Here is a 72089-nt window from a genome sequence, read left to right as displayed (position 1 = left end):
TTCCTCTCCCGACGTCCCCAAAAGTACCTTTCCACCAACACTCTCATTCATTTGGCCGAACTGGTCCTCACCCTTAACAATTTCTCCTTCGAATCCTCCCACTTCCTCCAGACCAAAGGAGTAGCCATGGGAACACGTATGGGCCCCAGCTAGGCCTGTCTCTTTGTTGGTTACGTAGAACAGTTGATCTTCCGTAATTACACCAGCACCACTCCCCACCTCTTCCTCCGCTACATTGGTGACTGCATTGGCGCCACCTCGTGCTCCCGTGAGTAGGTTGAGCAATTCATCAACTTCACCAACACATTCCACCCTGACCTTAAATTTACCTGGACCATCTCTGACACCACCCTCCCCTTCCTGGATCTCTCCATCTCCATTAATGACGACCGACTTGACACTGACATTTTTACAAACCCACCGACTCCCACAGCTACCTGGATTACACCTCTTCCCACCCTACCTCTTGCAAAAATGCTATCCCGTATTCCAATTCCTCCGCCTTCACCGTATCTGCTCCCAGGAGGATCAGTTCCACCACAGAACACACCAGGTGCCTCCTTCTTTAGAGACCGCAATTTCCCTTCCCACGTGGTTAAAGATGCCCTCCTCCAACGCATCTCATCCACATCCCGCACCTCCGCACTCAAACCCCACCCGTCCAACCGTAACAAGGACAGAACGCCCCGGTGCTCACCTTCCACCCTACAAACCTCTGCATAAACCAAATCTTCCGCCGACATTTCTGCCACCTCCAAACAGACCCCACCACCAGGGATATATTTACCTCCCCACCCCTTTCTGCCTTCCGCAAAGACCATTCCCTCCGTGACTACCTGGTCAGGTCCACGCCCATCACTACCCACCCTCTCAACCTGGCACCTTCCCCTGTCAACGCAGGTATTGCAAAACCTGCACCCACACCTCCTCTCTCACCTCAATCCAAGACCCTAAATGAGCCTTACACATCCAAAGTTTTACCTGCACATCCACTAATATCATTTATTGTATCCGTTGCTCCCGATGCGGTCTCCTCTACATTGGGGAGACTGGGCGCCTCCTAGCAGAGCGCTTTAGGGAACATCTCCGGGACACCTACACCAATCAACCCCACTGCCCTGTGCCCCAACATTTCAACTCTCCCTCCCATTCTGCCGAGGACATGGAGGTCCTGGACCTCCTTCACCGCCGCCTCTTCACCACCAGACCCCTGGAGGAAGAACATCTCATCTTCCGCCTCGCAACACTTCAACCTCAGTGCATCACTGGGGACTTCAACAGTTCCCTCATCTCGCCTTCGCCTGCCTCATCCCAGTTCCAAACTTCGAGCTCAACACTGTCCCTGTGACTTGTTCTGACTTGTCCTGTCTGCCTATTTACTTTTCCAACTGTCCACTCCACCCTCCGACCGCCCCCGACCTATCACCTTCATCCCCTCCCCCACTCACCTTTTGTACTCTATGCTACTTTCTCCCCACTCCCACCCTCCTCTAGCTTATCTCTTCAGGTTCTCTGCCTTTATTCCGGATGAAGGGTTTTTGCCCGAAACGTTGATTTTACTGCTCCTCGGATGCTGCCTGAACTGCTGTGCTCTTCCAGCACCACTAATCCAGAATCAGTACCCCACCACATCACTTTACCCCACAATCGTGGTATCTGGCTGTGCACAAGGAGGAGTGGCACAGTCTGTACTGGGATGCCCTGGGGCCCTGAAACACATGGTAAAGACTAAAATCACCAGAGCACTGAGAGCCCCACCACATTGTTTGCATGTTCTATTGTTTTTACTTTGTTCCTGCCTTCCCTTGTTTATTCTTAATAAAGTTGTTATTACACACACCTGAACAAGCTGTGAAATAAACTCAGGCCTCTCGATCCAAGATTCGGGATACTTTCACCACATGACAAGGCATCGACTCCAACTTCCCTTGTCCCTTAGCCTGCTGAGTCGCGCCTGAATCAACTCCGCAATTGGGAGGAAGGGGCGGAACAGGAGGACCGAGCAGCGGCCGGTCGTCAAACCAGAGTGAGTGAGGAGCGGGGCCAAAGCATTCTTGGGGAGTGAACGCTTCAGGATTGGTCAGAAAGCAAACTATTTTGCAGGATTGATCATTCTCGCTACATAGTGGAGCATTAAACCTCTCCCATGAATCAATGTGAGATTTTTAAGAAATAGTTGAGATGTAAATCTGATAACGTACATTAGGGAGATTTAAACAATCCTCAGATAAACACATGGGTGATTTTGGAATAGTGTAGGGGACCAGGTGATCTGGTTTCCTCCCACAATCCAAAGATGTGCAGGTCAGGTGAATTGACCATGTTAAATTGCCCGTCGTGTTCGGTAATGGGTAAATGTATGGGTGGGTTGCGCTTCGGCGGGTCGGTGTGGACTTGTTGGGCCGAAGGGCCTGTTTTCACACTGTAATGTAATCTAATCTAATTCACAGGTTGGTTTACACAACTCGAGTAAGAAATTTATTTTCAAACTCCCAGAACGATTGGGAATTTACATACCGAATAATCTATTTGACCGAATAATCCATTTACATAGTAATCATCTCAATGACTGTAAGTCGACAGAGCAATTGTTAATGACTAATAATTCACCCATGATGCTGCGCAGATATGAATATTCTCTATAAACTCACCGGTAATCTCAGACGCACGCGCAGTTTAGTTTCTATGTGGAGCATGCGCAGTGTCACATTGGTCAGGACAGAGAAAGAGAGAGCGACATGGAGCTGTTTTCTCCGGCATCGGCTGCGATCCGCTTCACAGAGCGGTGCTCAGAGCTGTGTGGGAGCCTCGCTGGAGAAAGGAGCGGAGAGAACTCACAAGTCCTGGATACAGGTTAAAAATAACTCGAAAAAGACCCTCCAGGCCCGGGTAAGGAGGCGGCGGTGTCTGATCAGGGAAGCGGCCCAGGGTCACGGCCGCCATTTGTTTGAGGGAAGAGGGAGCGCTCAGGGCCGCCATCTTGAGAAGGTCAAGGCGTAGGAGGGCGGGGCTCTCGGGGTCTGTAGAACAATCAGAGGAAAGGGAAGACCCATTGTTACTGATTAATCCCACGGACACAGCGTCACTGGGCGGTCCCACAGGAATATCCTCTCTCAGTCCTGCTGGGATGGTTCACCCAGTCAGAACCAGCAGCTCTCCTCCTCTCTCAGCTCCCCTTCTGTCCTTCCTGCAGCATCTGTCCCCTGGGACATTGAGCTGCCTGTCCTGTCCTCCCTCAGTTGTGTTTCTGTAATATTTGTGATATCCGAGTCCCACTTTAGATTACTTCACTAAAGACAGGAATGCACCCGATGGGTTTTTCTTAACATCAGCAATTGTTTAATACTCACTTACAGGTTTTTAATTACATCGTTTTTGAAGCATTTACTTCACATTCAATCATTTGCAATGGTGGGATTTGAACCTGTGTCCAGAGAACACTTGCTGAGTTTCTGGATAAATTGTCACAGAATAATGCCACTAGGCCATCACTTCACCTGCTCACAGTTTGTATATCCCAGTGCAACATGAATCAAAACCCTTTCTTCCTGCACAATTGTTTGACCCAGCACTCTGGTGATGTGACTCAGTACCTCTCCATGTGGTATCCCTCACTGTGTGGGTCTAATTGCTGCCTCTGTCGCCGTCTCTCACTTTTGAAGCTACTCCAGATCATGAGCCAACAGAATTCTCCACTCCAGAGAGATGAGGCAGCACAGGTCAGGAATGGAGACTGGGATTTTCCAGATCTCTGTGGGCTCAGTGCCATTCTATATGTGTAACCCTCAAAGCATTAGTCTAATTTCCCATTCTGCCTATTTCTGTGTCTTCTACAGGTACTCATGGAGTTCCTGACTCAATAGACTTCCCAACTGCTGGTTGGGACGATGGTTGGTCAGCCAGAAAGACAGTCAGGGAGGTCGGGAGTCTTCAATAAATCCTGCTGCCAGGTAAGATCATTCCAGTGCACAGAGTAGAAAGTAATAAGGGTGATCCAAACATCAGCTAACAAGACATGACATAGAGAAAGTGCTGGAGGGGGAGCACAGTACAAACACAACCCAGGCTCAATCACCACGCCTGCTGCAAGTTTTGTTGTCATGAGACAGAATCAGGAGTTCCCAGTTATCAGTCCAGGCCTGTGCTTTCTCAGGGAGCATCAGAACAATTGAGGGGAAAGCAGGCCTCCCACGAGAGGGTGGTAATGCTGTCTGAGATCTTTCTGTTCCCTATTCCCTCTCCAACACTGTATCTATGGCTTGTATTGAGGACTAGTGTCTTCAATTATTCTACTCCTATAACAGTTCCTATCTCTGTCATCTCCTCCCCTCTCACCAATTATTTCACATATTTGAAACCTCCAGTCCAGATGACCATCCGTCTCGCTGTAACTTGCTTCAGTCTCTACAGCATGCCTTGTCTCAATAGTCTCCTCCTCCAATAACTGGAGACACAGGGTCTGTTTCTGTGCGGCATGACTCTTCGGCCGATGTTTCCTAAAGGAAATGAGTCGCGTTTGCCTGTGTTTGGCTCATATCCCTTCCTACCTTCTCCTCTCCATGTACCTGCCCGAGTGTCTCTTCCATGTTGTAATTGTACTTGTTTTTACCATTTCCTCTGGCGGACCGATCCGTCCATGCACCATCCTCTGTGGATAATGTTGCCCCTCAGCTCCCTCTTTAAATCCTTGCTCTCACCTCACGTTTATGCCTCTAGCTTTGGACTCACCTACCCTTGGCAATTCACCTTACTTAGACCCTACATGGTTTCATAAACCTTTTATAAGGTCACCCCGTGGCCTCCTCTGCCCAGGAGAAATATTGACGACAGTGTTACCAATATCTCCAACTCATGTACTCAATGCTCTGACCAATGAAGACAAGTGTGCCAATTGCTTTCAACACCCTGTCGCCCTGTGATGCCAGTCCAAGGAACAATGTAACTGCACCCCTTGGTCTCTCTCTTTTCTACAACACTGTCCAGGGCCCAACCATTACCCGTGTTAGTCCTCCCTGGTTTGTCTTAACTAAATCCAATACCTGAATTAAACTCCATCTTTCATTCCTTGGCCCAGTTGATTAACATCCCCTTCGATAACTATATTCCCTGCCCACTTTTCCACTAATCTTGGTATCGATAAACATATTAACAGGGACTCCTATATTTTCACTCAAATTGTTTATGTAAGTGGTGCACAACAGTGGTCCCAGCACCAATCCTTACAGCACACTGCTGGTCAGAGGCCTCCAGCCTGAACAACAACCCTCTCCCACCACCCTCTGTCTCCCACTGTCATTCCATTTTGTATCCAGTTGGCTAGCTCTCCCTGATCCCTTGTGATCTACCTTTACGATCTACCGTTACTAACCAATGTATCATGCTACATCCTGAACAAGGGTTTGCGGAAGCCAGAAACAACGTCTGTTGCTCTGCTTTCATCTATCCTTTTGGTCACATCTTGAGAAAACTCCAGTCAAGTTTGTGAGACATGTTATCCCACGCACAAAGCCATGCTGGCTGTCCGTAATCAGGCCTTATCTTTCCAAATGCATGTAAGGCTAACCTCTCAGAATGATCTCCAAAACTGACCCACCCTGATGTCTCGCTCATCAGTCTGTAGTTCCCTGGCTTTCTCTTGCAGCCTTTCTTAATTGATGACACAAAATTATAATCATAGTCAGAGTTATACCGTACTGTTCGGTTAACGCTAACCATACTCTAAAACGGATCTCATCCCACCTGCCTGTTCCTGGATCATATCCCTTCAAACCTCTCCTATTACTATTCTAATCCAAATGTCTTCTAAACATGGTAATTGTCCCCATGTTCACCCCTTCCTTGGGAAGTTCATTTCACACACAACCCACCCTCTGTGTAACAATGTGCCTCTCATGTCTTTTATTTTATATGTCTCTCCTCCAACTTAAAAATGTAGTGCCTTGTCTTGAAACTCCCCTGTCCGTGGGAAAAGACAACTCCCATTAACTCTATCTATCCTCGTCATGATTTTATAAACTTCTCTGAGGTCATCTGTCAACATTCAGGTTTCAGTGAAAAATACCAACCTATTCAGCCTTTCTTTATACTGAAGCCTTTCGTACCCAGCCACATCCCAGTGAATCTCCTCCCAACCCTTTCCAGCTTAATAGTATCATTCCTATAACTGGGCGACTAGAACTGGACACCCTATTCCAGAAGAGGACTCACCAATAGCCTGTATAATCTCAATATGACTTCCCAACTCCTATATCCAAAGGACTGAGCAATGAAAGCAAGTGAGGCAAACACCTTTTTTTAAACTATCCTGTCTCTCCATGTTGCAAACTTCAAAGAACTGTGTAGCTGAACCCTGAGGCCCCTCTGTTCTACAACACTACTGAAGGTCTTGCCATTAATTGTATAAGCCCTGCCCGTGTTTGTTGTTCCAAATGCATTACTTCGCATTTATTCAGATTGAACTCCATCGACAGTTTTTCAGCCATTCACACATTTCATCAGGATCCCTTTGTAATCTCAGAAAACCTTCTTCACTGTCCACAATGCCACCCTCCAGTCTAACAGCCTATCACACATCGCACTCTATGGTACAAATATCTCTGCTAGGGCCCTACAATTTCTTCACCAGCTTCCCACAATGTTCTGAGATCCAGTTGATCAGGTCCTGGGGATTTATCTACCTTTGTGTTTTAAAACCTCCAGCACCTCCTTTTCTATAATGTGGACCCATTTCAAGACATTGAGTCATGGAGATGTACAGCACGGAAACAAGCCCTTCAAACGCCTCATGCATAACGTTTCTAGTCCCTTTTTCCACAATTTTGCCAATATCCCTCTAAACCTTTGCTATTCATACACCCATCCACATGCCTTTTAAATGTTTTTCTATCAGCCTCCACTATTTGCTCTGGCAGCTTATTCCATCCACTCTGCGGGAGCCAGTTGTCCTTTAGATCCCTTTGAAAAGTTTCCCTCGCTTGGGGAAATGACCTTGTCTATTGACCCTGTCGATGACCATCATGATTTTAAACACCTTTTATCGGTTAACTCCTCAGCTTCCCATGTTCAACTGAAAACAGCCACAGCCTATTCAGGCTTTTCTCTGAAGCGCAAACCCTCCAACACTGGCAACATCTTTGGTCATTTCTTCTGAACCCTTTCATGTTCCACAACATCCTTCCTGAGACCAGAATTGCACACAGTATTCCAATAGTCGTCCGGCCAAAAACTGTTTAGTTCCCTGAGCGCCCCAGTCTTTATCCACAGTAAATTCCAAAGTGAAATATTTGTTTTGGATCCTGTAGTTTTACACATCGTTGGCTGCATTGATCATTAAGGATACCGGGTTTGTCCCAAGCTATTCTTTTGCTCTTAATACACTTATAGAGTCTCTTTGGATTCTCGTTAACTTTCTCTGCCAAGTCTATCTCGTGTCCCCTTTTTGCATTCCTGATTTCCATCCTAAGTGTATTTCTACAGCCCCGATGCTCCTGAAGGGATTTCCTTGAGTCAGCCAGTTATATCTGACATGTGACCCCTTTTCTCTTGACCACAGCCTCGAAACCCAGCCAGTGTTTCCTAATTCAGTCAGCATTGAGCTGCACACTAACAGGAACACGCTGGCGCTGAAAGCTCCTTTTATCTCAGTTTTACAATATTCCTACTTGCCAGACTTCCCTTTATCTGCAAATAGCCTCCCCATATCTACTTTAAAAATTCCTGTCTAATACTATCTTGCTCCATTGAATAACTTTAACTTGTGGACCAGGCCTGTCCTTTTCCATCGCTATTTTCAAATTAATACAATTGTGGTAACTTTCCAAACTAATACAATGCCCTTTCCATTGAAATAACTGCAGTTTAATCCACCAGTTTTCCCTAATTGTCTGCTATGTTCTTGCCTGCCTTGTCTACTTATATTGCTCTCTTGAACATCTGTACACCAGCCTCAACTTTCTTTCTGGCCTTACGACTTTTTGGGGGCACACAGCCCTGCCAGACGGGTTTAAATCCTCTCGAGCAGCTCCAGCAACGTTCCCCACCAGGATGTGGGTCCCCCTCCTGCTCCCAGTTCAGGTGTATTCCCCACTCTGTCTATCTGTGCTGACACCTTCAGACATCCAGGGACTTGCCCATCAAGGTCCCTGTGTTCCTCAGTACTCCAGGAGGACCTACCATTCATGATGTATATCATTCGTTTATTAGACTTGCCACAGTGCATTACCTCACAGTGACCAGAAGTAAACACTATCTGACATTGCTCTGCTCAGTTTATCATCTGATCGATATCAGACTGCAGCCTGTGTCCATCCCCCTCACTATGGACAACACCCTCACCTTCCATGTTATCTGCAAACCTACTAATGATTCCTTCTGCTTTGATATCCAAGTTATTAATGTACATAACAGCCAGCAATGGTTCCAGCACAGATTCCTGTGGTACACCCGCTGGACAATGGCTTTCAATCACAAAACCAACCCTCCACCTGTTGAGGACCCAATTTACCAACTTGCCTTGGATCCCATGGGATATTCCCTTTTGGACCAGCCTTCCGTGTGGGACCTTGTCAAAGACCTTAATGAACTCCATATAAATCACATCATCTGCACGGCCCTCATCAATATCAGAGGACAGTCATCTAGCAAATCCATACAGACAATCCCTAATGAAATTGCGGGGGTATCCGTTTTTGGCGAATACATTGTAGAGGTGTTCTTCTTCCTCTTTTTGCAGTTCTGGTGTACTGCAGTGTGTTGTGGCCCTTTTGAACAGTGTCTTGATGCAATTTCTTTTGTGTGTGTTGGGGGGGTTGCTTTTGTAGTTCAGAACTCGGTCTGTGTGTGTGGCTTTCCTGTTTACCTTTGTGGTGAATTCTCCGTTCGGTGTTCTCTGTACCATCACGTCTAGGAATGGGAGTTGGGTGTCCTTTCCTTCCTCTCTAGTGAATCGGATTCCTGTGAGTGTGGTGTTGATGATCCGGTGTGTGTTCTCTATTTCTGTGTTTTTAACTATTACAAAGGTGTCATCCACATATCTGACCCAGAGTTTGGGTTGAATTTGCGGTAAGACTGTTTGTTCTAACCTTTGCATTACCGCTTCTGCTATGAGTCCAGAGATGGGTGAGTCCATGGGGGTGTCGTTGATTTGTTCATATATTTGGTTGTTGAATGTGAAGTGTGTTGTGAGGCACAGGTCCAGTACTTTGAGTATGCCGTCTTTGTTGATAGGTTCCCCGTCCTGTTGTCTGTTCTGTATGTCCAGCAGGTTGGCTATTGTTTCTCTGGCTAGGGTTTGGTCGATAGAGGTGAACAGTGCCGTTACATCGAATGAGACCATAGTTTCTTCCTTGTCTAGCGTGTTATTTCTGATGATGTCCAAGAATTCCTGTGTTGACTGTACAGAGTGTCTGGATCCACAGATAAGGTGTTCAGTTTCTGCTGTAGTTCTTGAGCCAATTTGTGTGATGGTGTCCCAGGTAGTGATACGATGGGTCTGAGTGGGATGTCTGGTTTGTGCACTTTCGGTAGTCCATAGAATCTGGGGGTGTTGTTGCTTTTAGGTTTCACTCTCTGTCGGTCAAACCTGGTTATCTGTCCGTTTTTCTTGTAGGTTTCTCAGTGTGTTGTTTATCCTATTGGTGAGCTGTGGGGTGGGGTCAAACTCCAAGCAATTTCATCCACAGATGCCTCAGGGAAAGACAACGGAATGAGGACATGCCACAACCCAAAGGACTAGCCACACTACCATACATCAAGAACATTTCTGATCTGACAGCCAGACTACTGCCATCACTAGGACTCATAACAGCACACAAAACAACAGCCACTCTCAGACAACAACTCACCAGACAAAGGACCTGACACCCAGCATAAGCAAAACCAATGTAGTGTACAAAATCCCATTCATGGACTGCACAAAACACTACATAGGACAAACAGGAAGACAGCTAACGATCCGCATCCATGAACACCAACTAGCCATGAAACGACACGACCAGCTATCCTTAGTAGCCACACACGCAGATGATAAGCAACATGAATTCGACTGGGACAAAACTGCTATTATAGGACAAACCAAACAGAGAGCAGACAGGGAATTCCTAGAGGCATGGCACTCATCCACAGATTCAATCAATAAGAACATCGACCTGGACCCAATATACCCACCACTGCAGCGGACAGCTGGAACTGACAACCGGAAGCTCCAGTAACGTTCTTTAGTTGCTGAAGGTCTGCCTAGCTCCCCAGATAACCTGTTTCATCCCCTACAGCTCCGTCAGTCACTGTAACTCCCTCTGCTCTGTCTAATCCTCCTCCCTCCCTGTGTGTCCCACCCTCCCTGTGTGTGTGTGCACGCGCGAACGCGCGCGCCCCTCTAGCTGTGAGTGTGTGTGCCCCTCTTGCAGTGTGTGTGTGTCCTCCCATCACTCTGTATGTGTGTGTGTGCGTATCACTCACTCACTGTGTGTCTGTGTCCCTCCCTCGCTGTGAGCGTGTCCCTCGCTCGCTGTGTGTGAGCGTGTCCCTCGCTCGCTGTGTGTGAGCGTGTCCCTCGCTCGCTGTGTGTGAGCGTGTCCCTCGCTCGCTGTGTGGGAGCGTGTCCCTCGCTCGCTGTGTGGGAGCGTGTCCCTCGCTCGCTGTGTGTGAGCGTGTCCCTCGCTCGCTGTGTGTGAGCGTGTCCCTCGCTCGCTGTGTGTGAGAGTGTCCCTCGCTCGCTGTGTGTGAGAGTGTCCCTCGCTCGCTGTGTGTGAGCGTGTCCCTCGCTCGCTGTGTGTGCGCGTGTCCCTCGCTCGCTGTGTGTGCGCGTGTCCCTCGCTCGCTGTGTGTGCGCGTGTCCCTCGCTCGCTGTGTGTGCGCGTGTCCCTCGCTCGCTGTGTGTGCGCGTGTCCCTCGCTCGCTGTGTGTGCGCGTGTCCCTCGCTCGCTGTGTGTGCGCGTGTCCCTCGCTCGCTGTGTGTGCGCGTGTCCCTCGCTCGCTGTGTGCGCGCGTGTCCCTCGCTCGCTGTGTGCGCGCGTGTCCCTCGCTCGCTGTGTGCGCGCGTGTCCCTCGCTCGCTGTGTGCGCGCGTGTCCCTCGCTCGCTGTGTGCGCGCGTGTCCCTCGCTCGCTGTGTGCGCGCGTGTCCCTCGCTCGCTGTGTGCGCGCGTGTCCCTCGCTCGCTGTGTGCGCGCGTGTCCCTCGCTCGCTGTGTGCGCGCGTGTCCCTCGCTCGCTGTGTGCGCGCGTGTCCCTCGCTCGCTGTGTGCGCGCGTGTCCCTCGCTCGCTGTGTGCGCGCGTGTCCCTCGCTCGCTGTGTGCGCGCGTGTCCCTCGCTCGCTGTGTGCGCGCGTGTCCCTCGCTCGCTGTGTGCGCGCGTGTCCCTCGCTCGCTGTGTGCGCGCGTGTCCCTCGCTCGCTGTGTGCGCGCGTGTCCCTCGCTCGCTGTGTGCGCGCGTGTCCCTCGCTCGCTGTGTGCGCGCGTGTCCCTCGCTCGCTGTGTGCGCGCGCGTGTCCCTCGCTCGCTGTGTGCGCGCGCGTGTCCCCTTCCCCCGCTGTGTGTGCGCGCGTGTCCCCTTCCCCCGCTGTGTGTGCGTGCGCGCGTGTCCTTCCCCCGCTGTGTGTGCGTGCGCGCGTGTCCTTCCCCCGCTGTGTGTGCGTGCGCGCGTGTCCTTCCCCCGCTGTGTGCGTGCGCGCTTCCCACTCTCACTGTATGTGCCTGTGTTTGTGTGCTTGCGCATGAACGTGTCCCCCTCTTGCTGTGTGTGTGTGTGTCTATATGTATGCGTGTCAATTCCTCACTGTGTCTGCGTGTCCCTCCCACGCTGTGAGAGTGTGTGTGCGTGTCCCTCCCTCGCTTTGTGTGTGTGTGTGCGTGTCCCTCCCTCGCTTTGTGTGTGTGTGTGTGTGTCCTTCTTGCTGTGTGTGCGTGTCACACCCTCGCTGTGTGTGTGTCCCTCCCTTTCTGTTTATGTATATCCCCCTCGCTGTGTTAGTGCATGACCCCCTTGCTGTGTGTCCGTGTTCCTCCCTCGCTGTGTGGGTGTGTCCCTCTCTCTCTCTGTGGGTGTGTCCCTCTCTCTCTCTGTGGGTGTGTCCCTCTCTCTCTCTGTGGGTGTGTCCCTCTCTCTCTCTGTGGGTGTGTCGCTCTCTCTCTGTGGGTGTCCCTCTCTCTCTCTGTGGGTGTGTCCCTCTCTCTCTCTGTGGGTGTGTCCCTCTCTCTCTCTGTGGGTGTGTCCCTCTCTCTCTCTGTGGGTGTGTCCCTCTCTCTCTCTGTGGGTGTGTCCCTCTCTCTGTGTGTGCGTGTCCTTCCCTTGCTGTGTGTGCGTGTCCCTCCCTCGCCGTGTCAGTGTGAGTCCCCTCTCTCGCCGTGTCAGTGTGAGTCCCCTCTCACTGTGTGTGCGTGCCCCCTCTCACTTTCTGTGCACATTTCCTCCCCCTCGCCGTGTGTGTGCTTGCCCCTCATTCCGTGTGTGTGTGTGTCCCTCCCTCGCTGTGTGTGAGTGTGTGTATGTGTGTGTCCCTCTCTCTCTCTGTGTGCGTGTCCATCTCTTGCTGTGTGTGTGTGTTTGTGTGTGTATGTGTGTATGCGTGCGCGTGTCCTTCACTTGCTGTGTATGTGTGTGTATCTCCCTCGCTGTGTATGTGCATGTCTGTCCCTTGCTGTGTATGTGCATGTCTGTCCCTTGCTGTGTGTGCATGTCCCTCCCTTGCTGTGTGTGTGTGTCCCTCCCTCGCTGTGTGCGCATGTCCCTCCCTGGATGTGTGTGCGCGTGTCACTCCCTTGCTGTCTGTGTGTGTCCGTCCCTTGTGTGTGTGTGTCCCTCTATTGCTCTTTGTGCATATCCCCACCATTGTGTGTCCGCATCTCCCCTCGGTGTGTGAGTGCACGTCCCTCCTTGCTGTGTGCGTGTGTCCCTCCCTTGCTGTGCCTGCACATGTCCCTCCCTCGCTGCGTGTCTCAGCTGTGTGCGCGCATCCCTCCCTCGCTGCATTTGTCAGCAAGTCCCTCGCTCGCTGTGTGTGTATATGTGTGTGTGTGTCCCTCCCTCGCTGTTTGTGTATACGTGTCACATCCTCACTGTATGTGTTTGTGTCCCCCCTTCACTGCGTGTCCCTCACTCGCTGTTTGCGTATGTGTGTGTGTGTGTACGTGCATGTCTCTCCCTCTGTATGTGTGTCTGTATGTGTAAGTGTGTCTCCCTCCTATGAGTGTTCGTGTCCCCCTTGCTGTTGTTTGTACATGTCCCTCCCTCGCTGTGTATGTGTGAGATCGCCCGCCTTGCTGTGTGTGTGTGTGTGTGTCCCTCTTGCTGTGCGTGTGTGTGCGTGGCCCTCCCTTGCTGCGTGTGCATGAGTCTCCCCCTCGCTGTGTGTGTGCATGTCCCTCTCTTGCTCTGTGTGTGTGTGTATGTGTGTCCCTCTAGATGTCCACGCGTGTGTGTGGCCTTCCCTCTTGTGTGCGCGTGTTTCTCCCCCTCGCTGTGTTTGCGAGTGTTCCTCTCTTGCTCTGTGTGTGCGGGTTTGTGTGCGCATGTCCCTCCCTCACTGTGTGAGTGTCCCTCCCTCACGGTGGGTGGGTGTGTGTGTCTGTGTGTGTGGGTGGGTGGGTGTGCCTCGCTGTGTGTCTGTTTGTATCCCCTTAACTGTGTGTATGTGTGCGTGTCCCACCCTCGCTCTTTGTGTGTGTGTCCCCCTCCATTGCTCTTTGTGTTTATCCCCTCACTGTGTGAGTGCTTCTCCCCCGCTATGTGAGTGCATGTCCCCCCTCGCTATGTGTGCGTGTCCCTCCCTTGCCGTGGCTGTGCGTGTCTTCTCTCGCTGTGTGTGTATATCCATTCTCTATTTCTGTGCACATTTCCTCCCCCTCACCATGTGTGTGCTTGTCCCTCCTTCCCTGTGTGTGTCCCTCCCTTGCTGTGTATGAAGGTGTCCCTCCCTCGCTGTGTGTCCTTGTGCATGTCCTCCCCTCACTGTGTGTGCGTGTCCTTCCCTTGCTGTGCCTGTGTGTGTGTGTGCGGATGCATGTCCCCCCCTTCGCTGCGTGTGTGCGTGTGCCCCCCTTCGCTGCTTGTGTGCGTGTCCCCCCCTTCGCTGCGTGTGTGCGTGTGTCCCCCTTCGCTGCGTGTGTGCGTGTGTCCCCCTTCGCTGCGTGTGTGCGTGTCCCCCCCTTCGCTGCGTGTGCGTGTCCCCCCCTTCGCTGCGTGTGTGCGTGTCCCCCCCTTCGCTGCGTGTGTGCGTGTCCCCCCCTTCGCTGCGTGTGTGCGTGTCCCCCCCTTCGCTGCGTGTGTGCGTGTCCCCCCCTTCGCTGCGTGTGTGCGTGTCCCCCCCTTCGCTGCGTGTGTGCGTGTCCCCCCCTTCGCTGCGTGTGTGCGTGTCCCCCCCTTCGCTGCGTGTGTGCGTGTCCCCCCCTTCGCTGCGTGTGTGCGTGTCCCCCCCTTCGCTGCGTGTGTGCGTGTCCCCCCCTTCGCTGCGTGTGTGCGTGTCCCCCCCTTCGCTGCGTGTGTGCGTGTCCCCCCCTTCGCTGCGTGTGTGCGTGTCCCCCCCTTCGCTGCGTGTGTGCGTGTCCCCCCCTTCGCTGCGTGTGTGCGTGTCCCCCCCTTCGCTGCGTGTGTGCGTGTCCCCCCCTTCGCTGCGTGTGTGCGTGTCCCCCCCTTCGCTGCGTGTGTGCGTGTCCCCCCCTTCGCTGCGTGTGTGCGTGTCCCCCCCTTCGCTGCGTGTGTGCGTGTCCCCCCCTTCGCTGCGTGTGTGCGTGTCCCCCCCTTCGCTGCGTGTGTGCGTGTCCCCCCCTTCGCTGCGTGTGTGCGTGTCCCCCCCTTCGCTGCGTGTGTGCGTGTCCCCCCCTTCGCTGCGTGTGTGCGTGTCCCCCCCTTCGCTGCGTGTGTGCGTGTCCCCCCCTTCGCTGCGTGTGTGCGTGTCCCCCCCCTTCGCTGCGTGTGTGCGTGTCCCCCCCTTCGCTGCGTGTGTGCGTGTGTCCCCCTTCGCTGCGTGTGTGCGTGTCCCCCCCTTCGCTGCGTGTGTGCGTGTCCCCCCCTTCGCTGCGTGTGTGCGTGTCCCCCCCTTCGCTGCGTGTGTGCGTGTCCCCCCCTTCGCTGCGTGTGTGCGTGTCCCCCCCTTCGCTGCGTGTGTGCGTGTCCCCCCCTTCGCTGCGTGTGTGCGTGTCCCCCCCTTCGCTGCGTGTGTGCGTGTCCCCCCCTTCGCTGCGTGTGTGCGTGTCCCCCCCTTCGCTGCGTGTGTGCGTGTCCCCCCCTTCGCTGCGTGTGTGCGTGTCCCCGCCTCGCTGCGTGTGTGTGCGTGTCCCCCCCTCGCTGCGTGTGTGTGCGTGTCCCCCCCTCGCTGCGTGTGTGTGCGTGTCCCACCCTCGCTGCGTGTGTGCGCGTGTCCCCCCCTCGCTGCGTGTGTGCGCGTGTCCCCCCCTCGCTGCGTGTGTGCGCGTGTCCCCCCCTCGCTGCGTGTGTGCGCGTGTCCCCCCCCTCGCTGCGTGTGTGCGCGTGTCCCCCCCCTCGCTGCGTGTGTGCGCGTGTCCCCCCCTCGCTGCGTGTGTGCGCGTGTCCCCCCCTCGCTGCGTGTGTGCGCGTGTATCCCCCTACTGTGTGTGTGTGTGTGTGTGTGTGTGTGTATGCATGTCCTTCCCTCGCTCTGTGTCTGCGGGTATCCCCCTACTGTGTGTGTGTGTGCATGTCCTTCCCTCGCTGTGTGTCTGCGGGTATCCCCCTCACTGTGTGTGTGTGTGCATGTCCTTCCCTCGCTGTGTGCCTGCGTGTATCCCCCTCACTGTGTGTGTGTGTGTGCATGTCCTTCCCTCGCTGTGTGTCTGCGGGTATCCCCCTACTGTGTGTGTGTGTGTGTGTGTGTGTGTGTGTGTGTGTGTGTGTGTGTGTGCATGTCCTTCCCTTGCTGTGTGTCTGCGGGTATCCCCCTCACTGTGTATGTGTGCATGTCCTTCCCTCGCTGTGTGCCTGCATGTATCCCCCTCACTGTGTGTGTGTGTGTGTGTATGTATGTATATGCATGTCCTTCCCTCGCTGTGTGTCTGCGTGTATCCCCCTACTGTGTGTGTGTGTGTGTATGTCCTTCCCTCGCTGTGTGTCTGCGGGTATCCCCCTGACTGTGTGTGTGTGCATGTCCTTCCCTCGCTGTGTGTCTGCGGGTATCTCCATCACTGTGTGTGTTTGCGTGTCGCTCCCTTGCTGTGTGTGTGTGTGTCCAAAATTTGCACCATCAGTAAATTGGCCATCATAAATTAACTGTGGTATTCAGGAATATGTGGTTTAAGTAAGTTCACCACGAGAAATGCAGGGTTTAATGTATGGGTAGAGGGGTGGGTCTGGGTAGGATGCTCTTCAGAGGTTTGGAATGGACTGGTTGGGCCGAATGGCCTGGTTCCACACGATGGCGATTCTGTTCAGGTTATTGTCCAGCCCTGTCAACCATCCCCGTCTCCTACACCTGGCCTTATCCCCAATATTCTCCTTAACACTGTCATCTCCTCCAGACTCTAAAACACTCCTTGGCGATGTAACCTTCTCCAGTCCTTGCAAAGATCGATATGTCTGTCACCTCTTCCTGCTTTTAGAACCCTCCCTATAACTATTACCATTTGGTACAGCACTCCCAATCATTGTTCCCTCTTGAAACTCCCATAAACATTTGTATCTCTGAAAACTCATCTGGACTGTCTCAACTTCCCTTTGACAGTTACGTGCTGAGACCTGCTCTATATCAGTGAAGTAATTAAGTCTTGGCATCACTCACTGTTATAATCTCCCTCCAGCTTTACAGCACCGAGGATCTGTAGAAGCTCTTTTCAACCCGACAGCCATCTCTGTGTCTGTAATCTCCTCCACTCCCCATAATACATTCTCTCTGAGCTCCTCTGTCGTCCACTAAACACTCCCTAACACTGTATCAGTGTCACCTTCTCCAAAAACACAACCTTCCCTATCTGTGTAAATCCCTATACCAGTCCCTGTCCCTCTCAGCTCCGTCTAACAATACAATCGTCCATGTCTGTGTATTCACCTTCAGTCCCTACTCACCTCCCTATCTGTGTAACCTTCTCCATGCATTTTTTCTTCAATCTCTTCAACTGTCCCTGTCAGTGTAACCTCTTCCAGACGTGAAAACCCTCCTCTTTTTGACTTCCTCAGACCACATACCCCTCACTATCTGTAAGCTACTCCTGTCTGAGAAACCTCCCTCTGCAAATTGCTCCAACTCTTCAACTCTCCATAAGCTCCTGCAGCTCTTACATCCCTCTCTATCTACCAAACCTCTTCCAGTCCCTAATCACCAACAGTCTGTGGAGACCTGACCACCATCCCTATCAGTGTAATCCTCTCAGGTCTCTGCAGTATTCCTGATCTGTCAAACTCACTCCATGCCTGTGCCTCTCCCAATCCAGTCCCTACAAAACCCACTATCTATTTAACACCCTCCTGTCACTATCACTCCCTTGTCAATGTAAGCTCCTCCTGTGTCTCCACCATCTACCCATCTTTATAACCTTGTCCAGCTCTTATACCACTATCTGTTTAAACGTCGCTCTCCCCAACAACTTCCTCCTGTTTGTGCAATGCTCCTTTACCTGTGAAATTGTTTCTGACCAATATTGTTATCCCAGTTTCTGAAAAGAAATCCAGATTCCATAGTCTCCATAACCCCCAAAACCTAAGCCTTCCTATGTCTATAAACATCTCCAGTCACGAGTATCCTGCATATCTCTGTTTGTTCTTCCAGTCGATACAAACACATTTATCTCTGTAATCTGCTCACCTCCCTAAAACAGTCCCTGTCTGTGATCCAGCCCTGGCCTACAAACATCCTTATCCCTGTGAACTTCTCTATCCCTCCCAACATTCCCATCTCCATGAGCCCGTCAGCCCTACAGCTCTCCACATTTCTGTAGCCTCCTGTGGGTCTATGATCCTCCCTCCCTGTGAAACCACCTCCAGTCCCCACATCCCTCCCAATCTGGGTCCTCTGCTCCAGATCGGACCATTGCTGTCTCTGTAAACACCTCCACTCCTGACAACTCTTCCCATTTGTGTAACCTCGTTCAGACCCCATACTCTCCAGCTTCCTGAATCCTCTTCCTGCATTGCAACCAAAACCACGTGTTTATGTAATATCCACCTGTGCTTACACCCTCCCTAACTCAGTAACCTTTTGCAGTCCTAACAAAGCACCTAAACTGTGAAACCTCTCATTTCCCTACAATCCTCCCTCCCTCCTCAAATGCCTTCATCACCATTAAACCTCACAACTACTGAAGCCTCCTTTTGGCACGGCAACCCTCATAATGTCTGCAAAATTCTCGTGTCCTGATATCCCTCCCTATCTCTGTAACCCCCACCACCCTCCAGTGCCCTTCTGGGGAACATGGCAGAGGAGGGAAGATTTGTAGAGTCTGGACCATATTACGGAGGTAGAATTCTGGGAATTACAGATTTGGTCTAATGTCTGTGAAGTGCAGATTATTGGCGGGGACTCTAAAGACAGGATTTATGACTACTTGGGAAACCATAGTTAAGTTAGAGACAGTCAGCATGGGTTTGTGAGGGGTAGGTCATGCCTCACAAATCTTACTGAATTCTTTGAGGATATGACAGAATACATTGATGTTTCATTCAGAAAAGAAGGATGATTGGGATACAGGGAAATCTGTCTGTCTGGATACAGGATTGGATGGCCCAGAGAAGACAGAGGGTAGCAGCAGATGGAGAGTATTGAGCCTGGAGCTCAGTGACCAGTGGTGTTCTGTAATAGTCGGCTCTGGGACTCTGGTCTCTATGATTTTTATAAATGACTTGGATGTGGATGTTGGAGAGTGGGTTAGTAAGTTTGCCAATCACACCAAGGTTGGTGGAGTGGTGGGGAATGTGGAGGGCTGTTGTAGGTTACAATGGGACATTGACAGGACGCAGAGCTGGGCTGGAAGTGGCAGATGGAGTCCAATCTGGAAAAGTGTGAAGTGATTCATTCTGGAAGGTCGAATTTAAATGCAGAATACAGGGTGAAAGGCAGAATACTTGGCAGTGTGGAGAAACAGAGAGATCATGGGGTCCGTGTCCATTATTCCCTCAAGTTGCCACGCACGTTGATGGGGTTGTTAAAAAGGCATATGTTGTGTTGGCTTTCCTTAGCAAGGGGATTGATTTTAAGAGCCATGAGGTTTTTCTGCATCTTTATACCACAATTGAAATATCGCGTTCAGTTCTGGTCCCCTGTTTACAGGAAGTATGTGCAAGATTTAGAGTGTACACAGGAGATTTTCCAGGATGCTGCCTGGAATGGAGGGCATTTCTTATGGAGAAAGTTTGCGGGAGCTAAGGCTTTATTCATTGGAGTGAAGAAGGTGACTTGGTAGAGGTGAACAAGATGATGAGAGGCACAGAGTGAGTGAATAGTCAGAGACTTTTCCTCCTATGGCATAAATGGCTGTTACAAGGGGGTGTAATTTTAAGGTGATTGGAGGATGGATAAGAGGATAGAGAATGGTAGGTGGTTGAATGGACTCCCAATGGTGGTAGTAAAATAAGACATATTTGGGACATTTAATAGACTCTTAGACAGACACATGGGTAGTAGTAAAATGAAGGGTATGTAGGTTATTTTGATCTTACAGTCGGATAAAAAGTTGTCATAGCATCATGGCTGAAGAGTCTTGGGCTGAACTATTGTGTTCTGTGTTCTGTGTGGTAAACTGGGTAAATAGCTCAGATCAGTGTAAAAGGATATGGCATTCAGGAGGAGCTAGAGAACTGGATACAAAAATTATTTGATGGTGGGAGACATGTTTTTCTGACTGGAGGCATGTGACCAGCGGTGTAGTGGGTCCACTGGTGTTTGTCATTTCGATAAATGGTTTGGATGGGAATATTTGTTTCCTGGTAAGTAAGCTTCTTGGGTGTCACTGACATTGGTGGTAAAGTGGTTAGTGGAGAAGATTATCTATGATACAACAAGATTAACGGTACTGCTGGGATAGTGGGCTGAAGAATAGCAGATGGAGTTTAATTAGATAAAGGTGAGGTGTTCCATTTTGGTGAAACAAACCAGGGTGGGACTTGTACAGTTAATGTTCGGGCCCTGAGTAGTGTTGTCAGTGACCCAGGGATGCAGGTACACAGTTCTTTGAAAGTGGTGTCACAGGTAGACAGGCTGGTGAAGCAGGTCTTTGGGATGGTTACCTTCATTGGGGAGAACATTGAGAGTAGGAGTTCGGATGTCATGGTGTATCTGTAAAAGACATTGGTGAGACTATCATAAAAACATTGTTGTTCAGTAGGAAGATCTCACCTGGTTCACTTTCCTCATTTAGGGAAGGACATCTGACATTCTAACCTGGTCTGGATGACATGTGACTCCAGATCCACAGCAATATGGCTGATCTGAGCTGCCCTCTGGATAATTACCAGTGGGGTCAAAGAATATTCGTCCAGGCAATGACACTCCCATCCCATGAATGAATAAATAAAAATACACATGTCCCTCCCTACCTCTGCAAACCCCTCCAGCTGCAGCAATCCGTACTGGCTTTGTAACACCGTTCAGGCCCTGACCACTCTCTGTAACACTCTCAACACCTCCAGCACCTTCACCTCTCCCTGTTCATGTCATGTCAATAAACCCTGACAATGATTCCCCTTCCCACAGCCCTCCTCCTGCTAGCAGACCCTTTGAAATCCATTTAACATTTACACCTAAAGCACACTCTCACTTCAGGATTTAAGTATTTTGTGGTGATCTTCTCAGCCTCATAATATAGTATGATCCCTTTTGTCCTGTGTGAGGGACCAGTGGGGATTTCTTGCTGAGGTTTTTACTGTTTCAATGGAATATCCTTTTTTTGAGTGTTTTATACTGTTCCATTAAATGTTTTCCACTGTCCATTTACTGACACATGTTTCTGTTTAGCCTGTTTACCTTGGTCAGTTCTCCTCTCAAACTCATGTAATTGGCTACTTTTGTTTGTAGTTGTAGTTTGTCCTTTCTGTGATTCACTTTAAAACTTTATATTTATTTAAACTGCACTTTATCACAATTTCCCGAAGGATCTCTGCAGGTGACATTACTCATTCACTAAGTTTCATCACACGGTCGTTCTGAGATAGTTACATCCCTAGCCAGTTGCACAATGTGTTTTTCAAAGAAACACTGAAAAAAAATTAACTGAACTCCTCTTCGAATATCAATGCTGTCCGTGTGATTGACCCCGATTATACGAATATTGAAGTTTCCAAAATTATCATAATGCCTTTGTTAAAATAATTCCAATGAGTTCCTGTTTAATGCAGTGATGAGTCATGCAATACTGTTCGTTGGCTAAAACTGTTCTGCTGCTCGTGTCCTTGGCAAGTAGTAGCCAGAATATACATTCAGACTGACTCTACTTCATGATCTGCGGCCAAATGCTTTCTCTGTAATGCCTTTGGAATCCATTATTGTTAGGGTTACCCATTTTGCCTGAGTCTCCGCAAGATTGTGAACCACTGAATATTTTTGTTCACCCTATATCCATGTCTCCCAGCTGTCTAAATCTCTTTTATCGCTTTGTAATAAGGTAGATGGATTTGTGACAGCGACGTTGTCCATTTGAAAAAAAAAGAACTTACTCTTTCCCACAATTTTCTGTCACAAATCTATTTGCTGATGTACAATTTTAGTTAAACTCTGTCCCATCCTGTTCCTTTCTGCTTGTCTTCAGCCACATTCCCATGCTGTTCCATTGCTTCACCTTTTCCCTTTGGATTTGGAAAGTTCCTTTCACCTGAACCCTGTCCCTGCATCCTCTCTGTCAGTTTCAAACCCTGTCCATAAACCTACCGACATGATCGGCCAGGACCCTGGTCCCAGCACGGTTCCAGTGGGACCATCCGAATGGATTATTGTTGTAAATCAGGTATGGGATGTGTGTATCTCTGGCTGACCAGCCTTTCTTGCCCAGCCCTAGCTGCCCTTGAGCTGAGTAACTTGCTCGGCCATTTCAGAGGGTCATTGAGAGGCAAACAATTTGCTGTGGGGATGTCGTGCAGACCACGTGAGGATGGGCAGATGTCCTTCTCGAAAGGGCAAGTGTTTGGATTTGTTGTACATCAGTCATGGTTTCATACTTATTTGTGGATTGTTAATTATTATTTTTAAAATTATTGATTTCAAATGTCTCCATTTCAGATGGCGGGATTCAAACCTGCCTCCCCTGAACATTAGCTGAGGTTTTGGATACATTCTCTCGCAATAATACCACTAGGCCATCACTTGACCTGCTCACTGGGTGCTCATCCCTGAGCACTGATACCAGGGCATCATGAAGCTAAACCCATTCTTCCAACATGACTGTGTGATCCTGACATCTTCCAGCAATCTGGGACTATTACTTAATATCGCTCCATTTTACAGATCTCTGTGGGACTCAGTCCCATTCTCCATGTGTAACCCTCACTGCATCTGTTTAATTTTCCATTCTGTCTATTTCTCTGTCTCCTGTAGTTACTCAGGAAGGTCCTGACTCAATAGCCTTCCCAGCTGCTGGGTAGATCATCCATCGCCACATTGAACACAGTTGGTCTGCTCGAGAGAGACAAAGGGAAAGGAGATCTGGAGCCTTCAATAAATCCTGTAGTGAGGTAAGGTCACCCACAGTGCACAGAGCAAAGAACAATGAGAGGGCTCCAAACATCTATGAACAAGACATGACATTGATACAGTGCTGGAGGGGGAGCACCGTGCACACACACACCCCAGGCTCAGTCACCACCCCTAACGTAAGTTCTGTTGTACTGAGACTCACTAATCTGCAACACTGTATCTATGACATGTCTTGTGGTCCAGTGTCTTAAATAATTTTTAGTTCCTATAACAATTCCTATTTCTGTAACCTCCTCGCTTCCCGATAGCCCCTTCACATATTTGAAATGTACTGCATTCCAGACTACCATCCCTATCCCTGTAACTTGCTTCAGTATCTGCAACATGCCTTATCTCGGTCGTCTCCTCCTCCAATAAGGTAAAAACAAGTACTGCAGATGCTGGAAACCAGAGTCTAGAGTAGAATGGTGCTGGAAAAGCATGGCAGGTCAGGCAGCATCCAAGAAGCAGGAAAATCGACATTTCGGGCAAAAGCCTTTCATCAGGAATAGAGGCCGGGAGACTGCAGGATGGAGAGATAAAAGACGGGGGGTGGGGAATGGGGAGAAAATAGCATAGAGTACAGTAGGTGAATGGGGTTGGGGATAAAGGTAATAGATCAGAAAGGAGGGTGGAGTGGATATGTGGCAAGGGAGATAGGCCGGTAGGACAGGTCATGAGGGCATTGCTGAGAAGGAAGGCTGGAGGTGGGGTGAAATGGGGGAAGGGGAAATGAGGAAATTGGTGAAATCCACATTGGTGCCCTGGGTTGAAGTGTTCTGAGGCGGAAGGTGAGGCGTTCTTTCTCCAGGTGCGGGTGGTGAGGATGCGGCAGGAGAGGAAGCCCAGGAACTGCACGTCCTCAGCAGAGTGGGAGGGAGAGTTGAAATGTTGGGCCACAGGTCAGTGGGGTTGATTGGTGCGGGTGTCCCAGAGATGTTCCCTAAAGCGCTCTGCTGGGAGGCGTCCAGTCTCCCTAATGGAGAGGAGACCACATCAGGAACACTGCTACCAGTACTCAGGGAGGACTAAGCTATTTTATTGGGATAGTCTGGACTCCCCAACCACAGGGAATAAAAACTTTGTCTATTTATACTATTCATGTCCATCATAATTTTGTAAACCTCTATAAGGTCACCCCGCAGCCTCCGACGTTCCAGGGAAAACAACCCCAGCCTGTTCAGCCTCTCCCTGTAGCTCAAATCCTCCAACCCTGGCAACATCTTTGTAAATCTTTTCTGAACACTTTCAAATTTCACAACATCTTTCCGATAAGGAGACCAGAATTGCACGCAATATTCCAACAGTGGCCTAACGAGCATCCTGTAGAGCTGCAACATGACCTCCCAACTCTTGTACTCAATAGTCTGACCAACAAAGGAAAGCATATCAAACACCTTCTTCACTATCCTATCTACCTGTGAATTCACATTCAAGGAGCTATGAACCTGCACTCCAAGGTCTCTTTGTTCAGTAACACTCCCTGGGACCTTATCATTAAGTATTATGAGTTCTGCTAAGATTTGCTTTCCCAAAATGCAACACCTCGCATTTATCTGAAATAAACTCCATCTGCCACTTCTCAGCCCATTGGCCCATCTGGTCCAGATCCAGTTTTAACCTGAGGTAACCCTCTTCACAAGACATGACATTGATACAGTGCTGGAGGGGGAGCACAGTGCACACACACACACCCCAGGCTCAATCACCACCCCTAACGTAAGTTCTGTTGTACTGAGACTCACTACTCTGCAACACTGTATCTATGGCATGTCTTGTGGTCCAGTGTCTTTAATAATTTTTAACTCCTATAACAATTCCTATTTCTGTAACCTCCTCGCTTCCCGATAGCCCCTTCACATATTTGAAATGTACTGCAATTTTGGTGTTATCTGCAAACTTACTAACTGTACCTCTTATGCTCGCATCCAAATCTTTTATGTTAATGACAAAAAGTAGAGGACCCAGCACCGATCCTTGTGGCACTCCACTGGTCACAGGCCTCCAGTCTGAAAAAGCAACCCTCCACCACCACCCTCTGTCTTCTACCTTTGAGCCAGTTCTGTATCCAAATGGCTACTTCTCCCTGTATTCCATGAGATCTAACCTTGCTAACCAGTCTCCCATGAGGAACCTTGTCGAACGCCTTCCTGAAGTCCATATAGATCACATCTACTGCTCTGCCCTCATTAATCTTCTTTGTTATTTCTTCAAAAAACTATATCAAGTTTTTGAGACATGATTTCCCACACACACAGCCATGTTGACTATCCCTAATCAGTCCTTGCATTTCCAAATACACATACATCCTGTCCCTCAGGATTCCCTCCAACAACTTGCCCACCGCTGAGGTAAGGCTCACCCGTCTATAGTTCCCTGGCTTGCATATACCGTCCTTCTTAAACATATGGCACCATGTTTGCCAACCTTCAGTCTTCCGGCACCTCACCTGTGACTATCGATGATACAAATATCTCAGCACGAGGCCCAGCAATCACTTGTCTAGCTTCCCACAGAGTTCTCGGGTACAGCTGATCAGGTCCTAGGGACTTATCTACCTTTAACCATTTCAAGACATCCAGCACTTCCTCCTCTGTAATCTGGACATTTTGCAAGATGTCACCATCTATTTCCCTACAGTCTATATCTTCCAAATCCTTTTCCACAGTAAATACTGATGCAAAATGTTCATTTAGTATCTCCCCCATTTTCTGTGGCTCCACACAAAGGCTGCCTTGCTGATCTTTGAGGGGACCTATTCTCTCCCTAGTTACCCTTTTGTCCTTAATATATTTTGAAAACCCTCTCAATTGCCCTTAATTCTATTTGCCAAAGCTATCTCATGTCCCCGTTTTGCCCTCCTGATTTCCCTCTTACGTATACTCCAAATTCCTTTATACGCTTCTAAGGATTCACTCGATCTATCCTGTCTATACCTGACATATGTTTCCTTCTTTTTCTGAACCAATCCCTCAATTTCTTTAGTCATCCAGCATTCTATATATCTACCAGCCTTCCCTTTCACCCTGACAGGAATATACTTTCTCTGGATTCTTGTTATCTCATTTCTGAAGGCTTCACATTTTCCAGCCGTCCCTTTACCTGCGAACATCTGCCTTCAGTCAGCTTTCGAAAGTTTAGATTACTTACAGTTTGGAACAGGCCCTTCGGCCCAACAAGTCCACACCGACCCAGACCCATTTCCCTACATTGACCTCTGCACCTAATACTACGGGCAATTTAGCGTGGCCAGTTCACCTAAGCTGTGGGACGAAACTGGAGCACCCGGAGGAAACCCACCCAGACACGGGGAGAATGTGCAAACTCCACACAGTCAGTCGCCTGAGGCGGGAATTGAACCTGTGTCTCTTGCGGTGTGAGGCAGCAGTGCTAACCACTGTGCCACCGTGTTGTTCTTGCCTAATACCATAAAAAGTGGCCTTTCTCCAACTTAGCACTTCAACTTTTAGATCTGGTCTATCCTTTTCCATCACTATTTTAAAACAAATAGAATTATGGTCGCTGGCCCCGAAGTGCTCCCCCACTGACAGCTCAGTCACCTGCCCTGCCTTATTTCCCAAGAGTAGGTCAAGTTTTGTATCTTCTCTAGTAGGTACATCCACATATTGAATCAGAAAATTGTCTTGTACACACTTAAGAAATTCCTCTCCGTCTAAACCTTTAACACTATGGCAGTCCCAGTCGATGTTTGGAAAGTTAAAATCCCCTACCATACCTACCCTATTATTCTTACATATAGCTGAGATCTCCTTACAAGTTTGTTTCTCAATTTCCCTCTGACTATTGGGGGGTCGACAATACAATCCCAATAAGGCGATCATCCCTTTCTTATTTCTCAGTTCCACCCAAATAACTTCCCTGGATGTATTTCTGGGAATAGCCTCCCTCAGCACAGCTGTAATGCTATCTCATATCAAAAATGCCACTCCCCCTCCTCTGTTGCCTCCCTTTCTATCCTTCCTGTAGCATTTGTATCCTGGAACATTAAGCTGCCAGTCCTGCCCATCCCTGAGCCATGTTTCTGTAATTGCTATGATATCCCAGTCCCATGTTCCTAACCATGCCCTGAGTTCATCTGCCTTCCCTGTTAGGTCCCTTGCATTGAAATAAATGCAGTTTAATTTATTAGTCCTACTTGTCCCTGCCTGCCCTGACTGTTTGATTCCCTTCTGTTCTCAGCTGTACCCGTCTCAGATCGAGCTCCCAAAATCCTTCCTGTGATTGTTACCACGTTCCATCCCTGCATTCCTTCAAATCCATGTAAAGTCCTCCCATTCCTAAAACCTTCCCTGCACCTGTCACCTGTTCCAGCTTCCACAACCCTCCTATTCTCAGTAAGGCACACCCCCGTCCCAGTTACTACAGCCCGCTGCATCACTAAATGCCAGTGTTCACTATAATATCAGAGTAAGGTGTGAAAGCAGGAATACTGTACTGGGTTAGATGATCAGTCTTGATCATTTGAATGGTGGGACCGACTCTGTGGTCAAATGGTCGATACCTGCTCTTCTTTCCTGTGCTTCTCTATAAACTTATTATCTCCATAACCTCCCTAATGTCCCCACAGTCCTCCCTACGTGTGTAAGCCCCTTCAGTTCCCACAGCCCTCCCTATCTCCATAAACTCCTTCAGTCCTCAAGATTTTCCTTTCCATGAAACCTGAATCATTCCCCACAAACCTCCCTAACTCCATAACCTCCAAAAGGCCCTTACCTCCATAGTCTCATCCAGATCCGACGTCCCTCCCGTTCAGAGCAACCTCCTTTAATCCCCATGATCTGCTTGATCTGTGCAACCTACTTCAGGCCCAACAGCCCTCCAGATCACTTTGGCCTCTTTCAGGCCCCACAACACTCCCTATCTCCATAATGTTCTTCAGTCACCACTGCACTCTCTATGTCCATAATCTCATACAGTCCCCACAGCACTCCCTATCTCCATAATATCCTTCAGTCCCCACGACCCTCCTTATTTCCAAAGCCTCTGTTACCTGTTGAACCTCTAAGCTACCTTTTTCAGATTGATAAACAAGAACTTCCATAACCTCTTCTGCTGCCAGTCTGAAACCAAACAGTGTTCGTTAGTCTGACAGTAGGTCGGGAGCTGGAATGTATTAGAAAGGATATGTCAATAAACAATAACTGGACCCTCAGAAACGCAATTAATAAACAGACAATGTGTTTTTGAGTCTGTTGGATTGTATTTTTATTCGTGTGAATATAAATGGCAGAATAGATACGGGTGTAAGAGCGGTTGTACCGAGGATACGGTTTATTTGACTTTTCAGAAACCTTTACACAAGTTTCAGTTTGGGCTAAGGAGTAACTTGATAGAGAATAGGCATCTTAACTATCAGGATGTGGTTGAGATATTAGACAAAACAATCTTGTCAGAATTTACTGTGGAGAAAGACATGGAAGGTCAGGAACTTGGGGAAATAAATAGTGCTGTCTTGGAAAGAATCCTCAACAGAGAAGAAAAAGTGCTGGAATCTTAAAACAAATAAAGGTAGATCAATCCTCAGTAGCTCATTAGGTCTATCCTTGAATATTTTGGGAAGCTAGGGAAGAGATTGCAGTGTCCCTAACAGAGATATTTATATTATCAACAGACACAGTGAGGTACCGGAAGACTGGAGGGTGGCTAATGCTATTCCATCACTAAAGGGCTGCAGGGAAACACCAGGAAATTACAGCCCCGTGAGCCCAGTGTTGGGTAAGTTGTTGGAGGAGATTCTGAGAGAAAGGAGCTACGTACATTTGGAACGGCAAGGGCTGATTAGAGATAGTCAGCATGGCTTTGTGAGTGGGAAACCGTGTTTCACAAACTGGATTGTCTCTTTGAGGAGTTGGCCAAGAAATAGATGAAGGCAGAGCAGTCAACGTTGTCTACATGAACTTCAGCAAAGCATTTGACAAGGTTCCAAGGGATGTAGGACATCTAGCCAAGAGAAAGAAGGAAAATAACTTAACATTGAGGATCCAAGGATCAGAAGCAGGGCTCTAGAGAGTTACATGGGGCAGTGGTTAGCACTGCTGCCTCACAGCACCAGGGATGCGATTTCGATTCCAGCCCCAGGCGACTATCTGTGTGGTGTTTGCACATTCTCTCCGTGTCTGTGTGGGTTTCCGACAGGTGTTCCGGTTTCCATCCACAGCCCAAAGATGTGCAGGTTAGGTGAATCAGCCATGCGTTGTTCAAGAAAGGGAATAGAGATATTCATGGGAATCACATTTCTGTCAGTCTTCTGCCTGTGATGTGCAAATTATTGGAGATACAGGATTTATGATTCCTTGGAAAACCATAGTTTGATTAGAGAAAGACAGCTTGGCTTCGTAAGGGACAGGTCATGCCTCACAAATCTTATTGAATCCTTTGAGAATGTGACAAAACACATTTGTGACTCATTTAGAAAGTACAGAGTATGGGATACATGGAAACCTGCCTGTCTGGATACAGAATTCCTGGCCCATAGAAGAGAGAAGGTGATGACAGATGGAAATCATTCAGCCTGGAGCTCGGTGACCAGTGGGTTTTCTGCAGGCAGAGGTAAAAAAATCTCTGCTCTTTGTGATTTCTGGATGACTTGGATGTGTGTGTGGAAGACTGGGTAAGTAAGTTTGCCAATGACACGAAGGTTGGTGGAGTGGTGAATAGTGTGGATGTCTGCTGGAGGTTGCAATGGGACATTGACAGGATGTAGAGCTGGGCTGTGAAGTGGCAGATCAAGTCAAATCTGGAAAAGTGTGAAGTGCTGCATTTTGGAAGGTGAGACTTGAATGCAGAATACAGGAGTAAAGACAGAATACTGAATAGTGTGGAGGAACAGATGAATCTTGGATTTCATGACCGAGATCCATCAAATTTATCACCAAGCTGATAGTGTTGTTTAGAAGAAATATGTTGTATTGGCTTTCATTAGCTGGGGGTTTTAAAGCCATGAGGTTATGCTGCAGATCTATAGAGCCCTGTTTAGACCCCGATTTAGAATATTGTGTTCAGTTTTGGTCCCTTCATTACAGGAAGGATGTGGAAGCTTTAGAGAGGGTAAAGAGGAGATTTACCAGGATACTGCCTGGACTGGAGGGCATGTCTAATGAAGAAAGCTTGAGGGAGCTAAGGCTTTTCTCATTGGAGTGAAGAAGGGTGAGGGGAGACTTGGTAGAGGTTAACAAGATGGTGTGAGGCATAGATAGAGTGAATAGTGAGAGACCTCTTTATCCCATGGCATGCATGGTACAAGGGGGCATAATTTTAAGGTGATTGGAGGATGGGTAAGGGGAGATTTCAGATGTAGGTTCGTTACACAGAGAGTGGTGGGTGGAGCGGACATTTAATAGACTCTTGGATAGGCACATGGATGATAGTAAAATGAAGGTTATGTAAGGTAGTTTGATCTTACAGTCGGGTAAAAGATGGGCATGGCATCATGGTCGAAGGGTCTTGTGCTGTACTGTTCTGTGTTCTATGTTCTGTCTGGTAAACTGGGTAATAAGCTCTGATCAATGTAAAAGGATATGGCATTCAGGAGGAGCTAGTCGACTGGATACAAAATTGGCTTGATGGTAGGAGACAGAGGGCAATGGGAGGCATGTTGTCTTTCTGAGTGGAGGTATGTGACCAGCGGTGTAATGGGTCCACTGTTGTTTGTCATTGGATAAATGGTTTGGATGGGAATATTGGTTTCCTGGTAAGTAAGGTTTTTGGATGATACTGACATTGGTGGGAAAGTGGACAGTGAACAAGGTTATCTGTGATACAACAGGATGAACAGTACTGCTGGGATAGTGGCTGAAGAATAGCAGTTGGAGTTTAATTAGATAAATGCAAACTGTTCCATTTTTGGTGAAACAAACCAGGGTTGGACTTGTACAGTTAATGTTCGGGCCCTGAGTAGTGTTGTCAGTCAGACACCAGGGATGCAGGTACACAGTTCTTTGAAAGTGGTGTCACAGGTAGACAGGCTGGTGAAGCAGGCGTTTGGGATGGTTACCTTCATTGGGCAGAGCATTGAGAGTAAGACTTGGGATGTCAAGATGCTGCCTGACCTGTGCTTTTCCAGCACCACTATAATCTAGACTCTGGTTTCCAGCATCTGCAGCCCTTGTCTTTACCATGTTGCATCTGTACAAGATACTGGTGAGGTTACCGTAAAAGCATTGCTGATCTGTAGGAAGAACTCATCTGGCTCACTGACCTCTTTTAAGGAAGGACATCTTACATTCTAACCAGGTCTGGCCGACATGTGACTCCAGACCCACAGCAATATGGCTGACTCTGAGCCAACCTCTGGGCAATTCGCAGTGGAGCAAAGAATGCTCGTCCAATCAGTGACACCCACATTGCATTAAGGAATAAATAAAAATACATATATCCCTCCCTACCTCTGCAAACCCCTCCAGCTGCAGCAATCCGTACTGGCTTTGTAACACCGTACAGGCCCTGACCATTCTCTGTACCACACTCAGCACCTCCAGCACCTTCACTTCTCCCTATTCCTGCCGTGTCATTAAACCCTGATCATGATTCCCCTTCCCACTGCCCTCCTCCTGCTAGCTGACCCTTTGCAATCCCTTTAACACTTACTCCTCAAATGCTCTCTTACTTCAGGATTTTAATTACGTTTTGGTGATCTTCTTAGCCTCATAATCTAATATGATCCATGCATACCAGTGCATGATGAAGCAAAACTGTTCTTCCAACACAGTTGTGTGATCCTGATATCTTCCAGCATTCTGGTGATATCACTTAGTTTCTCGCTCTTGTTCTCGCTCTTGCGTTCTCTCTCTCTCTCTCTCTCTCTCTCTCTCTCTCTCTCTCTCTCTCCCTTGATTGCAGCTACACCAGATCCTGAGCCTACAGAATTCTCCACTCCAGAGAGACGAGGCAGCACAGACCAGGGATAGAGACTGGGATTTTCCAGATCTCTGTGGTGGTATCTGTGCCATTTTTAATCCTCACTGTCTATTTCTCTGTCTCCTGTAGGTACTCAGAAAGGTTCAGACTCGATTAACTTCCCAGCTGCTGGGTGTCTTGTCCATCACCACATTGAAGATGGTCGGTCAGCCAGAGAGACAAAGGGCAGGGAGATCTGGAGCCTTCAATAAATCCTGCAGTGAGGTAAGATCACTCACAGTGCACAGAGCAGGCAGCAATGGGAGGGCTCCAAACATCGGCTAACAAGACATGGCACAGGTACAGTGCTGGAGGGGGAGCACAGTTTACACATACCCCAGGCTCAATCACCACTCCTTAGTTCTGTTGTACTAAGACTCACTACTCTGCAACACTGTATCTATGGCATTAATTGTGCACCAGTGTCTTCAATAATTTGTAACTTCTATAACAGTTCCTATCCCTGTAATGTCCTCCTATCATAGGCGGCACGGTTGCACAGTGGTTAGCACTGCTGCCTCACAGCGCCAGAGACCCGGGTTCAATTCCCGACTCAGGCGACTGACTGTGTGGAGTTTGCACGTTCTCCCCGTGTCTGTGTGGGTTTCCTCCGGGTGCTCCGGTTTCCTCCCACAGTCCAAAGATGTGCAGGTTAGGTGATTTGGCCATGCTAAATTGCCCATAGTGTAAGGTAAGGGGTAAATGTAGGGGTATGGGTGGGTTACGCTTCGGCGGGGCGCTGTGGTCTTGTTGGGCACTTGTTAATCTAATCCCAATAGTCACTCCACATATTTGAAATGTACTGGATTCCAGACTATTATCGCTGTAACTTGCTTCAGTGTCTGCAGCATGCCTTATCTCGGTCGTCTCCTCCTCCAATAACTGGAGACAGAGTCATGCAGCACGGAAACGGTTCCTTCAATCCAACTAGTCCATGCTGACCAGAGTCCATGAACAAGTCACGTTTCCCTGCATTTGACCCGTATCCATAAAAACCTTCTCCTCCCCATGTACCTGCACAAATGTCTTTTACATGTTGTAATTGTACTTCTCTCTACCACTTCCCCTGGAAGCTCATTCCATAACTGCACCATCCTCTGTGTCGAAAATTTTCTCCTAAAATCTCTTTTTAGTCTTTCCTCTCCCATCTCATATTTATGCCCATTGGAACACAGAACATGACAGCGCAATACAGGCCCTTCCGCCCTCGATTTTGCGCCAACGTGTGGAACCAATCTGCAGCTCACCGAACCAACACTATTCCAATTCGTGTCCATATGTCTATCCAATGACTGTTTAAATGCCCTTACATTTGGCGAGTCTACCACTATTGCAGGCAATGCATTCCATGCCCCGACTATTCTGAGTAAAGAACCTACCTCTGGCATCTGTCCCATATCTATTTATTAATATTAATATCTACCTCAATGTAAAGCTATCTCCCCTCGTGCTAGGCATCGCCATCCAAGAGAAAAGGCTCTCGCTGTCCAACCCATCTCACCTGCTGATTATCTTATGTGTCTCCATTAATTGACCTCAAACACATTCTCTTGAACAAAAACAGCTTAAAGTCCCTCAGCCTTTCCTCATAATACCTTCCCTCCATATCAGGTAACTTCCTAGTAAATTGTGGGCGGCACGGTGGCACAGTGGTTAGCACTGCTGCCTCACAGCGCCTGAGACCTGGGTTCAATTCCTGCCTCAGACGACTGACTGTGTGGAGTTTGCACGTTCTCCCCGTGTCTGCGTGGGTTTCCTCCGGGTGCTCCGGTTTCCTCCCACAGTCCACAGTCCACAGGGTCAGGTGAATTGGCCATACTAAATTGCCCGTAGTATTAGGTAAGGGGTAAATGTAGGGGTATGGGTGGGTTTCGCTTCGGCGGGTCGGTGTGGACTTGTTGGGCCAAAGGGCCTGTTTCCACACTGTAATGTAATCTAATCTAATCTAAATCTCCTCTGAATCCTTTCCAAAGCTTACACATCCTTCCTGAATAAATGTGGCCACACCCAGAGTTTTGTACAGCTGCAGCATGATCTAATGGTTCTGAAAAAAATCCCTCTACCAAGACAAGCTCACACACTGAATGTCTTCTTAAAAAAAACCCCATAAACCTGGGTGGCAACTTTGAAGGATCTATGTACATGGACATAGAGATCCCTCTGTTCATCTACACTACCAACAATCTTACCATTATCTCAGAACCCTGTGTTCCTGTTACTCCCTCCAGAGTGAATCGCCTCACACCTTTCCACATTAAACTCCATTTGCGACCTTTCAGTCCAGCTGTGCAGCTTATCTACATCTTTCTGTATCCTCCAACACCCTTCGTCACTATCCACAACTCTACCGACCTTAGTGTCTTCTGCAAATTTACTAACCCATCCTTCAATGCCCTCATACAGGACATTTATATAATTGACAGCAACAGTGGACGCAAAACACATCCAGGAAGTACCCACCAGGAACAGAACTCCAGGATCGATATTTCCCATCAACCACTACCCTCTGCCTTCTTTCAGTGAGCCAATTTCTGATCCAAACTGTTAAATCACCCACAAACCCATGCCTCCGTATTATCGGCAATAGCCTACCATGGGGCACCTTAACAAAAGCCTTACTGAAATACATATACACCACATCAACTGCTTTACCCTCATCCATCTCTTTGTTCAACTTCATAAAGAACTCATTAAGGTTTGTGAGGGCACGACCTACCCTTCACAAAACCGTTTTGACTATCCCTAATCAACTAACTCATCTCTAGATGATTATAAATCCTATCCCCTACAAGCCTTTCCAACACTTTACCCAGAATCAAAGTAAAGCTCGCAGGTCTATAACTACCAGGATTTCTCCACTCCCCTGTTTGGTGTGGCACGGTGGCCCAGTGGTTAGCACTGCTTCCTCACAGCACCAGAAAACCGGGTTCAATTCCTGCCTCAGCCAACTGTCTGTGTGGAGTTTGCACATTCTCTTCTTGTCTGTGGGTTTCCTCCGGGTGCTCCGGTTTCCTCCCACAGTCCAAAATGTGCAGATTAGCTGAATTGGCCATAGTGTTAGGTGAAGGGGTAAATGGATAGGAATGGGTCTTGGTGGGTTGCTCATCAGAGGGTCGGTGTGGACTTGTTGGGCCGAAGGGCCTGTTTCCACACTCTAAGTAATCTAATCTAAGCGGATAACATTTGCTCTCCTCCAACCTTCTGGTACTATTCCTGTAAACATTGACGACATAAACCTCAAAGCCAAAGGCTTGGCAATCTCCTTCCTGGATTCCCAGAGAATCCGAGGGTAAATCCCATTCGGCCTCGGGGTCTTATCTATTTTTAGACTTTGCAGAATTGCTAACACCTCCTCCTTCTGCACTTCGATCCAATCTAGTTATGGACTCCGCTACCCTGGGGTAAAGACGTTGGCTAATCACCTTACCTGTATCCCTCGTGGTTTTAATCATCGTCCTGCGATCTGTATCATCGAAGGACAATGATGCAAATAGTTCTGCTCGGGTCCCTGCCACTACTTTGCCACAATGTTCTGGGATACACTTGTTCAGGACCTAGGGCTTTCTCTACCTTTATGTTTGAAGACCTCCAGCACCACCTCTTCTGTAATGGGGACTCTTTACAAACCATCATTGTTTCTTTAACTGACTTGTCCACAGGAAATTCTGACATAAAATGTTCATTTAGGGTCTCACCCCTCCCCTGTGGTTCCACACACGGATGGCCTTATTGATCTTTGCGGGGCCCTATTGTCTCTCTCGTTGCTTTTTATATGTGTGTGCTTTAGAATTTCCTAGCATTCTCCTTAACCTTATCAGCCAAAGCTATCTCATTCCCCGATGTTGGTTTCCAGCTTATCCAGCTTCTCCGTTTCTCTCAAACCGTTTAGTATCAGTAGCATCTTCGTCAATCCTTGCTCCATTTACAGTTTCGGGAAATGCTTCCTAAAACAGGAGGATCAGAATTCCATGCAGTACTCCAACTGGGGACCCAGCAATGTCTTGTACAGCCGTATCATGATGTTCCAGCTCGTGTCCTCAATGCTCTGACCCATGAGGGCAAGTGTGCCTAATGTCACTTTCCCCAGCCTGTCCACCTGCGATGCCACTTCCAAGGAACAATGCAACTGTACCCTTTGGTCTCTCTCTGTTCCACAACACTGCCCAAGGCCCGACAATTAACTGTTAGTCCTCCCTAGTTTGCCTTAACAAAATCCATCACCTTAATCCAACTCCATCTTACATTCCTTGGCCCACTGGCTCAGTTGTTCGCGATCCCCTTCGATAATTGTATTCCCAGCCCACTATAACCCGTGTTATATACGGACCTTTATCAACAAACTTACAAACAATGACTCCTATGCTCTTACAGAAATATTTTCTGTAAATGATGCAAAACAGTGGATGTAGCACTGTTCCTTAAGACACACCGCTGGTCATAGGCCCCCAGTCTGCACAACAGCCCTCTCCCACCACTCTGTTTCCTACTGTCAAGCCAATTTTGTATCCAGTTGGCTAGCTCTCCCTGATCCCATGTGATCTAACCTTACTAACCAGTGTTCCACGCTAAACCTTGTCCAAGGCCTTGTTGTGGTCAGTATAAACACAGTCTCCTGTTCTATCTTCTTAGTCACGCCTTCAAAAAACTCAGGCAAGTTTGTGAGACACTACTTGTGTACTTTGCGTTAACTGTCCCTAATCAACCCTTGCCTTTCGAAATGCACGTAACTCCTGTCCCTCAGAGCCCCCTCCAACACCGTACACACCCCTAACATCAAGCCAACTGGTCTTTTAGTGCCTGGCTTTCTCTCACAGCAGTTTTAAACACTGACACAACGTTAAACACCCTGCAGGCTTCCAGCTCATCACCCGTGGCTGTCACTGATATAAATACCTCTTTAAGGGGCAATTCTTCCTGACTTTCCCCCAATGTCCTTGGATATACATGATTAGCTCGAGAGATTTGTCTTTTTTAATGCGTTTTTAAAACTCCAGCTCCTCATATTCTATTATGCGGAGTCTTTTGAAGACTTTATTTCCCTGACTTCCCCAGTCTTTGAGTACTGATGTGAAATTTTCGTCAAGGATCTCACCCATCTTCTGTGGTTCCACACATGGATTATCCCATTGATCTTTAATGGGGCACATTCTGTCTCTAGTTAATCTTCTGTTGTTAGTATTCATGTTGAATTCCTTTGGATCTTACTCAGCATTATCAGCCAAGGTTTTCTCAGGTCTCCTGTTTGCCCTACTGCTTTCCCTCTTCAGTGTATTACTGTACCCACAATGTTCTTCGTGGAATCCAGCTGGCCAAATATGACATAGACTGCCTTTTTCTTGACCAGAACCTCAATATCCCCAGTCATCCAGAATTTTCTACTTGTAATCAGCATTGTCCTTCACACGAACAGAAATATCCTGACCCTGAACTCTCATTTTATCTCTCTTTTGAAAGCTTCCCACCTGCCTGAGGTCCCTTTACCTGCAAATCGTCTCCACAATCAACTGTTAGAAGCTCTTGACCGAAACCTTCTGGATTGGGGCAGGACAATGTTGATGGTTCACTTGTGGACCAGGCCTGTCCTTTTCCATAACTGTCTTCAACCTAATACAGTTGTGTCACTTTGTCAAAACTATCCCCAACTAATACCTCAGTCCCTTTCCCTACCTTTATCCCCAAGGGGAGGTCAGGTTTTGCCCCTTTCTCCAGGGGGAGGGTGAACAACCAATGGTAATTGCGCACATCAGTATACATGACATAGATACAGTTGGATGGGTTCTGGTCAAGTGAGTATCGGGAGTTAGGTAAGAAGGTAAAAAGCAGGGCTACAAGGATAGTGAGCTCCAGATTACTCCCAGTACCGCTCGCCAGTCAATATGGAAATAGAAAGATAAGGCGGATGGATGAGTGCCTGAGGAGCTGTTGGAGGGGGAAGGGTTTTTATGTCTTGGATCATTGGGATCACTTCTGAGGTAGAGGTGACCTGGACAAGGGGGCCGTGTTGGACTTGAACCAGAGGGGCAGTAGCAACCTGGGGGTGAAGATTTGCTATGTTACTTGGGAGGGCTTAATCTAGTTTGCCAGGGGATTGGGATTCTGAAAAAGAGAGAGACCATTGGCCAGTCAGAGGAAAATACACCAGCCACCGAGAGCAAGTTTCCTATTCAGGATATCCAGGGGCACAGTCAATGGACGGAAAAGACTTCTGGTTGAAAGGGCATTTATTTCATGAGGCCTGACTGGTAAGGCAGACGAGCACAGAACATGGATTGGCTCTGGGGACTGTGATATTATAGCCATAACAGAAACATGGCTGAGAGAAGGGCAGGACTGTCACCTCACTGTTCCCGGATACAGAGGGTGCAGGCATGACAGAAAAATCATGTAAGTGAGGAGGGGGAGTTGCGCTTTTGATAAGGGAGAACATAACAACAGTGCTCAGAGAGGATACTCCTAAAGAGTCATTAAAAGGAGGCCATATGGTTAGGAGTTAGAAAGAAGAAGGGGGTGGTCACTTTGTTGGGACTGTATTACAGACTCGCAAATAGCCAGCGGGTATGAGAAGAGCAGCTGTGTAGAGAGATTGTGGACAGCTGTAGGAATAAGAGAGTAGTATTGATTGGAGATTTTAATTTCCCCTGGATTGACTGGGCCACTCGGAGAATAAAAGGCCCGTATCGTTTGGAATTTGTCAAATGTGTCCAAGAAAGTTTCCTAGATCAATATGTATATCGTCCTATTCTACTCAGGTGGGCCCAACATTGGACCCCCCCGCCCCCTGAGAAAACAAGGTCAGAAAGTGTCAGTCGGAGAGCACTTTGGGTCCAGTGACCGCAACTGTCTTAGTTTTAACGTAACTATGGGAAACGATAGGAGAGGTTCACAGGTTAAGGAGCTATGCTGGAACACAGCCATTTTTGGGGCCATGAAACAGGATCCAGCAGAGGTTGAGTGGGTGAGTCTGTTTGAAGGAAAGAAATGACTGGAAAATGGGAGGCTTTTAAAAGTGTGATACTGAAAATCCAGGGTCAGTATGTAACTGTTAGGGTGAAGGGAAAATGGCAGGTTTAGTGATCCCTGGCTGATGAGGGATATTGAGGCTCTGGTCTGGAAATGAAGATGGTATACATTGGGTTTAAGGTTTCCGTATCTACCTAAACTCTTCCAGCCCTAAAGACACAATCAATCTGTGGAGACCCTATAATCTTCTCAGGCCTCTGCCATACTCCGATCTGTAGAACCCACTCCAGTCCCTGTGACTGTCTCGATCCAGTTCCTAAAGGAACTGCGATCTGTGTAACATGCTCTCAGCACTATCACCAACCCTGTCAATGGAAGCTCTTCCAGTATTTCCATCCATCTACTCATCTGCATAAACTTTTCCAGCTCTTACACCCCTATCTGTGTTAACAACAACCTCCCCTACAACACTTTCCCACTTAGGCCAAACTGGAGGAGATTACTAATGCTCCTTTATCTGTGTAACTGTCTCAAACCAAAATTGCTGTTCTTATCTCCAGGAAAATCTGTCCGATTCCACACCCTCCATGTCTAAATAACCCCAGAACCTAAGCCTTTCGATATCTCTAAACCTGTTCAGTCCCGATTACCCTCCATATGTGTGTTTTTCTTACAGTCTATACATCCTACATTATCTCTGTAATCTGCTCCATTCCCTAAATAGTCCCTGTCTGTGATCAGACCTTTCCTACGAACTTCCTTATCCATGTAAACGGCTCCATCCCTCCCTCCTCCCCAACTCCATGAACTCCTGCCGGCCCTATAGCTCTCCACATTTCTGTAACCTCTTGAGGCCCTGTAGTCCTCCCTCCCTGTGAAACCATCTCCAGTCCCCACATCCCTCCCAATCTGGCTCCTCTGCTCCAGATCAGGCCATTGTTGTCTCTGTAAACACCTGCACTCCTGACAACTCTTCCCATTTGTGTAACCTCGTTCAGACTCCATACTCTCCAGCTTCCTGAATCCTCTTCCTGACATTGCAACCAAAACCATGTTAATGTAACAACCTCCAGTGCTTAAACCTCCCCGACTCAGTAACCTCTTGAAGTCTTAACGAAACACATAAAACTGTGAAATCTCTCATTTCCTTACAATCCTCCTTCGCTCCGTCCTCAAATGCCTTCATCACCATAAAACCTCACAATTACTGAAGTCTCATTTTGGCACTGCAACCCTCCTAATGTCTGCAAAACCCTCTTGCCCTGATATTCTTCCGTATCTCTGTAACTCCCTCCAACCTCCAGTGCCCTTCTGGGGAACTTGGCAGAGGAGTGAAGATTTGTAGAGTCTGGGCCATGTTACGGAGGTAGAATCCTGGGAATTACAGATTTAATCTAATGTCTGTTGTGTGCAAATTATTGGCGGGGACTCTAAAGACAGGATTTATAACTGCTTGGAAAATCATAGTTAAATTTTAGACAGTCAGCATGGGTTTGTGAGGGGTCAGGTCATGTCTCACAAACCTTATTGAATTCTTTGAGGATATGGCATAATACGTTGATGGCTCATTCAGAAAAAAAGGATGATTGGGATACAGGGAAATCTGTCTGTCTGGATACAGGATTGGATGGCCCAGAGATGACAGAGGGTGGCAGCAGATGGACAGTATTGAGCCTGGAGCTCAGTGACCAGTGGTGTTATCTAACAGTTGGCTCTGGGACTCTGTTCTTTGTGATTCTTATAAATGACTTGGATGTGGATGTTGGAGAGTGGGTTAGTAAGTTTGCCAATAACATGAAGGTTGGTGGAATGGTGGGGAATGTGGAGGGCTGTTGTAGGTTGCAATGGGACATTGACAGGATGCAGAGCTGGGCTGGAAGTGGCAGATGGAGTTCAATCTGGAAAAGTGTGAAGTGATTCATTCTGGAAGGTCGAATTTAAATGCAGAATACTGGGTGAAGGGCAGAATACGTGGCAGTGTGGAGGAACAGAGAGATCATGGGGTCCATGTCCATTATTCCCTCAAGTTGCCACGCACGTTGATGGGGTTGTTAAAAAGGCATATGTTGTGTTGGCTTTCCTTAGCAAGGGGATTGATTTTAAGAGCCGTGAGGTTTTACTGCATCTTTATAGCGTCCTGGTGAGACCACACTTGAAATATTGTGTTCAGTTCTGGTCCCATTTTTACAGCAAGGATGTGCAAGTTTTAGAGAGTGTACACAGGAGATTTACCAGGATGCTGACTGGAATGGAGGGCATTTCTTATGAAGAAAGTTTGAGGGAGCTAAGGCTTTGCTCATTGGAGTGAAGAAGGTGACTTGGTAGAGGTGAACAAGGTGATGAGAGGCACAGAGAGAGTGAATTGTCAGAGACTTTTCCTCAAATTGCAAAGTGGCATAATTTTAAGGTGAATGGAGGATGGAAAAGAGGATAGAGAATGGTAGGTGGTTGGAATGCACTGCCAATGGTGATAGTAAAATTAGACACATTCAATAGGCAGATACATGGATAATAGTAAAATGAAGGGCATGTAGGTTAGTTTGATCTTACAGTTGGATAATAGGTTGGCATGAAATCATTACTGAAGGGTCTTGGGCGGAGCTGTTCTGTGTTCTGTCTGGTAAACTGGGTAATAAGCTCAGATCAATGTAAAAGGATATGGCATTCAGGAGGAGCTAGTGAACTGGATACAAAATTTGCTTGATGGTTGTAGACAGAGAGTGATGGGTGTCATGTTGTTTTTCTGACTGCAGGCATGTGACCAGCGATGTAGGGTGTCCACTGGTGTGTGTCATTTGGATAAATGGTTTGGATGGGAATATTGGTTGCTTGGTAAGTAAGCTTCTTGGGTGACACTGACATTGGTGGTAAAGTGGTTAGTGGAGAATATTATATATGATACAACAAGATTAACAGTACTGCTGGGACAGTGGGCTGAAGAATAGCAGATGGAGTTTAATTAGATCATGTGAAGTGTTCCATTTTGGTGAAACAAACCAGGGTGGGACTTGTACAGTTAATGTTCAGACCCTGGGTAGTGTTGTCAGTCAGTGACCCAGGGAAGCAGGTACACAGTTCTTTGAAAGTGGTGTCACAGATAGACAGGCTGGTGAAGCAGGTCTTTGGGATGGTTACCTTCATTGGGGAGAACATTGAGAGTAGGAGTTCGGATGTCATGGTGTATCTCTAAAAGTCATTGGTGAGGCTATCATAAAAACATTGTTGTTTAGTAGGAAGAACTCACCTGGTTCACTGACCTCCTTTAGTGAAGAACATCTGACATTCTAACCAGGTCTGGATGATATGTGACTCCATCCCACAGCAATATGGCTGACTCCAAGTTGCCCTCTGGATAATTACCAGTGGGGTCAAAGAATGTTCGTCCAGGCAGTGACACCCTTATCCCATGAATGAATAAATAAACATACATATGCCCCTCCCTACCTCTGCAAACACCTCCAGCTGCAGCAATCCGTACTGGATTTGTAACACCATTCAGGCCCTGACCACTCTCTGTAACATCTCACCACCATCCAGCACCTTCACCTCTCCCTGCTCATGTCGTGTCAATAAACCCTGACAATGATTCCCCTTGCCACAGCCCTCGCCTGCTAGCAGACCCTTTGCAATTCATTTAACATTTACTCCTGAAGCACTCTCTCACTTCAGAATTTTAAGTATTTTGTGGTGATCTTCTCAGCCTCATAATCTAGTATGATCCCTTTTGTCCTGAGTGAGGGACCAGTGGGGATTTCTTGCTGAGGGTTTTACTGTTTCAAAAAAATGTCCTTTTGTTGAGTGTTTTATACTGTTCCTTTAAATGTTTTCCACTGTCCATTTACAGACACATGTCTCAGTCTGTTTAGCGTGTTTACCTTGGTCAGTTCTCCTCTCAAACTCATGTAATTGACTATTTTTGTTTCAAGTTGTAGCTTGTCCTTTCTGTGATTCACTTTAAAACTTTACGTTTATTTAAACTGCACTTTATCACAGTTTCCCGAAGGATCTCGCAGGTGATATTACTCATTCACTAAGTTTCATTACACGGTCGCTCTGCGATAGTTATGCCCCTAGCCAGTTGCACAATGTGTTTTTCAAAGAAACACTGAAAAAAAATACCTAACTCCTCTTCCAATATCAATGTTGTCCGTGTGATTGTCCCAGATTATACGAATGTTGAAGTTTTCCAAAATTATCATAATGCCTTTATTAAAAATCCAATGAGTTCCTGTGTGATGCAGTGACGAGCAATGGAATGCTGTTCGGTGGCTAAAACTGTTCTGCTGCTTGTGTCCTTGGCGAGTAGTAGCGAGAATTTATATTCAGACTGACTCTACTTCATGATCTGCAGCCAAATGCTTTCTCTGTAATGCCTTTGTTGACAATAATTGTTTGGTTTACCCATTTTGCCTGACTTTGCACAAGAATATGACCTACTGAATATTTTTGTTCACCCTCTATCCATGTCTCCCTGGTGTCTAAATCTCTTTTATCTCTGTGTCACAAATCCATCTACCTTACTGCAGCAACGTTGTTCATTCAAAAAAAATATAACTTACTCTTTCCCACAATTTCCTGTCCTAAATCTATTCACTGATGTACAGTTTTAGTTAAACGCTGTTCTTTTTTTGCTTGTCTTCAGCCACATTCCGATGCTGCTCCCATACTTCACCTTTTCTCTTTGGATTTGGAAAGCTCCTTTCACCTGAACAACGTCCCTGCGTCCTCTGTCAGTTGAAAGCCCTGTCCATAATCTTACCGACATGGTTGACCAGGACCCTGGTCCCAGCATGATTCCAGTGGGGCCATCCGAAAGGATTATTTTTAAAATCAGGTATGGGATGTGGGTGTCTTTGGCTGACCAGCCTTTCTTGTCCAGCCCTAGCTGCCCTTGAGCTGAGTAACTTGCTCGGCCATTTCAGAGGGTAATTGAGAGGCAAACAATTTGCTGTGGGGATGTCGTGCAGACCACGTGAGGATGGGCAGATGTCCTTCTCGAAAGGGCAAGTGTTTGGGGTTTTTTGTACATCAGCAATGGTCTCATACGTACTTGTGGATTGTTAATTACTATTTTTAAAATTATTGATTTCAAATTCGACCATTTTTGATGGTGGGATTCCAACCGGCCTTCCTTGAATATTAGCTGAGGGTTTGGGATATATGCTCTAGCAATAATATCACTAGACCATCACTTGACCTGCTCACAGGTTGCTCATTCCTGACCCGTTATACCAGTGCGTAATGAAGCAAAACCTGTTCTTCCAACACAGTTGTGTGATCCTGATATCTTCCAGCACTCTGGTGATATCACTTAGTATCTCATTCTTGCTCTCGCTTTCTCTCTCTCTCTCTCTCTCTCTCTCTCTCTCTCTCTCTCTCTCTCTCTCTCTCTCTCTCTCTCTCTCTCTCTCTCTCTCTCTCTCTCTCTCTCTCTCTCTCTCTCTCTCTCTCTCTCTCTCTCTCTCTATTGCACCTACGCCAGATCCTGAGCCAACAGAATTCTCCACTCCAGCGAGACGAGGCAGCACAGGCCAGGGATAGAGACTGGGATTTTCCAGATCTCTGCGGTGGTATCAGTGCCATTTTTAATCCTCACTGCATCCGTCTAATTTCCCATTCTGTCTATTTCTCTGTCTCCTGTAGGTACTCAGAAAGGTTCAGACTCGATTAACTTCCCAGCTGCTGGGTGTCTCGTCCATCACCACATTGAAGATGGTCGGTCAGCCAGAGAGACAAGGGGCAGGGAGATCTGGAGCCTTCAATAAATCCTGCAGTGTGGTAAGATCACCCACAGTGCACAGAGCAGAGAGCAATGAGAGGGCTCCAAACATCGGCTAACAAGACATGACACGATACAGTATTGGAGGTGCAGCACAGTACACAAGCACCCCAGGCTCAATCACCACTCCTAATGTAAGTTCTGTTGTACTAAGACTCGCTACTCTGCAACACTGCATCTGTGGCATTTCTTGTGCACCAGTGTATTCAATAATTTGTAACTCGTATAACAGATCCTATCTCTGTAACCTTGTCCTATCCCAAAAGTCCCTCCACATATTTGAAATGTACTGCATTCCAGACTACCATCCCTATCGCTGTAACTTGCTTCAGTGTCCACAACATGCCTTATCTCGGTAGTCTCCTCCTCCAATAACTGGAGACAGAGTCATGCAGCACGGAAACTGTTCATTCAATCCAACTAGTCCATGCTGACCAGAGTCCATGAACAAGTCACGTTTCCCTGCATTTGACTCGTATCCATAAAAACCTCTCCTCCCCATGTACCTGCCCAAATATCTTTTACATGTTGTAATTGTACTTCTCTCTACCACTTCCCCTGGAAGCTCATTCCATAACTGCACCATCCTCTGTGTAGAAAATTTTCTCCTAAAATCTCTTTTTAGTCTTTCCTCCCCCATCTCATATTTATGCCCACTGGAACACAGAACATGATAGCGCAATACAGGCCCTTCAGCCTTCGATTTTGCGCCAACGTGTGGAACCAATCTGAAGCCCATCGAACCAACACTATTCCAATTCGTGTCCATATGTCTATCCAATGACCGTTTAAATGCCCTTAAAGTTGGCGAATCTGCCACTGTTGCAGGCAATGCATTCCATGCCCCAACTATTCTGAGTAAAGAACTTACCTCTGGCATCTGTCCCATATCTATTTATTAATATTAATATCTACCTTAATGTAAAGGTATCTCCCCTCGTGCTAGACATTGCCATCCAAGAGAAAAGGCTCTCACTGTCCAACCCATCTCACCTGCTGATTATCTTATATGTCTCCATTAATTGACCTCAAACACATTCTTTTGAACAAAAACAGCTTAAAGTCCCTCAGCCTTTCCTCATAATACCTTCCCTCCATACCGGGTAACTTCCTAGTAAATCTCCTCTGAATCATTTCTAAAGCTTACACATCCATCCTGTAATGCTGATTTGGAGATGCCGGTGTTGGACTGGGGTGTACAAAGTTAAAGATCACACAACACCAGGTTATAGTCCAACAGGTTTAATTGGAAGCACACTAGCTTTCGGAGCGACGCTCCTTCATCAGGTGACAGCGGAGGGCTCAATCGCAACATAGAATCCACAGCAAAAATTTACAGTGTGATGGAACTGAAACCACACATTGAAAATTTGACTGTCTGTCAAGCCTTCCGTCTGCTAGAACACAGCGACAGTTTCACCCCTTCCATGTGTAAATCACAAAACCACTTCCAAAAGTTGCATTCCCGGGCCAGCCATCAACAATGGTGATAGCTAGATAACACGCTGAAGGTGGACGGACAGCACGGAGGGCCAACATCTTCAGTGTGTTATCTAGCTATCACCATTGTTGATGGCTGGCCCGGGAATGCAACTTTTGGAAGTGGTTTTGTGCTTTACACATGGAAGGGGTGAAACTGTCGCTGTGTTCTAGCAGATGGAAGGCTTGACAGACAGTCAAATTTTCAATGTGTGGTTTCGGTTCCATCACACTGTAAATCTTTACTGTGGATTTTGTGTTGCGATCGAGCCCTCCGCTGTCACCTGATGGAGGAGCGTCGCTCCGGAAGCTAGTGTGCTTCCAATTAAATCTGTTGGACTATAACCTGGTGTTGTGTGATTTTTAATCCTGAAATGCAGTAACCTGAACAAATGTGGCCGCACCCAGACTTTTGTACAGCTGCAGCATGATCTAATGGTTCCGAAACTCAATCCCTCTACCAAGACAAGCTCACACACTGAATGGTTTCTTAAAAAACCCATAAACCTGGATGGAAACTTCCAAGGATCTATGTACATGGACATAGAGATCTCTCTGTTCATCTACACTACCAACAATCTTACCATTATCTCAGAACCCTGTGTTCCTGTTACTCCCTCCAGAGTGAATCGCCTCACACCTTTCCACATTAAACTACATTTGCGAACTTTCAGTCCAGCTGTGCAGCTTATCTATACCTTTCTGTAACCTACAACAGCCTTCGTCACTATCCACAACTCTACCGAACTTAGTATTTTCTGCAAATTTACTAACCCATCCTTCAATGCCCTCATACAGGACATTTATATAATTGACAGCAACAGTGGACCCAAAACACATCCTGGAAGTACCACCAGTAACAGAACTCCAGGATCGATATTTCCCATCAACCACTACCCTCTGCCTTCTTTCAGTGAGCCAATTTCTGATCCAAACTGCTAAATCACCCACAATTCCATGCCTCCGTATTATCGGCAATAGCCTACCATGGGGCACCTTAACAAAAGCCTTACTGAAATACAGATACACCACATCAACTGCTTTACCCTCATCCATCTCTTTGTTCAACTTCATAAAGAACTCATTAAGGTTTGTGAGGGCACGACCTACCCTTCACAAAACCATGTTTACTATCCCTAATCAACTAACTCATCTCCAGATGATTATAAATCCTATCCCTTACAAGCCTTTCCAACAATTTACCCAGAATCAAAGTAAAGCATGCAGGTCTATAACTACCAGGATTTCTCCACTCCCCTGCTTGGGGTGGCACGATGGCAGAGTGGTTAGCACTGCTGCCCCAGAGCACCAGAAAGCCGGCTTCAATTCCTGCCTCAGCCAACTGTCTGTGTGGAGTTTGCACATTCTCTCCGTGTCTGTGTGGGTTTCCTCCGGGTGTTCCGGTTTCCTCCCACAGTCCAAATTTTGCAGGTTAGGTGAATTGGCCATGCTAAATTACCTATAGTGTTAGGTGAAGGGGTAACTGTATATAAACATATTTATATAAATGTCTGTAGGTTAACCCCTCAGTCTCCGATGCTCCAGGGAAAATAGCCCCAACCTATTCAGTAACAACCCTGGAAACATCTTATTCATCTTTTCTAAACCCTTTCAAGTTTCACAACATCCTTCTGACAGCAGGGAGACTAGAATTGCACAGAGTACTCCAATTGTGTTGTAACGTAGTAATCTGAGTTCCCCAGTCTTGGTGCACAATAAGTCCTGGAATGAACAATTTGTTTAGGACCTTAGCCATATCCAGAAGTCATGCACATCGACGGCTTCATTGATCTTTCAGGGCCCCTACTTTGTCCCGAGTTAGTCGTTTACTCTTATTGTATCTATATTATCTAAAATCAGTTTTGGATTGTACTCATCCTTCTTTGCCGATGCGATTTCATGTCGTCTTTTTGCATTCCTGATTTCCATCCTCCAGCCCCTGTGCTCCTCAGGGATTCCCTTGGTCCAGCTGGCTATACCTGACACGTGCCCCCTTTTCCTTGACCAGACCCTCAATGGACAGCCAGTGTTTCCGAATGCTGTCAGCATTGACTTGCACACAAACAGGAACATGCTGGCGCTGATCGCTCAATTTAACTCACTTTTAAAATATTCTCACTTGCCAGACTTCCCTTTCCCTGCAAATAGACTCCCCAATCACCTTTTGAAAGTTCCTGGCTGATACGATCAAGATTGGTCTGGCTCAATTTTATAACTTGAACCTATGGACCAGCCCTGTCCTTTTCCATCGCTGTTTTCAAACTAATAGAACTGTGGTCACTTTGGCAAAATGCTTTCCCACTAACACCTCAGTCCCTTTCCCGACCTTGTTTCCCAAAGGGAGGTCAGGTTTTGCCCAATTCTGTTTTCAGGCCGTTTATATATTGATTGGGAGTTTACTGGAAATTAATTACCAAATTCTTCCCTTGCAAACGCTGGAAAGTTAAAAAAACATCTATCATAACAGCCCCATTATTATGATTGACATTTGAGATCTCCCAACATATTTGTTCCTCAGTTTGGCACTTGTTATTAGGGATTAGTAGGACAATCAAATCGAAGTGATGACCCATTCTTATTTCTCAGTTCCACTAACATAGCTTCACTGGGTGATCCCACAGGAATATCCTCTGTAAGTACTGCTATGATGATTAATGCAATCAAAACACATCACCACGCGTCCTCTCTTGCCTCCCCTTCGATGCTTCCTGCAATCCCTCTACCTTGAAACAATGAACTGCCAGTCCTGCCCCTCCCTCAGCTGTGTTTCTGTAATAACTATAATCTCCCAGTCCCATGTTCAAATCCATGTCCTGAGTTCATCTTCCTTAGCTGTCAGGCCCCTTGCATTGAAATAAATGCAGTTTAATCATCAGTTTTCGCCCATTCCCTGCTATGTACTTTCCTGCCTTATCTCTTGAAATGGCTCTCTTTAACTTGTGTACCAGCCTCAATCTTCTTTCTGATCCTTCGACTGTTTAAGATACAACACCCTGCCAGATTAGATTGTATCCTCTCTAGCAGCTCCAGCAATTCGCCCCACTAGGATATGGGTCCCCCTCCCGCTCCCAGTTCAGGTGCCTTTCCCACCCGGTCCACCTGTGCTGACACCTTCAGCGATCTTTGAGTTGTCCATTCAGGTCCCTGTGTTCCTCAGTACTCCGCAAGGTCCGAACACTCATTACGTCTGTCCTTCGCTTATCATACCTCCCACAGGGTCTGACCTCACATCGATCAGAACTACACTCTGCTCAGATTATCATCTGATCGTCATCAGACTGTAGCCTGAGACCATCCCCCTCACTGTGAACAACACCCTCACCTTCCATGTCATCTGCAAACCGACTAATGATACTTTCTGCTTTCACATCGAAGTTATTATTCCCCAGAATAACCAGTGATCGTTCCTGCACAGATCCCTGTGGTACACCCGCTGGTGAAACAATTTCAAACACGAAAAAGATTATCCACCTATTTTGTATCCAATTTGCCAACTTGCTTTGGATCCCATGGGCTCTTTCCTTTTGATCCTTGCATTTGCAAGTGTTGATTCATCCTCAGGGTGGTATCCAATAATATCCCTCCCCCTGCTGTCCGACTATCTGCTCTGTAATTACCTGGCCTATTCCTGCTGCCCTTCCTGAACAAATGAACCACATTCGTACCGCACTTAGGTGGTAGTGTGGGGGTTAAATTTAAGAAAAAAAAAACAGGAGATCAGGGTGCTGCACGCAGCAGTCCCCTGCAAAAAAGAGAAAAAATAAATAAACAGGAGATTCCTACCCTCCCCTTCACTGTTTTGATCACACACCAAACGAAAGAAAAAAAAATGAACCACATTCGTGATCCTCCAGTCATTCGGCACTTCACCTGTGGCCAGCAAAGTATTAAATATATCCACCAGGCCCCTGCAATCTCCTCTCTTACTTCCCATAGCAGCCTGGGATACATTTCATTGGGCACTGGGGAGTTCTCCACCTGTTTATGCCTGTGAAAATATTTAGTACCTCCTCCTTATTGATCTTAACATGTTATAGAACCTCAGCTCCCCCGTCTGAAATCCCCGGCTACAATGTCTTTCTCCTGCATGAATACAGATGGGAAGTATTCATTGAAGACCTCACCTACTTCCTCAGGCTCCATGCACAGGTTGTTTATTTGGTTTCTAATAGGCCTCACCCTTTCCTCAGTTACCCTTTTATTCTAACTATATTGACAAAGTACCTTGTGGCTTTTCCTTCATAGTATCTGACAAGATTATTTCACAGCCATTTTTAAGGACCCCGTTGCACTCCCTATCCTTGTGAATGGCTTCACCTGGTTTTATTGCACTGGTTTTCTTCATCAAACTCGCAATATCGTTTGATCTGTATTCGCTGGACTTGCGGCCTTTACTACTCCCTCTTCATGAACACAATGGGATGGGGTCCTGTGAAATGAGTATCAGGCATTAGGTAAGAAGTTAAAAAGCAGGACCTCAAGGGCAGTGATTTCTAGATTACTCCTAGTGCCACATGCCCCAGTGAGGATAGACATAGAAAGATAGGCCGGGGGGTGGATGTATGCCTGAGGAGCTGTTGGAGGGGGCAGGGTTTTCAGTTCTTGGATCATTGGGATCTCTTCTGGGGTAGAAGTGACCTGAATGGGGCGGGGGGGATGGGTTAGACTTGAACCAGAGGGGCACCAGTATCACTGCGGGAAGATTTGCTCGTGTTACCCTGGGAGGTTTAAACTAGTTTGGCAGGATGTTGGGACTCTGACTAAGAGAGGGACCATCGAAAAGTCAGCGGAAAATACATTAGCCATCAAAAGCAAGTTTCCTATTCAGGATATCCAGGGGCACAGACGAGGGAGGGAAAAGACCTCTGGTTTAAAGGGCATTTATTTCAACGCATGAGGCCTGACTGGTAAGGCGGGTGAGCTCAGAGCATGGATTAGGTCTGGGGACTGGGATATTATAGCTATAACCGAAACATGGCTGAGAGAAGGGCCGGACTGGCAGCTCAGTGTTCGAGGATACAGAAACTACAGGCGGGACAGAAGGACAAGTAAGTGAGGAGGGGAGTTGTCCTTTTGATAAGGGAGGATATAACAACAGTGATTAGAAAGGATATGCTCAAAGAGTCAACAAATGAGGCCACATGTTTAGAACTTAGAAACAAACCAGGGGTGGTCACTCTGTTGGGATGGTATTATAGACCCCCAAATAGCCAGCAGGTACTAGAGGAGCTGATGTGTAGAGAGATTGGTGATAACAGTCGGAATAATAGAGTAGTATTGGTTGGAGAATTTAATTTTCCCATTATTGACTGGGTCACCCAGAGAGTAAAAGGCCCGTACTGAGTGCAATTTGTCAAATGTGTCCAAGAACGTTTCCTAAATCAAGATGCAACTCTAACAAGGCCCAACTCTACTCAGGCGGGTGCAACACTGGACCTCCCCTCAGAAAACGTGGTCGGGCAAGTGACTGAAGTGTCAGTGGGAGAGCACTTTGGGTCCAGTGACCACAACTGTCTTCGTTTTAACATAGTTATGGAAAAAGATCAGACAGATCCACAGATTAAGGTGTGAAACTGGAGTAGGGCCAGGTTTGGGGCCATTAGTCAGGATCGAGCAGAGGTCGATTGGGTGAATTAAAAATAACACAAAACCAGGTTATACTCCAACAGGTTTATCTCACAGCACCAGCTTTCAAAGTGCAGATGATCATCCTAAAAGATGAAAACTTAAACTAAATGTGTTTGTTATTACATTCCATGACACTGCAATCCTGTTGCTATAAATTCTGTGCCTTATGATTGTGCTCCACAACCACCTGATAAAGCAGCGAACCAAAACCAATCGCTCCCAAATAAACCTGCTGGACTGGAAGCTGGGGTTGTGTGATTTTTAACTTTGCCCATCCCAGTCACCACCGGCTCCTCCACATCATGCTACCGTCAACTGGGTGAGTCTGTTTGAAGGAAAAGGAATGACTGGCAAATGGGAGCCTTTTAAAAGTCTGATATTAAGAATCCAGGACAAATTTTTCCCTGTTAGAGTGAAGGGAAAAGCTGGCAGGTTTAGGGATTCGTGGCTTATGAGGGATATTGAAGTTCTGGTCCGGAAAATGAAAATGGTATACATTGGATTTAAGCTTTCCAAATCTACCTTACCTAGCTCACCAGACTGATTGACACAATCAATCTGTGAAGACCCTACAATCCTCTCAGGTCCCTGCAGCATTCCGATCTGTAGAACCTGCTCCAATGCCTGACTCATCCAATCCACTTCCCTATCTACGTGACATCCAACCGTCGCCAGCACACTCCCTATCAATGCAAGCTCCTCCAGTCTCTCTATCTAACCGCCCATTTCTATAACCTTCTCCAGCTCTTACACCCCTATCTGTGTAAACGTCACCGTCCCCCACAACACTTTCCACTTTGACCAACTGTAAAAGATTAGTAATGCTCCCTTATCTGTGAAACTGTCTCCAACCAAAATTGCCCTTGTTATCTCCTGGAAAATCTGTCTGATTCCACATCCTCCATGTCTAAATAACCTTCACAACCCAAACCTTCCTGTATCTATAAACATCTACTGTCACGACTACCCTCCTTATGTCTGTATGTTCTTCCCATCTGTACAACCGTCTTTACCTCTGTCATCTGCTCCGGTCCCTAAACAATCCCTGTCTGTGTAAACCTCCCCAACCTAACAACATCCTTATCACAGTAAAGTGCTCCACCCCTCCCAATCTTCTTTGCTCAGTGAAACCCCTCCAGCTCTCCACATCTCTGCAGGATCCTGCAGTTCCACAAAACATCCCTCTATGTGGAACTTCCACCAGAGACCACTACCCACCATATTTTTAATCCCCTGCTGACCCCTCTATCTCTGTTCCCAGCTTCAGTCCCGTCAACCCTACTTCCATATACAACATCATCAAGTCCCTGCAATCCTCCCAATCTGAGGAAACTCCAGCAGACATTGTCACTCCCTCATGATCTCTGACTGCCTACAGTGATTTGAAACTTCTGCAATTCAATAACATTTCCAGTCTCTGTGCCCCTGTTGATCATGGTGAACTGCTCCAAACCTCTCAACCCTCCCTGCCTGTGTTCATCATCAAGTTGATACAACTCGTCTCATGTCTGTAGTTCCCTGCAGCCGTACAATCTTCCCCGTTTTTGTGAAGTCTGCCTATCACTATTACTGTCCCTATCTGTGTAACTGCCTCCAGTTACTACAGCCTCTTTACTGTGTAGCCCCCATCAGACCCTAAAGCCATGCTATCTGTGTAACCTCCTTCAGGTCTATATCCTGCAACTTGCTGAAACCTGCTGTCACCATTGCAACCCCCATTATTACTCAACATTGCTTCGTCTTTAAAACCATCCCTATCAGTGTGATCTCTTCCACTGCGTACAACACTCCCAGTCTGTGCAATGGGCGATGCGTGGTTTTATAAAAGGGGAATTTTTAAAAAAAAATCTGTTGGTTCTATATTTTGGTGTGACCATAATAGGCAGAATAGATAAGGGTGGGGGAGGCTAGTAGAGGTCGAAGTATATTTGAAATTTAGGAAGCATTTTGATAAGTTTCAACAAGGGTTAAATATTAGCTCAGGAGAGAATAGGGCCCCTGAAAGGTCAATGAGGCTGTCTGTGAGGAATCACTGCTGATGGGGGAGGTTCGAAACAAATATTCTGCATTTTGATTTACTTTGGAGAAAGATTGGAAGCTCGGGAACTTGGGAAAATACATAGTGATGTATCGAACAGAGTTCACATTGGATAACAGGATGGTTTAAAATGAAAAAAGGTTGATAAAACCTTGGGACATGATCAGATGTATCCCAGCGCTCTGTGAGAAGCTTGGGAGGAATTTACAGGGCACCTCACAGGGATATTTGTATCATCAACAGCGACTACAGACCAGTGAGACAGATGGAAGAGGTGGGTAAGTTGTTGGAGTTGATTCTGAGAGAAAGGATCATCATGCATTTGGAAAGGCAAGGATGGATCAGCGATGGTCAGCATGGCTTTGTGCACGGGAAATCATGTCTCAGAAACTGGATTGAGTGTTTGTGGAGGTAGAAAAGTGATAGATCAAGGTGAAGCAGTGGATGATGTCCACATTAACTTTAGCAAGGCCTTTGACAAGGTTTTGCACGGCAGACTGGTTAATAAGTTTAGATCACTCATAACCAGGGATCACTCACCAACTGGAAACAAAATTGGATTGACGTTAAGAGACAGAGCATGCTCATAGAGAGTTTCTGCTCAAACTGAAGGCCTGTGACCAACGGTGTGTCATGGGGTTCGGTGCTGGGTCACTGTTGTGCATCATTTATATGAACGGTTTGGATAATACAGGAGTCATGGTTAGCAAGTTTGTGAGTGAGACTGGAAGTGAAGAGGATTATCTGAGAGTGGGCCAGTGAGTTGAGGAATAGCAAGTGGAGAATTACACAGTGTTGCACTCTGATAAAGCTGACCAGAGCTGGACTTGTACAGTCAGAGACCCAGGGATGCAGGTACAAGGTTCTTTGAAATTGGTGTCACAGGTTGACAGGTTGGTGAAGCAGATGTTTGGGATGCTTACCTTCATTGGTCAGTGCATTGAGATTAGGAGTTGGGATACCATGTCATGTTATATCTATACAGGACATTAGTGAGGCCACCATAAAAATAGTGTTGATTACCTGGAAAAACTTAACTGGTTCACGTCTGTCCTTTAGGGAAGGACATCTGACATTGTTAACTGACATCTGACACCATGGCTCACGTGTGACTCCAGACCCGTAGCAATATGGCTGACTCTGAGCTGCCCTCTGGGAAATTAGCTGTGGGGCAAAGAATGCTGACTCAATCAGTGACATCCTTATCGAATGAATGAATACATAAAAAATACGTGTCCCTCCCTCCCACTGCAATTCCCTCCAGCGCAGCAATCCGTACTGGCTTTGTAACACCGTTCAGGCCCTTGCCCCTCTCTGTAACACTCTCACCACCTCCAGCACCTTCACCTCTCCCTGTTCCTATCATCTGATTAAACCCTGACAATGTTTCCCCTTCCTACTGCACTCCTCCTGCTAGTAGACCCATTGCGATCCCTTTAACAAATACTTCCATATTTCTAAAGCATTGGCTTCTTTTTTGTCTTCAGTGCATCGCTTAATGAAGTCTGGGAAATCCTGGGAATTACTGAGCCAAGACAGTCCAAAGTGGGGGAGGAGCATTGGGACGGTGTCGAGCAGCTGGACACTTGATGTGGGGAAAAAGGGGAATCCAGGAGAAAACAGCACAAGGAGCGCACTGTCACATCAACGTCCCACCCATCCCCATCCCACGGCCACCTTCTGCCCCAAGTGTGGAAGGCCACATCGGCCTGTACAGCAACACACAGACTCCCCTGAGAGTGGGAGAGAGTCAGCCTCGTTTGTGACCCACCGCCAATGAGATGGTGAGATAGGGAAGTTGAAACCCCTTTCAGTTGTCCTACTGTCTTTGTTATAAATTCCAATAATTCCCTGTCCAATGTCATACCTCACAATGTAATGCTGTAATGGGGCCTTAACACTGCCCTTCACCTTCTGTGTTCTGACTCTTATTACCCAGAATTTGGTTTCCTAATGTTTGATAGTGTGAGGCCACAGAAAATCCCATTGTTATCTCGAACGATGAGAGTTTCCCATTCTCCTTCCCACTCTGCCTGACTTTCCACAATGTTGTGTAGCCGTGAATATTAATGCCCCACCTTTTGTTCACCCCTGTGACCACGTCTCCCTGGTGGTGATTAGATAGAAATCACAGTCACACCAGCATATCCCTGATTACAAATGCTTCGTGCATTCAAATTACGAAATAGTAATTTACTTTTAAATCACAAATTCCTGTCACAAACCTATCTGCTGATGTATAGTTTTAGTTCAACTTAATCTCTTCCTGTTTCTTCCTGTTTTTCCTCAGCCTCAGCCCCATGTTTCAATATTTGAACATTTCTCTATGGAATTTGGAACTTCCTTTCAGCTGAGCCCTGTCCCTCCTTGCCTGTGTCAGTTTAAAGCAGTCTACATTGTCCTGGTCATATGATTGACCAGGACACACACTGGTCCCAGCACTGAACCATCTCAATAAAATAGCTGACTCCTCCCTGAGTACTGGTAGCAATGCCCACTGCATCAGACCCACTTCTTCTGACACTATGGTTTGATCCTGAAATCTCTAGTGATATCACTCAATCTGTCTCCATTTGGTATCCCTCACTGTGTGGGTCTAATTGCTGCTCCTGTCAGCGTCTCTCACTCTTACAGCTACTCCGGATCCAGAGCCAAGAGAATCTTCCGATCCGCAACAGTACGGACCAGGGATGGAGACTGGGATTTTTGTGATCTCTGCTGGATTTAGTGCTACTCGACATGAGTTATCTTCACTGCATCAATCTAATTTCCCATTCTGTCTATTTCTCTCTCATGCAGGTAATCAGGATGTTTCTAACTCCTGTCTCATCCATCACCTCATTGAAGATGCTTGGTCAGCCAGAGAGAGATGGAGAGGGAGATCTGGAGCCTTCAGTAAATCCTGCAACCGGTAAGATCAGTCATAGTAAACAGCACAGGGTGGAGGTAGTGGCCATCTTTATTCAGACCTGGAACACAGGACGTAGTTACAATGCTGGGCAAGGAACAGCAACATTCTAGGCTTCATTCCCACCATCTTGTGAGGGCCCTGCTGTCACCTCTGCTGTACTGGAACTCCCTGAGACTGCACAGGAGGTCCCAGGCATCAGTCTTGGCACATACTCTATTAGTGATCTCTGTAATATACTACAGTCCCGATAATCCTTCCTCTATTTGGAATCTCCTCTAGTACACACAATGCTGTCTGTCTCTGTCAGGTTCTCCAATCCCTGACACCCTAATTCCTAAACTTCTCCAGTCGATACTAAATTCCTTCATCCCTGTAATTGCCGAGCCCTGTCTATCCCTGTAAGCTCCTCCACCAATGCCACCCTCCATGTAAATGTGTTTTGTCTCTAACCTCTCCATCCATCCCTATCTGGGTAAACCTCTCCAGCTCTTACAACCCTTCCTTACCTGTGAAAAAAATCGTAACCTCCTTATTGTTCTACTAATCTTCGATCTTAATCTATTTAAACTTCACCCTCTCCCCACCAACCCTCCCGACCACAGGAACCTCTTTCATTTTGTGCAACCCTCCCCATTTGTGTAACTGTCTCCAGCCCAGTAACCTGGCATTCTCCATTGCCTTCCTATCAATGCAGCCTCCAGAACCTAGAAGCATTCTTATATCTGTAAACATCTGCAGTCACTACAACCTTCCATATCTCTGTCAATATACACAATAATCTGTCTGTGCCTGTCAGTCTGCCTGCCTCTCCCTATATCCATCCCTATCCCTATCTCCAGAATCTAAGCCAGCTCCCTCTACCTCTGTAAATTCCTCCAATCCGCAAACCCCTTTATCCCATGAACATTATTGCCCAGATTTAGCTCGAAAATCCTCGAGTCCCTGTAAGCCTCCCTATCTCTGTAACCTCTATCCATCTGTTCAACCTCCCACTACTGAGGAATGACACCCTGCATTCGCCATAAGGCAGATGGAATGACAGTGAACAGATATGCTGGAACCGTCATTCTGGAGATGGAGCTGCAGAATGACCATCGCTGGGAAGAGACTATTGAAGGGTTGTTGGGATCTATGCAGGATAGGCAAAAATCCAACAAGTTGTGAAGAAAGGATGAGGTTAATGCATTAATGAGATAGCCACGTGGAACTGAAGATCAAAATTTGGAGTCTATTTGGATGGAGCTGGGAATGAACAAGCAGCAGCAGCAATCATTGGCTGGAATTCTTTTAAAGGAATCAACCAGTGTTGGGAATGTCAATATGGTTACAGTCAGGACACTGAATGTACTTGTAGCAAGGGCAGTACAGTAACTGTGTGTGACAGTGGTCTCCATCCCGACTGGATAACTAATGAGTATCAGGGCTGTAATGGATGGTATCCTGGATTGTATACGAGATGGTTTTCTATAACATCATATCAAGGAGCCAGCAACAAAATTGTCCATTGGAGTTCAAATGCTGTGTAATAATAAATATCCAATAGTCCCATTTTAGAGGAGTTTTGTGAGGAAAGACCCATAGTGGTATAATGCAGATATTGAGTTTGAGTTAAGACCATAAGATGTCGGAGCAGAATGAGGCCATTTGGCCCATTGAGGATGCTCTGCCCTTCAATCTGATCATGGCTGACCTGATACTCCCCAACTCTACATTCCTGCCTTTTCCACAAAACCCTTGTTTCCCTGATCCATTAACATCTGACCATCTCTGCTGTCAATATTCTTAATGACCCAACCTCGACAGCCCCCTGCAGTCAGGAATTCCCACAGATTCCCTACCCTCTGAGTGAAGACATTCCTCCTCATCTCCATCTTAAATGGGTGAGCTCTTGCTGGGATTTTCTGGTTACACATTCTCTGACACAATTGAAACGAAAGGAAGTCACAAAGATAATTATTGCAGATGATCTGAAAATTGGTGGAGTTGGGGTGAATGAGCAAGGAGATCCAAGGTTGCAGGAGGTTACTGATCAGTTGGAAAGATGTGCAAAGAAATTGCAAATTAAGTGTAATCTGTACAAGTGTGAGGTCATGTCAAATTCAAGAAGAAAGTTAGGATACTGAGGGACATTGATATGCAGAAGGATCTTGGTGCACTGAGTGGTAAGGTCCTAGGGAGTGTTACTGAACAAAGAGACCTTGGAGTCCAGGTTCATAGTTCCTTGAAAGTATAATCCCAGGTAAATAGGATAGTGAAGAAGGTGTTTATTCTCCTTGCGTTTACTGATCAGAGCACTGAGTAGAGGAGTTGGGAGGTCATGTTGTGGCTGTACAGGACATTGGATAAGCCATTTTTGGAATATTGCATGCAGTTCTTGTCTCCTCCCACCGGAAGGATGTTGTATAAATTGCAAGGTTTCAGAAAAGATTTACAAAGATGTTGCCAGGATTGGAAGATTTGAGCTAAAGGGAGAGGTTGAATGGGCTGAGGCTACTTGAGGCTGCGGGGTGACCATATAGAGATTTATACAATCATGAGAGGCATGGATAGGTTTACCAGACAAGGTCTTTTCCCTGAGGTAGTGGAGTCCAGAACCGGACGGCCTAGGTTCAGGGTGAGAGGGGAAATATATAAAAGGAATCTAAGGGGCAAGTTTTTCAGGCAGAGGGTGATGCGTGAATGCAATGAACTGCTAGAGGAAGTGGTGGAGGCTGGTACTATTACTGCATCTAAAAGGCATCTGGATGGGTATCCGAACAGGAAGGGTTGAGGGCGATTTGGGCCAAGTGCTGGCAAGTGAGACAAAATTACGTTAGCGTATGTGGGCAGCGTGAACGAGATGGACTGAAGAGTCTGTTTCTGTGCTGTACATCTCTACGACTAAATGTTTTGCACTGTTCCTTTCTGCTTGTCTTCAGCCACATTCCCATGCTGTTCCAATGTGTCCCCTTTTCTCTTTAGATTTGGGAAGCTCCTTTCACCTGAACCCTGTCGCTGCATCTTCTCTGTCAATTAAAGCACTGTCCATTTCCAGCCACAAACTTCACTGTTTCCCCTGTTTACCTTGGTCAATTCTCCCATCAAACACATGCTTGGTTGTGATTGTAGGGTGTGCTTTATGGTCACTTTAAAAATCCATCATCTCACTGAATTCCACTACACTACAATTTCCCAGAAGATATCTCAGTGTGACATTACTCCTTCACTCAGCTTCATCACCCAACGGTCGATCTGAGATAATCACGTCCCTGGTCATTTACACAATGTGTTATTCAAAGAAACACTGACACAAACACTTGAAGAGGAGTGCGGAGAATATCATTTTTGACAAAGATTGAAGTCTCCCAAAATTATCACATTGCCTTTGCATTACACAGGAATTCATTGGAATGTGCAACAGGGCTGAGCAATGAAATATTGTTAGGCAGCCTAAACACTGTTCTCTTGCTTGTGTTTTTGACACGCGTTACTCAATCTGCATTCAGGCTGATTCAGCTGCATTATCTGAGGCCACATGCTTTCTTTGTAATGCCTTTGTTCCCCATTACTGTCAGGGTTACCCATCCTGCACCCCCTGAGACCCCTCAAGGATGGGTACGATTGAATATTTATGTGCTGCCTTTTGCTTCTCCTCTAACCACATCTTCCTGGTGACTAAATCGTATTTATCTCGGTGTCACAAGTCTATTATCTTATTACAGATACATTGTTCATTCCAAAAAAACGAACATTGTAATTGACTTTTTCCCAGAATGTCCTGTCACAGCCTAATTCACTGATGTACAGTTTTAGTTAACCTCTGTCCCTTCCTGTTCCTTTCTGCTTGTCTTCAGCCACATTCCCATGCTGTTCCAATGTGTCCCCTTTTCTCTTTGGAATTGGGAAGCTCCTTTCACCTGAACCCTGTCGCTGCATCTTCTCTGTCAATTAAAGCACTGTCCATAAACCCACCGACATAATTTGCCAGGACACTGATCCCAACTATGTTGTTTTCAATTCACTCCATTGGATGTTGCTGTTTCTGGCTGGCCAGCATTTCATGCCCCCCCCCCCCCCCCTCCCCGAGCTGCCATTGAGCCAAGTGCCTTGTGAGACTATTAGACAAGGCAGCTTAGAGTCAACCCTATTGCTCTGGGTCTGGAGTCATATGTAGGTCAGACCAGCTGCCTATCGCAGATTTCGTTCTTGAAAGGATATTGAGCATTCAGATGGGTATCCCTGCCACTGTCATTAAATTCTGGATGAACAGTCTAGTGAGAGTAACACTGCCCCACTGACAGCTCCCTCATCCCTGAGTACTGATCCCAGTGCACCATGAATCAAAACCCCTTCTTCTTCACCGTGGTTTGATCCTTACACCTTCCTGCAATTTGATGCTATCACTCAGTCTCACTCCATGTGGTATCTGTCACTGTGAGAGTCTAATTGCTGCCAGTGACTGCAGCTTTTGTAGTTACTCCAGACCCTGAGCCAACAGAGCTCTCCACTTCAGGGAGACGCAGCAGCACAGGCCATGGATGGAGACTGGGATATTCCAGATCTCTGTGGTGCTCAGTGCCATTCTCCCTGTGCAACCCTCACTGTATCAGTCTAATTTCCCATTCTATCTATTTCTCTGTCTCTTGCAGGTACTCAGGATGTTCTTGACTCAATAAACCTCCCAATTGCTGGTTGTTTCATTCATCATCTTATTGAACACAGTTGGTCAGCCAGCGGGCAGGGAGATCTGGTTTCTTCAATAAATCCTGCAGCGAGGTAAGATCACTCACAGTGAACAGAGCAGAGCGAATTTAAGGGATCGAAGTTTAGTCCGGAAGACATGACACAGATATAGTGTTGAAGGATGAACACAGAGCATGATGGGCCCAGACTCAATCCACACTCTGTCGTTTACTTTCATCACTGCTGTACTGAGCCTTCCTATATCAGTATAGGAAGTTGATAGTTATCAATCCAGGCCTGTGCTGTCTTAGTGAGGATCAGGACAACAGAGGCCTCCCTTAAGAAGGTGGTATTAAAACCTGGGGTCTTTCTGTTCTATATTTCTCCTCTCACACTGTCTCTTGTCGTGTGATAGAGTCATACAGCAAGGAGACATACCTTTCGGGCCAACCCATCTGTGCCAGTGTCTTGAATGCTTGTAATTCCCAGAAAAGTTCCAATTTCTGTAACCTCCACACCCCCCCCACCATAATCCTGCGGTTTATTTGAAACTTACTCCAATGCTGACGACACTCCCTATGTATAATTTGCTCCAAACTCGGTAACATGCCCAATGTCATGAACCTCATCCTACACTCAGTACAATAATCTCTATTTCTGTAGTTTTCCGCAATAACTACAGTCCACCCTGTCTCTGTAAAATCCTCCAGCCTGGACCACAATACCCACCTGTGTACTTTCCCCAAGTCCCAAGAGAACATGATCTCACTGTAACCTTCTGCAGGCCAGATCACATTCCTGCCTCCTGACCTATAGCACCACATGACCTCTGTAACCATCTCCCATCCTGACCGGACTCCTTATCTGTGTAAACACCTCCAGACCCTTTTCCAGCTGCAACAACACTTCCCATCTCTCTGTGCTCCTCCCTGCCCCACAAATACTCTCTCTTTGTGTAGCTCTGCAGTTTGGGGTGGTTCAGTGGTGAGCACTGCTGCCTCACAGCGCCAGAGACGTAGGTTCGATTCCAGCCTCGGGTGACTGTCTGTATGGAGTTGGCACATTGTCTCCGTATCTTCATGGGTTTCCTCCCACAGTCCAAAGATGTGCAGATCAGATAAATTGGCCATTCTAAACTGACCGAGCGTTAGGTGCATCATTCAGAGGGAAGTGGGTCTGGGTGGATTACTCTTTGGAGAGTTGGTGTGGACGTGTTGAGCCGAAGTGCCATTTCCATATTGTAGGGAATCTAATAAAATCTAAACTCTCCCTCTGCGTTCCATATTAATGACCCTAAAAATATCCCTCTAACAATTAAACAGCTCCAAACATCCCAAATTCTGTAAATTACGACAGATCCAACATCCCTGTGTAATCGGTGTAACCTCTTCCTGAAAACCTCTCAACATGTGGAGACCCCACAATCCTCCCTATCTGTGTAATCCAACAGGTCCCGATCTGTAGAACCCAATCCAATGCCTGTGACTTTCCCAATCCAGTTTCTGCAAGACTCACTATCTGTGTAACAGTCTCCCGTCACTATCACTCACCCTGTCAATGTAAACTCCTCTAGTATCTCCATCCATCTAATCATCTCCATAACCTTCTCCAGCTCTTGGACCCTATCTAGTAAATGTCACCCTCATCTATAACCCTCCCTACGGCAGGAACCGTTCCACAGATTCATCACCCTCTGGCTGAATAAATTCCCCCAGATCTCCATTCTAAAGGGTTGGTTCCTTCCCTCTGAAGCCGTGCTCTTGAGCCCTGGTCTCTCCAGCAGTGAAAACACCTCCCCACCCCCGTCCACTCCATCTAGGACCCTCAGTATTCTGTAAGTTTGAGTGAGATCCTGCCACCGCAGCCTCTGAAAATTCATCAAGTACAGACTCAGAGACTTCACCTGCTCCTCATATGACAAACATTTCATCGTGGGCTCTTTCTTGTAAAACTAGTTCTTGTACCCACTCACATCCTTTGTCCATACTGTTAATGTGTAACATGTACAGCGTGGTCCCAACACTGACCCCTGCGGAGTTCCCCTCGTCACCAGTAGCCATTGTGAAAACGACCCCTTTATACCTACTCTGTCTTCTGCGAATCAGCCAATCCTCTACCCATGCCAAGCATGTTGTTCTGAAACTGAAATTTCATTTCACAGACCCTGCTGGGTTTGTTTTCCTGTCTGGCTGTGAATAAGCAGAGTGGATAAAAGGGAGGAATGGTTTGTCGGGGTTTTCAGAAACCTTTCAACAAGGTCCCACTGAAGATGTGGATAAGCAATATTGGCAAATATGGGATTGAAGGGAATGTACTGGCATGGATTGGGAATTCTTTAACAGAAAACTAAGTGGGAATAAATGAATTATTCACAAAGAGATTTGATGAATGGACAAAATCTATTGCTTCCATGTTTGTTGCTGACACAGAACGAGATGGGAATGTGGGTTGTGTGGAGGAAGCAAAGGGGCCATGAACAGTCCATGAGTTTCCCTCGTACAAATTCATTGATGTGATGTGGCCATCACTTGCTTGGCCATCATTACCTTCCCATTTGTAATTCCCTGGAGAAGGTGGTGGGGAGCTGCCTTCCTTACACACTGCAATCCTTTAGGTGTAGGGACAGACACAGTGCTGGGAGGATGGAGCGTGGATGTAGGGCACCTTGGAAATGCTGAGGTTACCGTGCACCTGGAGCTCCTGTCCTTCCAGGGAATAGTGGTTCCGGGTTTGTGAAGTGCTGCTGAAGGGGCCTGCCTGAGTGACCTCAGTGCTGCTTGTAGATACTTTATTTATTTATTCACTCGTGGTCATGAGCATTGCTGGATGTATTGTTGATTTGGAGTTGTCCTTGAGAAGGTGGTGGTGAGCTGCCTTCCTGAACCACTGCACCAGTCGTTGGAACTGTTATTATCTGTGTCCCCTCCAGCAGGCGCTACAACACTCCTCACGTCTGTAACTGCATACAGCCAATGCAGCTCTTCCTGTATATGTGACATCCTCCTCTGCCGACAACTCTTATTGTTCATCAGAATGTCTCACCACCTCCATTGCCATCTGTGCTAGTGATCTCTCAAATTTCTGTATTCTTGTTTAAACTTCTGATCACCCATAACCTCTTCCTTTCTAAATTTGTAACCCCTCAGTACCTGTAACTCTCCATATAACTGTATTCAATGACAGCACAGGTTCCCTTCCTTAAGTCTCTGTGAATTACAGCGGCTGGTTGTGCTGCATTGGTACTTTTCATCCTCCGCATCCATCTTGGCTCTTCCAGCCCTTGCAATCCCACTATTTAGAATGCTCCCATTCTCTGTACCTCCTTATGTTCTGAGGGTCCTTGAACACCACGAGTGCTTCAAACATCTGTAACACCCCCCTCCCCCCAGTTACTGCGAGTCTTCTAACTCTGTAACATCCAACAGTCTCCAGTGCCACATAACACTCCCTGGCTATCAATTTGAATTTGTTGAAGTCTTCACATCTCAGTAAGGAGCTCACAAAAATCCCTTTAGACTCTACAAGGCTCCATCACCAACAAGCCGCCATCTCTCTACTTCTTTTGCTTCCCTCAGATCCCACAACCCTCCCTGTATCTTCCAGAAACCTGCTTTAGACACTGCAGGTCTGCCTAGCTCCCCAGATAACCTGTTCCATCCCCAACAGCTGGGGATCATTCCTGAAGAAGGGCCTGTGCCCGAAACGTCGAATCTCCTGTTCCCTGGATGCTGCCTGACCTGCTGTGCTGTTCCAGCAATAAAGTTTCAACTTTGATCTCCAGCACCTGCAGACCTCACTTTCTCCCATCCCCAACAGCTCCCTCAATCACTGTAACACCCTCTGCTCTGTCTAATCCTTCTCTTTTCCACTGTCTTCCAGGCACAGCGGTGATCCTGTGAGGGATCAGTGTGCAATGGGATGTTAAACATCTCAGCTGAGGCTTGAGGCCTACCATTACCTGGAAGTCACAAAGAGAGAGAACCTGAGAGTGAGCACCACAGAGCGGGAGAATATTAATCAGCAGCGAGGATCGAGGCCGACTGGGACTTGGATTTGGAGAAACAGCAGAGCACGAGGGGCGAAATCAGCACCGAGTCACAGAGGGAGTGACCATGTGAGGGAGTAATTAGAAGCAGGAACATGAGGCTCACTCACGCCTGGGAGTTACAGAAGCACCAAAGTGGGAGGATATAAATCAGCACTGAGGATCGAGGCCTAGTCATACTTGGAAATCACAGAGACGGTGACCCTGTAAGGGAGCAGAGTGGAGTGGGAGCTGGAGGATTACACGTATCTGGGAGTCACAGAGACGGCGACCCTGTGAGGGAGCAGAGTAGAGTGTGAGCTGGAGTATTACAGATTAGTTATAATGAGAAACTTAATTTATTCAGATATTGACTGGGTTACTGGTGGTGCATCGTCCTGAAGGGCGAGTGTTCCTGGATTACATGGAGGAGAGCTCACTGCAGGAGTATGTGTCCAGCCCAAGAGAGCATGTATTGTTGGACCTGGTCCTTGGGGAAGAGGTGGGGTAAGTGGATCCATTGTCAGTAGGGGAACGTTTTGGGGGTCAGCGATCATTTTATTGTAATGTTCAGGATGATGATAGAGAATGCTATGCAATAATTGAGAGTGAGAAACATTAGTTGACTGAGAGCAGCCTTCAATGGAGCAAGAATGAAGCTGGGAACTTTTCAATGAGGCCAGTGAAAGGTTAGCTTTAAATAGTGTGAACCAAATCAGATGGAGCTGGGATTATGGAGATGGGGCTGCAGTGTGACCATGACTGGGAACTGGATAATTAAAGGTTTTCCCCATTTCGACAGGAAGGATTAATAGACCTACACAGTGAAGTAGCATTGTGTGTAAAGGAGGGATCAGTATTATTGTGATGCTATTCATTTTACATACTGCTCCTCTCGGCCCTCATCCCTCATGCCTGTGTCCTATGAGATATTGATCCCATCAGATATTGGTAACCTTTTGAAAACTTCAGAAAACAGCAATATAGAGGGGATGACTCTGTCCACTGTCTGTACTGGTCAAGGTGTAATGTTTTGTAAAGCCCTAGTTCTGTCTCCCCGGACACTATTGGTCTTCGGGTGCAGATCCCGGCACCTTTTTAAAATGGTTTGAGTGTTTCTGCCTATACTCGGCTTCCATGTGTGCCTCCCAGATCCCGACCATACTCTGGGTGAAATAACAACTTTCCTCACCACTTCTCTAATACTTCAACCAATTATATTAAATATTCGCCACCGGTAACTGAGCTCTCCAACAGGAACAAGGTGTTCGCTCCCTCTCTACCCAGGCTCCTGACAATATATGCACTCCAATCAAATCTCCTCTCAGCATCCTCCGTTCCAATCTTTCCTCATAACTGCACTTCCACTGTCACAGGGTGAAGAATCTCCTCTCTCCCCTCTCCAGTCGAATTCCAGCTTTCCATGTGATGGGTGACCAGAACTGCACACAGTCCCCAAGCTGTGACTGAGCTCATTCTTTATACAGTTCCAGCATAAGCTTCCTGCTCTGACTTTCTGCACTTTGGCTGATAGAGGAAATGGTGCCATTTGCTACATTAACGAGATTATTGGTGTTTCCAGCTACCTTCATTTATCTGCCCACACTGACTATGCTCTCATTTATTGTCCATTCCTCTCTATTGTGGATGTCCCCAAATGCCGTGCCTTGTACTTCTGAGTTGTTTGCTCCATTCACCTGGATCCTATAGTTTCTGTTTTTAAACAGCCTGCCATGGGATCTCTCATCAAATCCAAGTCAGTCACATGCAGTTACACGTTACTGCCTCAAACCGACACAGTCAGATCAATTACACACGATCTTCTTTGAACAAATCCAGACCGACTTTCCTGGAGTCCCAGGGACTTCCTTAGTGACCGTTTATCCACTGTCTCAGAATTCCAGCCGCGACCTATTCAGTCAGTCCCTTGCTCCACACTAAACAAAGCTGCAGGGTTAGCCATTCTCCAGGCCTCCGGCATCATCCCTGCAGCCAGGGAGGATTGGATAATGTAGGTAACTGTAACACAGGGGATTTTCCCTGGCTCCTTTTAAAAGTCTGGCACATTGTGTTACCCCTTTTTAAGGATTTGAATCTCCTTTATAATTCACCGCTCCAAGTTTAGGTAAAAAAGATGACTGCAGATGCTGGAAACAAGATTCTGGATTAGTGATGCTGGAAAAGCACAGCAGTTCAGGTAGCATCTGAGGAACAGTAAAATCGACGTTTCGGGCAAAAGCCCTTCATCAGGAATACAGGCACTGTGCCTGAAGGGTGGAGAGATAAATGAGAGGAGGGCGGGGTGGGGAGAAAGTAACATAGAGTTCAATAGGTGAATGGGGGTAGGGATGAAGGTGATAGGTCGGGGAGGAGGATGGAGTGTTGAGGTGGAAAAGAAATACTCATTTCCCCTTCCCCCACCTCACCCTATTTCCAAACTTCCTGCTCAGCACTTGTCCTACCTGCCTATCTTCTTTTCCGCCTATCCACTCCACCTCCTCCCTGACCTGTCACCGTCATCCCCTCCCCCACTCACCTATTGTACTCTATGCTACTTTCTCCACACCCTGCCCTCCTGTCATTTATCTATCCACCCTTCAGGCACTGTGCCTGTATTCCTGATGAAAGGCTTTTGCCCGAAACGTCGATTTTAATGCTCCTAGGATGCTGCCTGAACTGCTGTGCTTTTCCAGCACCACTAATCTAGAATCCATTCCAAGTTTGTTGCTCCCAATATTTCACACTGCATCCCTATTTTGATTCAGACAGACAGAGGCCGAAACCAACTTATGATGTGGTCAAGTCCCATTTTAGTCAGGTTTTATGGAGGGGGTTTCTCTCCACAAAGTGAAGTGCATTTTCTCATGATACCATCCCCAATCTGCCTCATTAACTACCCTCCCTGACCACGTGGTTGTCTTCTCATCTGATACTAACGCAATTATTTTTCCCCATCATCATAACAGCTGCCCACTGTCTGGATATCCCAGAATGCAGTGGCCTCCCTGTTCCAGGTGGCATTTGTAAAATGACATTATACTCTTAGATTGTCCGTCTGAAACTGCCCTGGACATGGCAGAGGGGAAGAACTGGGGCTTCACTTTGTGGACAAGCCCCTGAGGTTCTGTTGAATGACATGGCGTAGGAGAGGGACATTATCTTCCTCCAGGACTGGCAGGGAAGGCTATGACACCAGACTATGCCAGCTTGGTATGAGGCTGACCCCTGGGTCAGTGAGGTGCCAGCCTTCTGGGTGAATGCCCAGCAGAGTAGGAAGTAGGTCAGTGACCTTTCCCACTCCACCAGGGGAAGTGCCACCATCTGCATTTTGTGACCTTGCCCTCACTCTATCTCTGTTACTGCACCCACCTCCCACCAAGGCTCATGTTCTCCCACTGTCACTGAATGCAGCACCTTCTGTCAGTCACTCCAATCTCATCACTGCCCCTCTACCCAACTCTGCCTGGTGTCTGTGCTGCTTAATCACTCATTCAGGACACCTCATCAGCTTGCCCCCAGCTGTACCAGCACTAACAGCTGCACCAACCTTTTCCATCTCCCTTAATACCTCTTGCTAATTTTTACATTCCAGAAGGAACCATCCCACTATAGGAGAGAAAGAGCCAAGAGAGATAGGCGTTTCCCAACATTCAGCTCCTCACCCCCTCACAGGGGAGGGATCCTGACCCTAACAACCACGATAAGCTGACTGACCGTGTCCAAGCTCCCGGATTTGGACCTGAGACTCCCGTTGACTGACTGTGCTGGGCACCGTGACTGACTGTGGACAAGGATATCAAGCATCCTGTGTTTGTGTCTGGGTTAAATACCAAGACAATACAACAGGCGGATGAGTCTGGTAGCTCTGGCTGAGGGGAAACACTGCTAAAGGCAGGGCATGGCAAGGCAATAATTCTGTAAGTATTCAAGTCTGCTCAAAGTGAGTGTACAAACACGGAGTGAGCACACCAGCGGGACAGTCCATGAGCTGAGCGTATGTCCCTGAGCACAGTGTCCTTGCGGCAGCATTGAGTGTGTACAAACACGGAGTGAGCAGCCCAGCAGGACAGACCATGATCTGGGTGTGTGTCCCTGAGCACAGTGTCCTTGCACCAGTGTGTGTATCCCTGAGCAGTGTCCTTATAATTAGAGTTGTCAGTGCACCCCGAGCTGCAGCATTGAAGTACAGAAGTGTACTGTCAGTGGGTCGGAGATGTGCTGGGAATACAGGGTGAGGCTGGCATGTGACAGATGCCAGCATTGGTGGGTGTGGAGTACATGTAGTTTTTGTTCGTGCATTGTCACCCGAGAGGTTGGTGTCCAAGAGAGAAGGCCGCAGGAGCAAGGTGCAAGATGGAGTCACCAGTTACCAACTCTGGCATTCATGTCAAATTCTCCATATTGAGCTTCCCCACAGTGGGAGGGAGGATATGAAGGTGAAAATTGATGAGGAGAGATCTACAATAATGTGGCTGTTGATCATCAGTCATCATTCAGTCAGCACCTCGTCACTGCTGCACTCAAATCTTGACTTAAAGAACAGTCCAGCACAGGAACAGGCCATCCCGCCCAGCAAGCCCACACTGACACATGATACCCTTCGAAAGTTCAAATGAAAGTTTTTGCTTCTACACATTCTATCTCATTATTTTCGGTGCTTTCTCTTCTCTGTGCCAAGATACCTCTTAATTCTTGCTATATTAGCTCCTTCCCCTCTATCAGTGCATCCCAATCACTTGCACATTCTGTCTGAAAAAGCAAAAAAAAACTTACCAATCATATCTCTTGAACTTTCTCCATTTTAACTAAAACCTATGGTTCCCCCTAGTAATTGATATTTCTCCTCTGGGAAAAAGCCTCTAACTGTCCTTGTATCTATATCTCTGACAGTTTTGTAAATATCTATCAGGTAGCCCCATAGTCAATGATGCCCAGGTGCAAACAAACCACGTGTGTTCAATTTCTCCTTCTGGCTAATACCCTCCAAACCAGACAACACTCTGGTAAACCTTTTCCATATCCTCTCCAACACTTCCACATCGTGTGGCAAACAGTACTCGACAGAATATTCCAATGTGCCCAAACTAAGTTTCTCTACAGCTGCAATATGGCCTGCTAATTTTCATACTGCATGCTCCGATGCATGTCTGCAAGTTTGCCATCAGTCTTCTTGATCACCCTATCCACCCGTGTTGCCACTTTCAGGGAACTGTGGAGCTGTACACCTAGATCTCTTTGGATGTTGATGCGGCCAGTAGTTTTTCCATCCACTTCTCTCCTGCATTAGACATTCTAAAACACATCACGTCACAGTTGTCCAAATAAAGTTACACCTGTGTTTTCTCTGTCCAAGTCTGCAGCTGACCTATATCCTGCTGTATTCTCTGGCAATCATCCTCACAATCTGCAACTCCACCATCTATTTACAGATCTCCAGTCACACAAACACTGTTCCACCACTACTCTGTCTTCTATGACCAAGCAGTTCTCTATGCATCTTACTAACTGACCGCTGATCCCATTTCACTTCACCTTCTGTATGAGCCTGCCATAAGGAACTTTATCAAAGGCCATGCTAAGGTCCAAACGGCTAGCATCCATGCTTTCATCAATCAATTTTCTCACTTCCTCAAAATAATCAATCAAGTTTGTGAGACAGAATCTTCCCCACACAACTGTGTTGCCTGTTGCGAGTAAGTCCATACTAGAGTACTGTTGGAGCTGCACTCATTCAGATAATTGATTATTCCATCATATTCCCGACTTGAACCTTGGAGAGTAGATTAGATTCCCTACAGTGTGGAAACAGGACCAGCGGCCCAACCAGTCCACACCAATCTTCCAAAGAGTAACCCACCCAGACCCATTTCCCTCTGACTAAAGCACCTAACATTATGGGCAATTTAGCATGGCCAATTCACCTGACCTACACATCTTTTGCCTTTGGGAGGAAACCCACAAAGACACGGGGGGGGGGGGGGGGGGAACGTGCAAACTCCACACATTCACCCCAGGTCCGTGGTGCTGTGAGGCAGCAGAGCTAACGACTGAACCACCATGCCGCTCTTGATGGTTACCGTAGAGAAGGAGGCATGTTGGACCGTGATGGTTACTGTACAGTGGGAGATATGTCGGGCCGTGACGGTTACTGTACAGTGGGGGGTATGTCGGGCCGTGATGGTTACTGTACAGTGGGGGGTATGTCGGGCCGTGACGGTTACTGTACAGTGGGGGGTATGTCGGGCCGTGATGGTTACTGTACAGTGGGGGGTATGTCGGGCCATGATGGTTACTGTACAGTGGGGGGTATGTCGGGCTGTGATGGTTACTGTACAGTGGGATGTATGTCAAGCCTTGATGGTTACTGTACAGTGAGGGGTATGTCGGGCCATGATGGTTACTGTACAGTGGGGGGTATGTCGGGCTGTGATGGTTACTGTACAGTGGGAGATATGTCGGGCCGTGACGGTTACTGTACAGTGAGGGGTATGTCGGGCCTTGATGGTTACTGTACAGTGGGGGGTATGTCTGGCTGTGATGGTTACTGTACAGTGGGGGGTATGTCAGGCCTTGATGGTTACTGTACAATGGGGGGTATGTCGGGCCGTGATGGTTACTGTACAGTGGGAGGTATGTCAGGCCCTGATGGTTACTGTACAGTGGGAGGTAGGTTGGGCCGCGATGGTTACTGTACTGTGGGGGTTATGTTGGGCTGTGTGGTTGCAGACTGTATGAGTTGTGCAGAATATGATTCTGCTCCTGCCGATGGCTCTCTACACTTCATGGATGCATCATTATTAGTTTCTCAATCTATTTAAATACTGTGCCATTCACTGCCCAAGGGGCTACATATCATGGTGAGATGGGTCTGCAAAATGTAAAGATAGCCCTTGCTCCCCATAAGGACTGTGCAGTGACCTATTCTTACCGATGTATGAAATGGAGTGGTGTACCTGCAGCAGGCAGATCGGTGATGATGTGGTCAATTATAGGTTTCCCTTTTATTGATTCCCCCATAACCAGCCACAGAGCAGTCTCGCAGCCACAGGATCCAGCATCAATACCAAGCACTATACTGACTATATACCAAGGAG

The 72089-nt window shown here is 47.2% G+C and overlaps 1 long non-coding RNA gene across 1 annotated transcript; it reads left to right on the top strand.

The window, feature by feature from the left end:
• The first annotated feature begins 22467 nt into the window (after positions 1-22467).
• On the top strand, positions 22468-56309 carry LOC148148406 (uncharacterized). The gene is made up of 3 exons (XR_015759062.1): positions 22468-22597; positions 31605-31739; positions 56198-56309. It is a non-coding gene; the product is annotated as an uncharacterized LOC148148406 (long non-coding RNA).
• The last annotated feature ends 15780 nt before the right edge of the window (positions 56310-72089 follow it).

Source organism: Chiloscyllium plagiosum, unplaced genomic scaffold (genome assembly GCF_037043375.1).
Source record: "Chiloscyllium plagiosum isolate Xiang-an unplaced genomic scaffold, Cpla_swu_hap1 HiC_scaffold_13, whole genome shotgun sequence".
In the NCBI taxonomy this organism is placed as follows: domain Eukaryota; kingdom Metazoa; phylum Chordata; class Chondrichthyes; order Orectolobiformes; family Hemiscylliidae; genus Chiloscyllium; species Chiloscyllium plagiosum.
The sequence above is the reverse complement of the archived record's forward strand: the minus strand, read 5'-3'. Positions and strand labels throughout refer to the sequence as shown.